This window comes from Pseudochaenichthys georgianus, chromosome 10, assembly GCF_902827115.2.
Source record: "Pseudochaenichthys georgianus chromosome 10, fPseGeo1.2, whole genome shotgun sequence".
NCBI classification, from domain to species: domain Eukaryota; kingdom Metazoa; phylum Chordata; class Actinopteri; order Perciformes; family Channichthyidae; genus Pseudochaenichthys; species Pseudochaenichthys georgianus.
The window spans coordinates 1,004,153-1,076,241 of record NC_047512.1 but is presented as its reverse complement, the minus strand read 5'-3'; the positions used below and the strand labels follow the sequence as shown (position 1 = coordinate 1,076,241).

Genomic DNA, 72,089 nt, shown 5'->3' with positions numbered 1-72,089 from the left:
GTACTATAATTCTACAAATATTTTTAAGTTTTCAGAGTAATTGTTTCCGACAGAACATTTTGTGATGTCATTTTGTTGAACCTGTTTGATTGGAATATGTTAGAAAAAAGCTGTAAAATAACAGTATTCTAGCTCTTTAGGTTCTGTATTTATTTTAGTGTTTGATCATACAAATCTAATAAAAGAAAATGTAAAAAACTGTTTTTCTCATCAGAACTTTATTTAAGGTATTTTAATGTAACATTTTAAGACAATGGATTTTGAAAAGAGAGGAAAGTTTCCTCTAAAATATTTAAGGACAATTTCTGTATACTAATTGCTTTTGCACTTTATTTCAGTTAAAGTATTTTTACTTTAATTGTATGGTTTTTGTTTGGCAGCCTGCTGCCAGTCATTTGACCGGTTTTTCCGTTTTTTTTGCCCATAGAAGTTTTAGTGCTGTACTTTTATTAAACGTTATTGACTGTAAAAAGAGAAGATACATCTGTAAAACCTGTAAAATATTTAAGGACAATTCCCGTAAATTAATGTTATAAATTCTGCAGAAACATTTTATAGAAAACAATAGCAATGTTCTATAGATTATTTTGCAGAATCTATAGTAAAATCCATAGGTAAATTCTATAGAATATTTGCCAATATTCTGCAGAAATTCTATAGAAACATCAATAGATTCTATGGAATATAGGTCACAAATTCTATGGTATTCTCCAGAACAGTTCTATAGAAAGCATCCATGGAGTTTTCTATAGGATTCTATAGACTATTTTCTACAAAAAAAACATCTACAGTGTATATTTTCTATACTATAGTATTCTATAGATTATTTCCCAGAATCTATAGTAAAACACGTAGGCAATTTCTATAGTATATCCGCAAAAATCCTGTAGTATTCTACAGACATTTTCTATAGAATGTGTCCATAGATTTTTCTATAGATTATTTCCCAGAATCTATAGTAAAACATGTAGGCAATTTCTATAGTATATTCGCAAAAATCCTGTAGTATTCTACAGAAATGTTCTATAGAATTTGTCCATAGATTTTTCTATAGTATTCTATAGATTTTTTTGCTAAGGGATGCCCTGGCCATACATTGTAGGTTAATTCTTTCACACACACATACGGGTTTTGGGCCGAGGGCGACACCGTACTTCCGGTATGTGCCATTTCACGCGAGGTGCAAGCAGAATATCATAGTCTATTGCCTTAATCAATATCTAGTCAACTCTAAAATACCACATATATGCAACGGCATGATAATATTATTGTGACAGGTGGGGTTTCCAGAAGATAGATGCAGCCAAAATCGACGAAGGCCACTTTCGAGGGTCGTTTCTCCATACATCTGCAGGCAGTCTGTAAGGGCGATCAGACAACCCACACAGCTCTAGTTCACGCTGGTAACGACCTCGAGCACACCCCTCAAGTCCAGAGATGTAATCTGAAGACATGCAGCGATTTCTTCGGTTGTTAATTCAGAAAAAAAACCTAGTGCGCTCTGCCTGGCTACGTTAGCTAGCTGTTTACATTAGCACCTCCAGGATATTAGCACCTCCAGGAAAATGGCGGATTTATATATATATCTATGGCGCGTGTTGCATTGTGGGTAGCTCGTGACGTCACTGTGTGTGAAAGAATGCTGTGTTCAAAATCACAGATAGATTCATTTGTACTATGTACTGCAGCTGCACTGACAGAGAACGTTACTGTAATGGTTCATGCATATGGATATGACAAACTACGTGTCATATAGAGTAAATTGCTAGTATATCAAGAAAAGCTTGCATAAAGTAAAATGTGACTACATGCTGTACGACATACTGGTATTTTACCAGTTTTGGTACTTTGTTTTGGGAAATTCTCAATCTTTTTCTCACATACACTGTAAAGTACGAGTTGTTTCATAAACAAAAACTGCATTTGGTCTTTATTGCCCTCTAGTGGCACACAGTCTTTCCACACAAAGTACATATTTTATATGAAATCCAGTGGTGTAAAAGTGAAGAATTTCTCCAGTGGGTGCCACTTAATCCACATCCACTCAATCCAGCTGTGCTGAATGAGAGAAAATGTTCATGGACTCTGCTCAGCATCCTCTGCCAAATTAGGTCGGAACTGTTTTAGAGAAACAGCATGTTGGTTGTGTTGCCTGGCCTGTGGCATTTGGCTCCTTTTAGACATGCATGGTGAAGAATGCAGAATCAAGTCAACTGGTCACAACAACACTGATTATTTGTTAACAAGTTGCAGGACTGTCTTGAAAAGGGCCAGCTCAAAGATATAATTGTGATTCCATTTATATAAAATAGCTGCAGCATAAATGCCTTGACTTACTTTAATATCTCATCCTGCTATGTTTTTTGTGCTTTTTTGAAATGTTGCAATGAACAGAGAGCAGGTTTTCATTGTGTGTCATCACTCTATACCGGGCACTGGGTCCCAGGATTAATGAAACCACAGTTTTAATTTTGGACACAAAAACAAAAAAGTAAAAAAAAAACTCTGAATTTACAGAAAGAGAAGCCTTGTTGCATGTTTTGGTGTTCGTGCTTTTAAGATGATGAAAGATAATTCCCTATTTATTGTCAGGGGAGTTCAGGGATTAGATGACATTCAATAATTAGTCAAGTATGTTTTTTGTAGTTGTGACTATTCATGTTCACAGATAAACTCAGTAGATCACAGGGAAGTGTGAATTGTGGCTGTGCGGGATATGTGGGTGAATGTTCATGAATGACTCCGTGTGCCTGACAGTAGGAGGCATCATTCATCCGGCTGCTGATTGTGTGGTGTCGGTCAGAGGAAGCAGTTTACTGCTCGATTAATCAGATGCATACAGATTGTGTATAAATAGTTTCACAATGTCAGGAAAAAACACACAAATCTATTTTGATAGGTTGTTGCTTTGGATCAGTGGTAGAAAAACTAAATCATACATTACAAATAAATTCAAGCATTCAAAATCCTACTCAAGTAGGTGAAGAAATGTCATCAGAAAGACGACTTACAGTACATTACATGATAGACACTTTTATCCAAAGCGACTCAATACTATGGGCAATTCCCACAGGAGCAATTTGGGGTGAAGTGTCTTGCCCAGGGACACAACGACATGCTGACTGCAGTGGGGTTTGAACCTGTGCTCCCCTAATCCGAACACCAACTCACTAGTCCACTGCGCTAACAGCCTCCCTAGTACCAAGAATAAAATAATTATTCATTAATTGTTTGGAATATGTGGTTTATAAAATATGGTATAATTTCACCTCACGCTGTTGTTTAAACTACTGGTTGAACCTTAACAAATCTGTTGTATGTTATAAGATAATCATATAAATTGTTTAAATATTCAAAAATATTAGTCTGTAGAGTCACTTGTGACTATATCTGCCAAATAAATGTAAAGTAAAAAGCACAATATTGCCCAGTAAAACAAAGTATCAAAAGTGAGTGAGAGTGATATGAGATAAGAGCTTCTTTTTATTCAACATTTCTGTGTTACATTAAATAATAGGGGGGGGGGGGGCATGGGCTCATTGTACTATATATAAATATAATTGCACATGATACACGCAGGAAGTTCCACAGAACGGTATGTCATGTTATAAGTGGCGGTGAGTGATGCTGACATACACAGTAAGTGTCATATGAAGTGACTTGTCACTGTCTGTGACTGAAGGAGCTGCTTAAGGCCCCCACAGTCTCAGGGGGTGAGAGGTTTTGTCCATGATTGACGTCAGCTTGACTAACATCCTCATCCCACCCACCTATGCAATCTATTAAGCAGTCCAAGATGGAACTAGCCCTCTTAACCAGTTTATTGAATCTTTTCCTGTCCTTTCTTTCTTAGTGAGGAAGTCTATCACTATCTCTTTGTCTTTCAGGTGTTTCAGTGATGGTGATTGGCCTCTTACTAGTCCCAAAAGTACCCTAATGGCATCCAATTATTGACGTACAAGTACTGTACCTGAAATTCGTACTCAAAGTCCGCCAACGTGGTAAAATATTTTTTAGATAGTATCCCAAAAATGGAATGCTCTTTCTCTGTCATTGTGAACTCGACTCACCCGCCGGTAGCAAAGTTCAGGAGCAAAAAGTCTGTTGTGCAATGAAATACCCGATAATCAGATGTATCAAACAGGTTATTGGAGTTAGAATAAATGTGTTCATGTCTATGTTCAATCTTTTTAAGCAGGAAAAGGACATAACAAAAATGATAACCTGCAGCCCAATCCTGAATGCACACAATCTCAACATATACCCTTTTTCAGACAGTATATATTTATTTCAAAACGTTCCTAAAATGAGATGAACTGGTCATGTAAGCTGGCTCTGATATATTCAAGTTCAATGGATTCCTGTTTATAGTACATTATAGCTAATCAAACTTTGCATTAGTGGAGTGGGAAATTGATTGAACATTAATATATGCTAAATATTGTGATGAAGGTGAATGTGCACTAGACACACACTTTCTGCACATATGCATGCAGCCTTGAATGGACGCACACATGCACTTACAGTACACTCAAATCCTCTTAATGGATAGACAGCTCTGATGAGCCCTCATCTACATCTTATTATCATCACATTACTGCACTTTTCCAATCAGTTGCTGCATTAGCATTTTGAAAAGAACTACGCAATCATTCAGCGACCTTTTCCAAAACTGATTCATAGTGTGTCACTGATGAACATATGCTATAAATGAAATCTGCACTGTTCTGATTGTTTTTGAATTATTATAAATAATGCTTCAAGACCTCAGTAAAGTATTGAACCTGCACAAGTTTGGATTTGATATTTCTTGTGCTATAGCTCATGGTTTATTTGTCATCCATTTGACTTACCCACTGTTTTGCTCCACTGAGAATTCAGCAATATTAAACTCGACTTATTGGTTAGAAAAACCTATAATTTCAGAGTCAAACTGTAAATATACTCAGCTTTGGCACCTGAGGGCAGAGAACATTGAGTCACAGTGAGAAATACAATTCCTGCTGAGCCCATACAAGTGGGGGGAAAGAACCAAGTGTTACTTCATGCAGAGCAGTCTGTTTTGTCAACATGACCTGTTTTCCTCCATTGGAGGGCACACTTGAATAAGCAGTGGCAGTGACGTGAGCCAGAGCCGTGTCATGTACACTGTGATCCTTTTACAGGAGAGGATCCACATCCCATCTTCCCCCAGACACATTCCCCAGATTTGTAGCTCACCCCCACCTGGCACTGCTCCCAGACATTTTCTGGCATTGACTTTAGTGTTAAGAACATTATGAAAAAATGCTTTTCATTTGAATTATTATGTTTCAAATGACTGTTCTCTCACAAATGTCTCATTAATAACTGTGTTTGACAGCCTCTCTTGCCGCTCTGAATGCCTGTTTGTCTCCCTTTTTCAAGCTGGCCTCGTGCTCATTTTCTTAAAGAGAGATTATGTCATGTTTGCTGAATGACATCACTTGTGGCATTTATGGGATAATGTCGATTGCTAAAATCTAGTGTAACAGTATCAAAAGTAGGAAATGGAAACTTGTTATTTTCAGTCACAGTCATTTTTATCTGAAGTTTGCGAACAGTAGCTAAGCTGTACGCTGCTGATCCAGAACCTATTTAGGCTGAAGCACAGCACAGTGTTGTATTGCCTATAAATGTAGCATTTAATTTGTGAGAAGATGAATGTGTCCTTTAGTGTTGCAAAAGTCACATAGTGGTGCTTTAATTTACAGTATTGTGTCGGAGAACCGCCCAAAAAGGCCACATATTTATTTTATCCATGTATGATTCATTAATGTATCAACTTGGCCCTCTGAGCTGCCCTGTCTCTTTCTTTTCTCTTGTACGTTTACGGGGGTTTTACAGTAAATATAAATTCATTAGCGGATTAATCACAACAGAAACCGGAATTTCAGATGAACGTTTTTTGTCCATGCTTGCTGTGCATCCGTTTAATTTCTGTTTGCTATACATCTCTTTCACTGTCTTACTCACCCTCAGCCTGTTTCTCCCCATCACACCCTGTCTCTTTGCACTCTCTTACACTTCCTCTTCCTTTCTCTCCCTTTCTCCTGCCAGGATTTTCTCCGTATTCCCTTTGATCTTCCTCCTCCTCTCCTCTCCTCTCCTTGCCCTGTTAAGGCTCTTCACTAACTTGAATTGAGCAACTTAGAGATCAGTGGCTGATGCTATCATAAACAGTCTTTAATATAAGTAGAGTTATTTGCATGTTTTTGTGTATACATACCAAATTTGTATGCACACATATGCACGGCTGTGATGTCAGGGATCGGGCGCGGAATTGAAATAAATATATAAAAAGTGCTGCTTGCTAATTGTGTTGCTGTGCATGCTCCGCTCTTGCACCCGCTGTAGTTTCTGGCTGTTTAGCGGCCCTTTGATCAGAAGATAGTGAGATGGTAGGGAGGCTAGTTAGGCAGGCTCCCCCGCATGATGTACGGGTGGCTCCACTACACATTCTGCTAACAGTGGGAGGCTGGAATATGTGTGTGTGTTTAAGAGTGAAAGAGAGACAGAAAGAGAGGGAAGAAAAAGAGGCAGGCAGAGGTAAAGACAGATGTTTTTGGTGAAAGAGATGAAAGAAGAGTCGATTAGAAAGAGAGAGTAAGACAATGAGAGGGAATAGGGGGGAATTTTGTCTTGACAGAGGGAGTGCAAACAGCTTTTACTGGCTGCCTGGCAGGGTCCTCTCTGATGTGTATCCAGCCTGTGTGTACTTCTGAACATTGCTGCTTCACAGTCGCGTCTTGTCAAACGTGGTTTTCCTTATCTGTCAATGAGCATTTGGGCAACTCATATTTATAAAAAAAGCATGTGTACTTATCATCATCTGCGTTGCATCTACACACAGCAAGTGCAATACATTACACCACATTGCCAAATGTTTTGCGAAAAAGCGAGAGGAATGATAAAAAGGACCGAGCTTGAATCATAATAAAAAGCAGGCAAAATCAGCTGTCTTCCACTCTAGTTTTTCTTTTCAACCGACAGGATTGATATGCCATTTAGTTTTTATGGAATATAACTAGAACCTGGCCATCAGGATGTTTCACTCTCAGATATACTGAAGAGCAAATATCCAAAGTCCAAATAGCCCTCTTATTCAAATCAATAATGCTGTTTTCACACTTAACTGAGGTAATCCGGTTTTCTGATATACCCCCCAGAGCAAATCTACAAGCTGTGACATGTTGCTTGTCCTCCAGTCAATAACACCCAGCCTGCCTATCTAGGCATGGCATTAAAAGATAAGACAGACTCTTATTTATGGACAAATGTGTTCACATAGATTTCCCATACAATCCATCTTGTTGCAGAGAGGCTGCCTCTCATCTTAGCATCCATGAATCAACTGTCTTTATCGACACATGGAGTAATGCGAGTGCAGCTGGGTTTCGAGCATGCTCAGAGCAGGCTATGATTTGTTACTATAAATAAAGATATTATATGTGTAACACTGGGGCTGGATGGAGAAGTAACACCTTGGATAGAGATTAGGCCATACTGAGTTAGTCCCAACATAAATAAAATGTACTGCAAAACCACCACACCTTTTCACCTTTAACATAAACAGGATTGTGTCTCGCAGATTATCAGAACTTCTGCTTCTTTGATGTGAGCCATGGAGAAATGAATTTGGGAGCTGCCCTTATGGCAGAAACTCTCTTTAGAGAGAAGGTCTTCCAGGAGAAGTTGCTATATCAAAGACGTTTTTTCACAGCAATTTCCCAGAGCTGTAGTGCTGTCCCTTAGTGTGAGGAACAAAGCCTGCAACATATCCCTAGCCATGTCCCTTAGTGAATAGGAGAAGGGTCAAGAGCCTGTCAAGTTTTACCTCTCATGCTAGATCTAAAATATAATACAGGTCTTCACATACATATTAAAGATATCACACATGACAAGTGATACAACACCCAACATGTGATTACACTATTCCTGGTTTCTTCAGCGAGCTGAATTTACTTACCCGTGATTGATCCAGTGTCTAATTAATTCCTTAAGTTCTTGTGTTTATAGCAGGGGAGAGGAGAGAGGGTATGGTATGTTAGGAGAGGGGATCTGTCTTTGAAGTGGTGTTCTGAAAGTCTCTAGAGGACAACCAAGCCCGAGGCTGGACTCAGGCCGTGGGGAGAAGCAACAACCACTTCTCCACTGTGGGGCCAAAGTCTTACCATGGCAATATACACCGAATTACTGATGTTATCTGTTTATTTGTAAGAATATACCCTCAGAAATGCAATGTCTTTAGGTGGAAAGAGGTTAATAGAAAAAATATGTGATTGAGATCAAGATGCAAACAACAGCTAAGCCTTTGCATTGTTTGGCCCCGCACTGGAATTTGGGCTCTTAGCGCCACTGAAAAATTAGACTCTGCAATCCTCTGCGGAACACCCCTCCCTGTGCCTATAGCTAATGATGAACTATCAGCTATCTATCTTCATTCCACCCAGGGCCCACTTGTCCTTCCCTGCAGACAGAAGCTGCTTCTTGGCAGGTCTTGCTGAGGGGAATCCAAACCTCCTGGCACTAAAGTAAAGTGTTGCATTCTTGTGAAAGTCATTTTGAGGTGAAAAACAGGATTCATTGATGCTATTTCTGTTGCCGCAGACAGCACCATCAATATCTGTGAACATGAAACAGCCCTCATTCCCAAGCTACAAAACAGACAGCTGTAATCATCTGTGATGTCTGCTAAATACCAAATCTAAGTTTCTTCAGTCATAACAAGCTGCAGATGTTTTGAGGAGTAAATGATTGTCTCACGTGTATTGATTGAGAATGATTTTAAGCAGCAATTTCGTGACCTATTGTATAAAACATACTCTTTTCAAAATTGATGTTTCATAATTCAATTTGAAAAGCCATCAATTCTGTGGTGTGTACATTTGGGGGTGGTTTAGTGTTAGACAAACATGCCTGCATTTGGCATTACCTGAAAAAGAGTCAATTCACATTCAAAATATTGTGTGTATTTTCTTTTTGTATTATTAGTCATTAGGCAGATTAAAATGCATGGTTACTAACAGCAGGATTTTTAACTTGTCAAAATAGAAGAGCATAGGTGCATAGGTGCTCTGTTGTATTTAGAGCCTTTTAGAAAGACATGTCAGTGAGCAAGCATGAACAATGCCAGGGCCATTGAAACAGCACATGCTGATGTTTAGCATGTGACATGTTTTATGTAAGCAGGCTGTTAGTATAGTACAGGCTTAGAAGTGTTTTCAATGTATCTTTTGGAAATTGTTACCTGTGATGTTATTGCTCAATTACATTTCAAGAATGAACACTAGTTATTGGTATTCTTCCTTGTTGAATGATGATACTTGATAAACGGATGCCAAATTTCAAGGCCATTCATCCAACAGTTGTCAAGTTGTTTTTACTCTGCAGAGTAATAAATTGTTGGACAAACAGACTGAAGGACATCCCATTCGACCGGCTGAGCCAACATTGACATCCTAGTTCCAACAAGGAAGAGCCAAAGATCAATTAATAAACCAAAAACATTCCTTCTGGAAGAGACTCTGCTTTGTGTTAATGTAGGTGTATACATTAAATATCCCACATAAATCCGAAAAATTCACTAAGTGTTGAGGCCAACATTGACCACCCAAAGCACAGTTAGGAGCACGTTTCAGGCAATGACACTATTTTGGGTCCCTAACATTCATTAAGCTAGGGACTCCCCCCCGCCCCCACTCGCTGAGTCGAATGGTAGGTGACATCAATGGTCTAAACATTTTCAATAAGAAGTTACAGATTTTTGAAATTGTTGCAGATTTTGCTTTTTTAAAGGACGTTGAATTGAATGGGCTAGGTCTCGATTTTCTTGGGAAATACCAAAGATCACCGAAAATATTGGAGTTTGACCCCTGTAAAAAAAATGTTTTTTTGTTTTGTTTTGTCATTTATCAAAATATATCTATTCCGACTTACTTTTTGACGCTGAATCCAACAACGGTGCCAGTCTCGAAGCTGTACGATCCCTAGTGGCCAAGATAATCATAAATAACTGTCTCAAAGGCTTGGAAAAATATTTTTTCAAAATCAAACACCATATTCTGGGTCAGCGCGCTGCCCGGAACGTGCCCATATAACTTTCGTCACACACGGCCTTACGGTTCTGCTTAATTGGCTGGGGTCAATGGGCTTTCCATTTTGCGTTATATCTCGATGTTATCCTGTCACGCGTTAACGCGTTAATAACGCGTTAACGCGTTATTAACGCCACTAATTATTTTAACGCGATTAACGCATGTGTATTTTTTTCCTCGGCCGCCCCGTAGTTTCAGAGCGCATCGAGTTTAAAATACCATCTACAAGCTGATGCTGACAGCCCCGCTCCTGCCGCCTGCTTGTGGCAGACCACACTTCCACGCTCACCGGCAAGCACCGACTGGCTATTGGGAGGACCGGGAGGGTGTGTGTATATGTGGCACGAGCGAGCGAGAGAGAGACCTTACGTGCATTGTTGTTGTTAGCAACTGGTGCTAGCTAGCTGGCCGAAGCTAACAGAGCCACAAAGGGCTAGCTACGGCTCCGGTTAGCTTCGGCGGCGGACTCCGGCGGCGACCACTGGGATAATTGGGTCCCCTTTTAACATTTGCTCCCATTTAGCATTATGGGCGTCATAGCCATAGACTATAAAAGGCTTACCCAAGGCTGAATCATAAACTAAACTGTATATATATATATATATATATATATACACATGTATAAAGAGTTACGTCCTTAGTTGGCTAATAAGCTACATAACAAGCTAAGCTAACAAGCACACAAACACCTGCTAACGGGGTTAACATGTATAATATTATCATTTTACTCACCGAAAAAAGCTGAGAGTAGACTTCTTGGAAGTTCTGTTAGTACATTCAAGCGCACAGCACGACATCTTAATTGTCGAACACGGCTAAAGCTAAAGGGTCAAGTACAGTAACTACGACGAACTAACGTTGTAGCCTCTATGGTTGTAGCCTAGCAGAGTGGACAAGTTGCTGTTAGCTGACAGTGAGGCATGTACGTGTCCATCAACGTGACCACGCCCTAATTATGCAAAAACTTTAAGACCTAATATAAATAAAAGGGTCGTGTTAGAAAACAATTCACTCACAGATCCATAATCATGAAGGTGGAATCTAACTATATCGATAATAAAAATGTATGGAGCCAGGGATAGAAACATGTTTTTTTCTGCTGTAAAGTTGGGCATTTTAACATGGGGGTCTATGGAAATTGCTCCTTTCTGCAGCCATCGCCTATCGGCCAATATATGAACTGCAGTGTGTGGCACTTCCGTATTGGCTTCCCGGCTGTTCCCCAGAGTTTTCCGCTTGGTGCATATATGTGAAACCTATATGTGCATATATGTGCAACCTATATGTGCATATATGTGAAACCTATATGCAACCTATCCTTATGAATGTTTAATTGTGTATTTAAGGTTACGTTTCTTCTTCTAGTTCAGTGCGTTTTGAGTGATGAGACATATATTTTAAGGGAATCTGTGGAATCTCAGCTTTCATATGATACGTTTTTGCATATAGCATGAAGTAAAAAATATCGCTTTTGCCAGTTATGTGCTAAAGTAGCGTTAGCCCCGTTAGCTGTTAGACTTGTGTTTCGTTTAGTTAAACATGGTTAATATTGTCAGTTAGCTGAGTTTCTTCCCGTTAAGTGGGTAAGCATCATTAATAGGTTGTTACATTTTAAGAAGTCCTGAGATGCTGTTTCTTGCAAGATGTCCCACCGGCGGGACAATCGGGCTATACAGGTTAACAAGGTGGCTGCTAACGTTAGCTTACAGCTTATTGCAGTGCTGCTGCGCCATCCTCTTGTCTCCAACGCGGGACCATTACACATACACGTGCAGCAGGGTGTCACAGTGTTGTCGCCAATCTTATTGTAAAGTTTCACAGCTTTTTTACTGCGGAATCCAGTTTGTTAATGTTCAGTAGCCAACAGCTATCATAGCATAATCTGCTAACCACTAACGTTTGGCTTACTTGCTAGTTAGCTCTGCTCTATATATTACAAGCTAACGTGACAAGCTAATGTCACACTGTGTGAACTAAAATAGTTGTTGTATTACTACATCTTGGTCCAAATCTCTGCCAAATCTCTGCTAAAATTATTATTTTTAACAAAATTATCATTAAAGTGTCTTTATTTTTTTGCATTTGTATCACACTTGGCATAAACTATTTTAGTTCATCAATTAGAACTGGAGAATTAAAATAATGATTTGTGGTAATCAAAAACAATGTATTTAAAGAAACACTAGGAATAACATAGGAAATAATACGGATCATTTTTTACCCATGTTGTGCCTTAGAAGTGTAGTGATACACACATGATTTTTATTAAAAAAAGTAAGAAAGTTAAAATGAAAATTAGAATTGGTGTTGATCAAAAACAGGTTAATTGAGGAATTCCTGGAGGTAATTTATTGCAAAGATATTTACAATTTAAACTTATTTGGGTCACTTTTGACGCATGTTGGTTGTATGTTGTGTAACAAAGGGTTACCATGACAGCTGTGATGTTCACTCTTTTGACAGAGCACCAGTGGACAGTGAAGACTATGGAACAGAACATGTGATGGCTTTGTGTGGAAAGCTGCTGAAGCCAGCCGGTGACTCATCATCAGTCTCTCCAGGCAGCACCCAGCTATTCTTCCATCTTGCAGATGAAAAGACTTTGATATGTGAGTAATAACTAACTTGTCTCTAACATAATATTGAATGTCAGTGTTTCCCCTAGGTTTACTGCTGATATATTCTTTAAATCCTCTGGAGCAGAGAGAGGAGCTGTGGATTATTGTTATTGATTAATGCATCAGTGTTTCTTAGGGTCAAAAACACTAAACTCAACTTAAAATGAAAGCGTTTAGTTTATTTAATAAAAGGGCTCATGTTCAATGTGAAAAGTGACCATAGATATAGATTAGTTGCAATTTGGTGCTATATATATTTAAAAAAATATATAACAATACAAAAATATATATGGGTTATGGTTAACCCTATCCAGTGGTTAGTTTTAGGGTAAGCTCCACTGTTTTTTTATTTTATGTATTCACTTTAAGAGATAGGGATTTCAGAAACAAGTCGCACAAGTTTGGCTCGAGGTAAAATGAACAAAAGGTAACTGTTGTTACCCCTTCTAAACTTATGAAATAATGAGAAAAATATGAACGACTCTTCATAGAGCCACGTCCACACAGCTTTAAAGTTGTAGGAAGCTGAAGCATTACATTCGTGCCAACGGCTAGTTGTAGTTTCTAAGGTATTAGAAAGTTGGTGTTCTGGAAGGTTTAGCATAGGATCAATGCCCTTGGGATGCTCTCAATAACTGTTTTATAATTTTGTGTGTGTGTGTTTTGTGTAACCCTGCTTCAAAGGTCCATCATACAAGATGTAGGGGATCTATTGGCAGCTGCTGATAATAACATCCATCATTATGGTTTACTAATAGTTATCACTTCACTTCCTCCTCCAGCACCTGGACACAGCAGGAACCTACGCCAGGATCCTGTTTGTGGTCTTCAGCTCCGCCTTCAACACCATCATCCCGGCTCTGCTGCAGGACAAGTTCTCCCAGCTGCGCGTGCCTGACTCCACCTGCAGGTGGATCACAGACTTCCTGTCTGACAGGAAGCAGCACGTGAAGCTGGGGAAACACATCTCTGACCCCCGGACCATCAGCATCGGTTCCCCTCAAGGCTTCGTTCTTTCCCCTCTGATCTTCTCCCTGTACACCAACAGCTGCACCTCCAGTCACCAGTCTGTCAAGCTACTGAAGTTCGACACCACCCTCATCGGACTCATCTCTGGTGGGGACGAGTCTGCCTACAGGTGGGAGATGGACCATCTGGTGACCTGGTGTGGGGAAAACCACCTGGAGCTGAACGCTCTCAAGGCAGTGGAGATGGTTGTGGACTTTAGGAAGAACGCAGCCCCACCCACCCCCATCACTCTGTGTGACTCCCCAGTAACTGCTGTGGAGTCTTTCCGCTTCCTGGGCACCATCATCGCCCAGGACCTCAAACGGGAGCAGAACATGCTCCCTCATCAAAAAAGCCCAGCAGAGGATACTCCATTCACCATCTGGTACGCTGCAGCCACAGCCAAGGATAAGGGCAGGCTGCAGCGTGTCATCCGCTCTGCAGAGAAGGCGATCGGCTGTAATCTGCCATCCCTCCACCACCTGCATGCCTCCAGAACCCTGAGGCGGGAAGATAGTGGCCGACCCCTCCCACCCTGGACACAAACTGTTCACCCCCCTCCACTCCGCGCTCCATCAGGACCAGAATGTCTCTCCATCAGGACCAACACCTCTCTCCATCAGGACCAACACTTCTCTCCATCAGGACCAGAACCTCTCGCCACCTCAACAAGGCCCGCCCCCCCCCACTGACACTTTACCTCAGCCACAACGCAGACTCTATGCATTACATAATGGAGATCACAGGATGGTAAATAATGCAATGTTTAAATATTGCTTACTGCACATATTTTATATTCTATAATTTATTGCATTCTATTTCGATGTAAATTACTGCTTTATTTTATTGCTATCTTACTATATTTTTATTAGTGTTCTTAATATAGTTCGCTATCTGTGTACTTTTTTTTATTTTAGTTTTTTATTTGTATGTATGCACCACGACACCTAGTGAAATTCCTCATACATGTGAACCTACCTGGCAATAAACCCGTTTCTGATTCTGATCTGTTTGTCCTTTAGGTTGCACTGCCACGTCTACAGTAGCGCAGATTGGACAGAGGAAACATGATTGGGCCTCAAGTTTTTTGCAGCCAACATACATTCTCCTACAAACTTGGGATAGGAGGGTGAGTGAACAAGCTATCCATTGGTTGGAACCTACCATTGTTAGACATACTAAATCCTGCACACTGCTCCTTCAAATTGACAATGTGAACATATGTCGCCATTTTGTAAATCTTGTTATTTTCTGCAAACTACTTATTAGCTTAAGTTTAGGGAGTGAGGTGCAGGGTTGGGTACCGAGAACCGGTTCCGGTTCGGAACCGGTTCCAACATTTCGATTCCAACGGCATCATTTAGAAATGTGAATTTCGGTTCCACTTTTCGATGCCTGAGGAAATGTTTCTCTCCGTAGCCTACTGTATGACTGCGGCGAGGCGGCAAATGTAGCGTTGTACCTACACTTCCTACAGCGTAACCTGAGACCAGGGCCGGCCCGTTGCACTGGCATTATAGATGTTCGCCACGGGCGCCAGATCTGTGGAGGCGCTGTCAGCTCTGGGAGGGAAAATGTTTTGACCGTTGGTGCTCATCCTAATTTTCGGCCTTGATGTAACAACATTCATAATTAAGTAAATGTAACACCCTTTTTCACCCCGGTTACACGTTTCATTCGCCCTGTACGATGGGCGCTGCAAGTGATGAAAATGGGGGATGCTGGCTTATTTGGCACCCGCAGCTCACAGCCAAAGTGCGAGTGAGCGAGGGAGAAAGGGAGGGTGCACTGGAACCGGCGCTGTTGTTATTAGCATCTGGTGTATGGGGGTTATTCCCTATCTTTATTCAAGAGCGTGTTATTTAAATTTGAGAGCATACTTTATGTATTTATTTCCCTCAAACTCTGTCCTCGCACTCAAATAGTGCCCTCGCACTCAAATAGTGCCTGCTTGCACTTAGATTTGCTCTGCTTGTGCTCAAACTGTACGCTTGCACTCAGATATATTGCTGCTCAGAATTATTCTGAGGGTGTAAGCACAGTTAGTACATGTTTATAAAACGGACAATTCAAATCAAGCAATCTGATGTTTCTTAGTCGCAATATAATGAGCGTATATCCCGGGTATAATTGTAGTTACTTTTCACAAGTCAGTATCCCTCCGCGTCTGAGAACCGTTACAACCATATGGTTACAACTGTTACATTACGTCCGTCACGAAACTAACTAACTAACTAACAAAGCTTAAAATGGAAACATTTAAGGTTAACTTCGACCTCCGGGGTGGCCTTACTATGGAGGAGTGGATTGAGAAGTGCCTATCTCCAGACACCTAAACGACGACAATGCTGTCTGTCTATTATGTTCTCTAGCTGTTATTGTTGTTGCATAGCAACCACCTCGCACTATGTTTTGTGCAGAAGGCAACGAAGGGACTATTTTATTTTGACCATCATTATTTAATAATAAAAACTATTTAAATTGGGGTGTGTATTTTTCTTTCACATTGCCAGCCACACGTGGTAACCGTTTTATAAATGCAATAGCTCACTTCAGGCCGTGATATACGAATATCTATACAATATGGTTGTCGACACTCCGCTTCGCGTCGGGCCGAACCAAGCCGTAGCACAACAGTGCTGAAGCAGAACAACAGTCTGGAGGAAGAAGTGGCCGGTCGGAAAATTCACTAGCAATCCCCCCTCCCAGAGCTCTCTATTGCGGCTTTCACACCAGCGCTTTTCAGTTTCTAACTCCGAGCGGGAGCTTTTCTGGTTCAGCTCCGGTTTCCCTTTTCAGCTCCCGCTCTGACTGTAAGCCCCGATAAGTTGAATCTACTTAAAAAAATAGAGGAAAGTGGTTGCCTTTAAAAATTTAAGTAAAGCATTATGAAAACTTGAGTAAATTAAACTTAAATTAATCAAGGACTTTAATTGTTATTTGAAGTACAATGCACTTCATGTGAAGTTGATTTTACTTAAAATATTGTGTAATATTAATTGCTTTGCCTAATTATATAACTTAGAATTTTTAGTTGAAAGTGGTTACATTACGTATTTATATTTTTTATTCCGTCAACTACAAAAAAGAAAAAGACACAAAAATAAAGTTTTACCTTTTATTAAAACTTGGATACAATGAAATTGAGCATCTTATAAAAACTGTAGCAAAAATATTGTACCATACATTTTCACATTAAACCATAGCAATCTCTCTCTATATATATAAACAGATATCGCTCTGAAAAAATTAAGAGACCTCTTTAAAATGATAACTTTCTCTCGTTTTACTGTTTGTAAAAACTGGATTAACATTTGTGTTTTATTCTATAAATTAATGACTGACAACATTTATCCCAAACTCCAAATATTCTTATTTAGAGCATTTATTTACAAAAAATACCAAATGTTCAAAGAAACCAAAAAAGATGGAGTGTTTTCAGACCTCGAATAGTGCAAAGAAAACAATTTAAAATTCCTTTTTCAACAACACAATACTATTGTTTTAACATGGGAAGAGATCAGGAATCAATAATTGGTGGAATAACCCAGATTTTCAATCACAGCTTTCATGCGCCTTGGCTGCTCTGCAACACCTTTCACATTGCTGTTGGGTCACTTATTAAGCCACTCCTGGCACAAACAAATCAAGCAGATTGGCTTTGTGTGCCAGGAGAGACATCAAGTCTTTCAGCAACAATGTGACAGACTGGTGGCGAGCAACCAAGACGCATTGAAAGCGGTTATTGAAACATCTGGGTTATTCCATCAAATATTGATTCCTGAGCTCTTCCTAAGTTAAAACATTAGTATTGTGTCGTTTAATAATGAAGAACTTGTTTTCTTTGCATTATTTGAGGTTTGAAAACACAGAATTTTCTCTGTTATTCTGACCAGAAAAGTATTTTCTGCAAATAAATGCTCTAAATGACTTCTTTGTTTGGAGTTTGGGAGAGATGTTGTCAGTAGTTTATAGAATAAAACACAAATGGAAATGCCAACAAGAGGTCAAACAGTGCAAACATGCAACAACAAAATGCAATATTGAAGTAGCCAACTTTTCAGAACCCCGTAAGCTGATTTTTGGGTGCCAGCTCAACCTTACCAAGCTTCAACATCACCTGCTGAACAAAGTGGAAAGTCTTTTTCATGCACTTTGGGTACTCCAATTGCAGGGCATAAATGAGTCCGAACAGGACACAGAAGGCCTGAGGCAGGTTAGCCGGTCCATCCATCACCACATTCCCCTCCAAGACGATTGCCACACTAGATGGGTTGAGCTGCGGATTTTCTCCGACACAGAGGATTCCCAGTGGAGTTTGACTGTACACCTCCTTATCAGCCGCATCCTAACAGAGAAATAAAGAGATTGACATATAATTCTACATCGTCCACCAAAAAGTAGCTTCCACTGTTTATAATGAAAAGCATCATACAACATAAAAACCAAAAGTAATAAATAAAAGGACAATCTGGGCCTTAAATTGGCCTTACGTGGATCTGTACATTTCAAGTACTAGTTACAAATTGTGCACCAAATATGGTTTTGTATGTAGCTTGGCTGCCATGAATTTGTGAACATTTGATGCAGACAATCTTCATTATTCACCTACAACACATTAGGTGTTAGGCTTATTTATTATGAAGGACACACACAGACACTCCCTTGATCTTTACCCTTTGTAGTGTGTGCAAAAAACTATTCCAGAACATTATAAACATTTTCTCTAACTGTCCCCCTCGTACCTGCATGCCGGAGGAAGGACTAAACAGACACATAACCTCACATTACAGTGTATAGTGCAGAACTAAAATTATCTACCAGCAAAATGGCCAAAATATATGTATTTTTTGGATTTACTGTATTTTATGAACAGTGACTGTTAATTGTTTGGATTTGCTTTGTGTTTATATCTGTTCCGTCATTTATATGGATGTTTCATCATCTATATATATTTCGAATCCATTTGGATGTGTGATTCTTGTGTTTCAATTGCTATATTTCCTCGAAGGCTTTGATTATAATAAGACAAAGATTACAAAAAATAACATTAATGAAAAAATGTTTCATTTGCATTTTTCCTAGAAAAGCATGAACATGTAAACCTAGTTTTTCTTAGAGTGTATTTTTTCTTACATAAATTACATTTGTATGGACACTTACATTGTTAAATGTTATATAGCAAAGAGTATTTAAAAAACCGAATCATATTTCATTTATATTGTTGGTGAATTAGTTAGACAATATATATATATATATAAGGAATTGTGTAAATTACATTTATTTCCGTATTTTATTTAAACCCTAAATAATGTCCCGGGTCAGTTTGACCCGAACATTACCAAAGGGTTCAAAATGTGAACATAACACAAGGGTTAAAGTTACTTACGGTGCAGGTCTTGAAGAAGGCAGAAGGCTCATCTCATCCCCCAAGATGATTGGCAGACCCCGAACACAAAGGCATCCGATGTCTGTTGGCTCAGTGGTCTGGAATATAGTGGAGATAACAAAGAATGGTCATACATTCATCAAATACATTCTACAAACTCTACACAATGACTTTATTTCAAATATAGTTGAAAGTAAAGGAGAGGACAAAAGGAGATGACATGATGGGAGAGAATAGAAAAGGGAGAGAACATAACTTCTTCTGGACCAAAGAATAGAATAGGAAACAAAACAAGAGAGCAAAGCAAAATGAACAAGGGAAAAGAGGAAATAATGACACATGAAGAGTTGCAATTAAATTGACAGGACAAGAGCAGCAAATGAGAGAAAAGAAGAGATGAGAAGGAAGTCAAAGGGACAGAAGAGGAACAAGGAGAGAGGAAAGAGATTGGGAAGCTCAGACAGAAATTGGCCAGTGACACCCTTCTTCTTCCTAAAGAGGTCCATCAGGCTCGGAGAGAAACGGTCAAGTGCATCGAAGAAGTTGTCCTTGAGATTTTTCTCCACCACTCTGTTGAACTCGCAATAAACCTGAAACACAAAAGAGAACAAACCATGTAAAACTGTCAAATAAAATCATCCTTGGTGAAACAAATAAGTGCATTTTTTATTTAGACAGCTTTTGCGTGCTTCACCATCTGATTTTTCAAGATGCCTCTGTGCACTTCTCACAGTAATATCTTAATACAATCAGATATGTAAGTAGGTATGAGGATATAACTACATTTTATGAACATTACATTTAGAACACAAAAGGACAAACAAACCTGGGGAGGTTTCAGCCTGGAACCGAGAGGACAAAAATGCAACAAGAATTGTCAAAATCGGTTAATATATGGATGAGTGGGGGAGGGGGGGAACGGCTGGACACAGGCCGTGGGGGGACACCCGAGACCGGGCTATGTCCCCGTTAGAAGGAACCGGGTGAAATAGCCAAAAAAATAAAAATTAATAAAACCGGGGAAAATAGGGGGAAAAGTGACAAAAAGTGTCCGAAAATAGGCACTCGTGAGGCGGGCAGAGTCCCCGTTACATTCCTCCATGGTTTGAGCGAAAAATGGCTACGTCAACTATTATGAGAACCAGGATGGGGGGTTCAAAAAGCCTGCCCAAGGCTGACCCAAAGTGCATGGTGAGCGGACTCATCACCTCCGTGAGAGTGGAGGTGTCCTGAGAGTGGAGCCTGCAGGCAGACCCCTCTCAGGCTGACAGGCAGGTAGGCCATACAGCTATTTTAGCCGGCCGGCTAAAATGATTGGTCGTGCTTTTTACAGCGCTACGGCTTCCACCGATTTACATTTTGTATGTATTTATTGTCAAAGCATTTCATATATGCATTGCTATCGGGATGTTAAGAGCATTCCATGGAATATAACAATAAGTGTTTCTGAAATAAATTACATACCCCACCTTTAAAGAGCCTGTGACACCATCCCAACAACTATTGTGCAATGAAATATTGGGCTACTAGTAATCTCGAACCGTCAGTTTAAAAAAGAAAAAGCGATACCGTTCCGTTAAATATCAATAATTTCGAACATCGCGGGGAAATTCCTTCACTCATTTTGAAGTTTTGGGGGAAGCCGGAAGTGACGTCAATGCGGGAACGCTTCGAGAGCCAAACACGGACAAAGTGTGTTATCATGCGTAGAAATGGTGAATTACTGAGTTTAGGCACGTTAATAACGTTGTAATGAAGTTGACTACAGTATATTCATATGTGTCAGTGCTTTCATGTCAATTCGGCGACATAAACATAAATGATCGTGGTGAAGATGATGATTACATTAGGATTAAAATCGGGAGTGAGAGCTGCTGAATTTCCTCCCGTCGGATGTGATATAAAAACAAATCGATTCGTTTTGTAGTTGTAAACTCAAGTGGATGAAACTACATTTATTAGTGCTTTCATGTCAATTCGGCGAACATATGATACATTAAATGATGAGTGAGGATGATGATTAAAAATCGTTTGTTTGAGCCGGTCTGCATTTCCTGATGAGAAAACAAACCGATGCTTTTTGTAGTTGTAGTACACCAACAACATGGATTAAACGTGTGTTTTTTTTACCACAATGTTGGGGAATTTAATGGATAAAATGCACGGATTATTATTATTATTCCCACTCCGATCGGGACACTAGGTCCACCGTTTCCCCGCAGCGAGGCTTCCCCCGTTGACAGTTTACGTGGGCTGGGTGCAGTGGCGGACTGGCCATCGGGACGAATCCCGATGGGCCGGTACCGAAGTGGGCCGGTCGGATAAGTCACTAGCACATCCCCCATAGGCGGCGCGTGAGGCTCAGGTTTGAGAAGGCTAAATAACTTCTTTTACCTGACGCTGCCCGCCTCCGGCGTCTATAGAAAAGAGATCAACTCAGTGTGCGGAGTTTAAATCTCTCAAGTCATATTACAGGATAAAGGAAATACAGTTTAAACTGCCGTATGCAGAGAAGACGCCGACGTGTCGCACTTATCATTCATATCACATCATCAATCAGATCATCAATCATATAATATCATAATATATCATATATGTCCTTATCTGAGTCAGCTTCTCCTCATCTGGCCGTGCAGCACTCAGTGTCACAGACTGGATGCAGAAGTATTATTTAACACATTATGTTGACGAAACACTCGAGACAAATGTAATTAAAGTCAGATCCACTCGTGTCTTAGACGTGAACGCGCTCTCAGCTGGAGAGAGAAACCCTGGCTTGATTTACCGAGTTGATAACCAGCGTCGTAGGACCGCTTAGCGAGATCTCGTTTGTTAGTTTGTTGTTGTTAGTTTGTTTGTTACTCAAACATATCCAGGGTCTGTTGAACTGGCTTCGTAGTACAGGGCACAGGTGGCTAGCAGCGCTAAGGTCAAAGACACAGACATTATACATTATATTTGTATTTTACCAGGATGCAGTGACACAAATATTTACATATTTACATTTACTATCTACAGCACCCTGACATCCCCACTCCCCCCGTTGACAATTTACTAGCGGTACCGAAGTGGGCCGGTCGAGAGTCCCGGGATGATTTGTAGTCCCAGTCCCACTGGCTACATGACCGTATGATCGCCCATATTGACGCACCTCATTCCTAAACTTCTAACAGATACAACATAAACCGATCCTTCAGCCTCATATGAGCTCTCAGACACGTTCAACATTAACCTGTCATCGCTGTCTGAGCTTGCTGCTGTGTGCGCCGTCGTGCGTTTACATCTGACTGTATATATATAAAGGTTTACATGCAGAAGCTGGGATCCTGGACGGTGCAGCTGGAGCGCTGTGCCCGCAATGACGTCACCCATCATTTGGCGGGACTTGAAGAATCCGCGAGAAGATCCAGAAAATTGTCAACATTGAAGGCAGATTAATAGTTATCAAAGTACAAATATCCAAAATCAGTTCAGTAACGGTTTTCAAGGGGACAAAATGTACTCAAATTGATGGGTTTGGATGATGGGGGAAAACCGTGTCACAGGCTCTTTAAGGGACGTTAATCAACAACATCTGATAACGTAATGTGGTGCTAATGTTAGCTAAATGGAGTCTCACCTGATGTAGTAGCACAAAGCAGCCGTCCAAGCGCCACCCTCCTCTCCCTATGATGGAAGCCTGAGACAGCCTGTGGTGGCAGGGTTCTAGCGGCGTTCAATGTGGGGTGGTGTCCGATTCACACGACTAAAAGAAAGGTGACAAAAACAGCAACTGGGTGAAAAATAAATCTACGTCTTTCAGTGAACACGAACAAGTGAAAAAAGTACAGCACTGTCTGTTTAAAACTATCTGCACCTCGTAGCCTACTATCGCTCAGTAAAAGTTAACAACAGCGAGGGAAACACACATTGCCTGACTGCAGTAGCGTAGAAGTGCTGCAGTTAAGTGATGTAAATCAAATGAAAACTTAATGTGGTCGCTATTAAGATCTAGATCCCTCCGCGGGCTACATGATCACACTGCGGGGATTCTCCCCCCCCCAAATGACCACCTAGCAGCACATTATACCGCTTATTACACGGCTACATACTAAAAAACAAACAAATGATTCATAATATCGATTTTAATTGACTTAAAAATGATCGTAATAATTCCGCCAAAATAAAAAGTCCAACGAATGGAAATTTAATTCAGAAAATAAACGGCAGCATTATTCGAATTTACCTGTAACTGTCAAAGTCTGTTAACATTTTATTTTCCTCTAACAAGTACTTAAACAATGCGAGAGAAGCCCACACCGTGTTCCCGCCAGTTGATATTTCCTGTGGCTGTGTTACACCCAAAAGTACGAGAATTCAACCAAGCCCTGTTAGCTAAATCACTCACCAGATTCAGTAGATAAGGCAGCCGTGCAGCGTCCTTCCTTTGGAAGCGTAGACAGCGCGGTGAAAGGGTGCAAGTCCAGCATTCAAAGTGGGGTTGCGTCCGACTGAGAAATTGCGAGCTGGAAACGTGGCTGCGGCACATCCAGATCCTTCTCTTTCCCATAATGCATTGCGAACATGACTAAAACTTCATAATGTGAAGTTACTTAACTTAAAATTATTGACACATTGCTTAACTAACACATGTAAGTATTATATGCTTACATTTGGTAGTCAGCAAGTAGAATAAGCTTACATTTGATAGTAATGCAATGAAACTTAAATAATGTCAGTAATTTGTAATTCATTATTTAATTAGATATGAACTCCGGGCTAACAGTGCACCGCCCACTGGCGCCCCAGAGCTGCGTCATGATGTCACCGTTTACATCGCTGATTTGCTCCTCAACGGCACCCATTACGGCGCTCACAACAACAGCGTTTGGGTCGATGATCGTGTTGCTTTTAATCACACGAAGTGTTATCTGTGTGTGATTTTTCTAGTGTCCAGGAGAGAAGTTTAAAAAAGGAGACTAAATGGAGTCTCTGTAAAGGTTCAAATTGGTACGTTAATTAAAGGAATGGTATGCTCATGACACTAATTTTTTAAAAATTATCATCCGATAAAACAGACCAGTCTCTGCCAGTCTCTCTCTTTTTTTTTTTAATCCGATGACATTATCAGTGATTTTAAACTGATTATATACCGAAATAACATCAACACTGTGGGCGCCGCCATTTCCCGGACGTGACGTAATCCATGCGTTTGGTTTTCGAAGACACGTTGATCTCCATGTTATTTACTGTAGTTTCTCTATTCAAATATGCCTCACTGTATCGCGAAATATTGCCACAATTCGGATAGGAACAATCCACGGAATGCTCCGTTCCATCTGTTGCCAAAAGGTAAGCATAAGAAGTACATTCGGAGGCAGTGGCTAGCGAAATGTGGCCGGCCCGAACCGAGAGATTTACAGGCTGATGTATGCAGCGAACATTTCACATTTCCGGACGACTACTCTGAGAGTATGATCAAACATAACATGGGATTTAAAGAACAACCATTACTCAATGGAGATGCAGTACCATCGGTCTTTCTGGTGTCATCACCGACCAGGACACCAGTTCGGCCAGTTGAGAAATCGCCCTCTGCAAGTGTGAAGCGACGGAGGAGCAGAAGTAGTGCTCGGAGTAAGAATAAGGTATGTTGTAGCGCATTTCCATTGCAACGGCTAGCCCCGTTTTAACGTCCAGGCCAGGACAGTTTTTGGTGGCCTTTCCATATAGCGTAGTACCGGCTAGTGTGTATTTTACCCCAGTTTTTTCCAGCCCCATAAAATCGTGATTCTATGGCCAGGGACAACGAAGCTGAGTATGCTAAACTAGAGAGGGAATCGCTAGCAAGGGTGGTACTACATGCATACATATAGTATCTTATATCATCTTCCCATTATACACACATGCATTTCCAAACATTTGGACTACCTATGTTGCAAATGTATTATCTTTTCAATTTACACACGGCATCTATTGCACGTCTGTCCGTCCTGGGAGAGGGATCCCTCCTCTGTTGCTCTCCCTGAGGTTTCTCCCATGTTCCCTTTAAACTGTGGGTTTTCTTCGGAAGTTTTTCCTTGTACGATGTGAGGGTCTAAGGACAGAGGGTGTCGTATTGTCATACTGATATGTATGGCTGAATTCCCCCATCCAATCTCTTCACATTGGTCAAAACTTGTTCCTCTGCTGACGAGTCCGAACTGAAATACTCCACCATGTTTCCGTGTGTTGACAAAGTGAAGGCATGGATGACGTCACGACCATCACGTGACTACTGAAAATGGCAAACATGGCGGCGGCCAGACGGAATATACAGGTCTTGATAAAAAAGAGCTATAAAATCATTATTTACCGGGGAATATTGCTGATTTCTTCAGGGTATGGTTTAAACATAACGTTTCACTAAATACTGAAGTTTTGATTAATTATCTAATGAGTGGACCATTCCTTTAATAAAAAGCGTGGTAATGTCACAAACAGAATATAGTCCGAACAGAAATACAGCTGTGATCTCTGGCTCTGGTAGTGAAGAAAAGAGAGCGTTGGCTCAGGTTGTGCTGAAATATATATCCTCTGCTGGCTCCTCCCTGCGGGCCGGCTCTCAACATCCGTTGTTACGCATATCAGAGGTTAAGACATTGTACATTCAATATATATCTAAACACGCCTTTTCTCTTCCTTAACTCTTTCATGACTTTTCATTTAACACATTCTAAACGCTGTAATCAATACTCCTAAAAATACAGGAAATACTTCACAGCAGTTTGGTTTCCGGTTGGTCTGAATGTTGTCACATGCTAACCACATCTGTAAACAATAACGTAATCAAATAAACTGTACCTTATCCAACAATAATAATATCTCGACGTCTATAGTTGTAGTGTTGAAATCAGTAGGTTTCAATGTGCAACATCATATCATATTGGTGCTAAATTCACCTCTATAGTAAATGGTATATTAGCCTCATGCTAACCGGAGATGAAGAATTTTCAGAATAAAAGCTTAACAAGTTATTGTGCACAAGAACTTCTGGTTTTTCAGTGTAAAACAGCAATTAAACTGACTGTGTGTTTAAGGTGCACTATGCTCTCAAAACATTGATTTTAATTTCTAACAGTCCCTCCTTACCCACCTAAAAGGTGTGTATAATACTGAAATCAATGAGTTCTTCATCTGAACTCTGCATAGTACATAACTCATATAAAAAAACATACAATAAAATGGAATGGCTTTAATATCAACCTTAGAAAAATACAAAAATACTTTGACTGTTCAAACATAAAAGTTTTCCCTTGTGCATAACTTCCAGTGTTAACATTCAATATGGTTCTTCAAAATAGCAGCATTCTTCAAAATAGCAGCAATAGCTTGGTATCAGAACATTTCTTCCTCCCTCTTTTCACAGAAACCGTTCTCATACCACGCTCAGTTTTAAGGCACTTGTTTTTACAAAGTGAAAAGAAACGACCCATTTTAGAATATCAATGATCCATACAACATGTGATCCATCATCTTAGAACAGTATGGCTAATAAAGAATAAAATAAAATATCTTGTACCAGTTTAATGTAATAATAAAAAATAAAAATACACCATCTTGAAATAGTATAGGATAATAATGAAAAATAAACAATACACTATCTTGGAATAGTATAGGTAAATTGAAATGGATTCACTCCATTTTAGCATTTTATTTTGCTCACTTCTTCACATGATTTCATCATTTAAAGAATCACATCGGCTGGACATTCATATCATTTAAACTCACTCATCATTTTCCTCAACCTCTGTATATGGGTCTTCTTGTTCTGCTAGCATTTGTAACCGTCTCCTCATGAGAAATGTACCCTCCCTCCTTTCATACCATTTAAGGTATGAAAGTAATATGTTCTCTAGAAGAGGCCGTCGTGATCAATCGGTACGTTAGGACATGGAAATGCAACATCTAGGCCTCCCCTGGGCCCCCTATGCTATCCTTGTGCACTGTGGAGCCTAAACTCCCCCTGGGACTGGTCTCTTAGCCCTACTGGCTTTGGGGTGTTTCGCCATGTTGATTAACTGCATAGAAAACATCACTGGCTGTGCTAGTGCACAGGTCCCAGTCCAATCCTGTGGCAAGACTGAGTACAAGGTTTTAGTTCCATGATACCACCAAACATCTACTCTGGGGTACGGCATTCTAGACAGTCATTTCTGGGAGAAGATTTTGGTCAGTTACAACAGTTGTAGAGTTTCATCACTTGAAAGTTCCCACTTCAGTAACTTTGGGTGGTCTGTTCTAATGATGTGATAAAATCCCTGAAATGGTGTGAAAACCAGTGGAATATCACCAACGCATTATACTAATTTATCTTCAATGCTGGTCTACTTGAAGAACCATGCTAACCCCTTTAACAGTGTGTGGAACCTTGGGTGCCCGAGCATGTGATAATTACTCCCTCCTTTAACAAGGACTTTAAAAACAGTGGTTTCTTTAATGGTTTGTAGTTCAATTCAGGAATGTTCACTCATGGCAGATATGTTTCTCCTTTTAAATAACGTCTCTAAATGTCAGGTCATCACTGATTAAATGGATGAGCATTAGGAGGTGGTGGCACTTGTCTTTTAAAACTCATACTCTGGTGCCGTGCGCTCCCTCTGAAGGGGCAAGTAAGATTTAAAACATCTGCAGGGTGGGTTGAGCAACCCCTTCTCCCTGAACGATATTTGTTGTTGAAAATATGCACCATTAAAATGAGTGATCCAAGGCCCCGCATGTATTACTCCCAATTATACTAGTTTTTCAAAATTTAAATTTTCAATTGCTCTTTGCCTAGTGTCTTTTTAAAACTCTACATCTTGGACGACAAACAAATGTTGTTTCCACCTTAACAGTTCTCCTGAGGTAATATCCATGCTACAATGGAGACATCAATACTCTAGATTGGAATACCTTCTTTGGCTTGGCTCTAGCTCGACCTTTAACATTTTCCATTCAAATAAAGATTTGTCTGCTTTCTATATTGTAACAAATTAAATCTTCCCCAAATTCTCACATGAATAAGAATCTCTAAAAGAATAATTTGTTTATATGATGAAAAGATTGAATAATATGTTCTACCCTCAGTGTGTTTTTAGGATTATTTTCTAATAAGTGTGTTTATGTGTAAACTCACTCACTCCTGTGTTCCTTCTCTCCCCCTCTGGTCGTCAAGCCACGACCCCCTCAGGTTCTGCTGGACCATGCCAACTCCTCCGTTCTGTCCTCTCCTCCGTCCTGTCCTCTCCTCCGTCCTGTCTCCTCAGTCCATCTGCTCTTGAATCCTCCCGCTGTAACTCTATCCAGTGGGCCAACTGCTTTGCATTTCATCTCCTCCTTTTCAGTCTCTACGCTGTTGCATGGAGGGCGTATTCCGCTCTCATGTCCCACACTCTGCTCTTGCGCCAGTTCTCGTGGCTCAGTTTGGAACTTCGTGTCCTGATTGAGGGACCGATGAGAGTTTGCCTGTTTGTCAGCATGCTGGTTTGGTTCTGGATGCCTCAGGCGGAGCTGGTTCTGGATGCCTCAGGTCGTTGTTGGTTCAGCTCGGGTTCTCTGTCTGTTCGATGGAGGAGGGGGAGGAGGAGTCTCCTGTGGTGAGGTCATTTGTCTGAAGATGGGGTCGTAGCAGTCTGACAGGCAGAGAGAGAGAGAGAGATCTCGGGACGCATTACCTATAACTAATTCTAACAAACTGAGGTAAAATATATATCCAATCCTTTCCACCATTTTCCTAATCTTACTATCTGTCTTAGATGTTAAATGTCATCTAAACCCAATTAATGTCTATCCCTAATCATTGTTTCCACCCACTGTAACATGGCTACTCCAAATAACTCTTTCAGGAAACCATTTTCTTCTATAAATTAAAAATACCTACATGTTTCAAGCACCACATATTTCACACACAATAAAATAACATCCCCATATTTTTAGTAACTTTTTTTACTGGACATATCTGCAATGTCGCCACAATCTGCTGGGGAATTTTGTTTATAGAGTTTGTACATACAAAGCTGTACTTGTGGGTTAGTAGCCAGTTTCTACTGTAATCATTTTCAATAATTTGCTCAGGTCACCGGTCGGTTGTCCATAAACTTAACGGGGAGTGTTTCTGGTACAGACTAAAACATGGATCCATTGTATTTGGAGATTCCCCTTATCTGTAAATCCCCATCACTTACATATCCCAATCACTTAAACCCATCTCAGCATTTGATACAATAACTGCATATATGGGGGGTGAATCATCTTGATTGTAACCTCCTCACCTTTGGGACCGAGTATTTCTAACTCCTCCTCTTGTGGCTCAGCTGATCTTTTGGCTCTGGGGATAAGTGAAAGTCTCTGAAACACAGCTGGAGTTTTGTTAGTGATGTGGGCATTCTCTATGAGTGAACTAATGGATCCCTGTCTTACTTGATATTGTACTCCCCATCCAACCAAAAAGGTGCCAAGTGTAATGAGCACAATCAACAATGCTATTCTGACTCTTATCCCTAGGGGACCCCACAATTGGTTTGGCTTTGTTCTTGTCATCTCTATTTTGTCCATGGTTGTGTCAGTTACAGAATTTAAATAATGAGTACTATAATAACGTATACGAAAATTGGACTCTTTTTCAGATGTAAAACAAAAAAAAAAAGGTTTTCACTTTAGTATACAAAAATCTATAGACAATTTGTCTTTTGAGCTGTTTCTGTCTTTATCTTATTTCTATTTATTGTTTTGTTCCAGCTCTGCCAAATCAGTCCTAACTCCCAATAATGTTCTGGAAGTTGCCGGTGAAGGGTGACCATGTGTGAGGTGGTGTCAATTTGCTCCTTTGTCTTTACCTTTAAACCGGAGCTCGTGTGAAGTTCATTACAACTTCTCACTGTTCCGTCCACCGGGATCAGCTCACTGTCTTTTGTGAACTTTCACCCTCACCCAATCACCTGGCCGAACAGGAGTCTCTTCTGGAGTCTCGTCTGGTATCTCTGTAGCTTTCCCAGCCTGTGTAGACAAAACTTGGATAATATTACTCAGAGTTCTGACATATTCATCACTTCTATTCATCTAATATCTAAAACTGGAATACTCCCTCCTTGGAGGAGGCCCAAACTTCAGCATACCTTTTGTCGTTATGTGACCTATTATTAAATACATGTTATTATTCATTAACTACAACGTCACTGAAATCAACATATCTGTATAATCATGACACTCCCTCCTTTGAGCATAACATGCTCAATCAATATTGCAATGATTACCCTATTCTGAACAGGACATGTAAAACCCATAACGTTGCACAAAATAAATATAACTTCTCCGTGTAGCCATAAGGTGTACAAAATATATCATATGATGTATGGCTTTCTGATGGTATACAAACATATTCACTAAAATCTGCCATTAGCACAAAAATGTGTTTACTTGTTTCAGGAATGGCTTTTGTCCTGGTATTATGCATCTGCTTGCTGCGAAAAACAATACCCCTGGTGTCGCTAATGCGTCTCAATAACTCTAGGATTAGAGGATTGTTTGATACCGCTGAACAAACATATGATAAAATAATATTTCTCCAAACTAGAGGGAAAATACGAACTATTCTCACAGAGGGTGACATGCATGGAGGGCTGGTGCCCCTCACTCAAAATGAGATATTGCCTTACGCACTACATTATAAATCAGTAAAGTCACTCAAGAATAAATAAATAAAAACTGATTCTTGAAACTGTTGTAAAAACCCTACAACTTCTTCATCCAAGCTCTCAATCAGTGTTATGTTATTTAATCTGCAGCTCATTGCCATAAAACAGATCCTTCAGACCGATTATAAAATTGTGTTTATGAGAAAAAATGTAATCTGACTCCAAAAATCACATAATTATTTGACTAAAAAACTACACTTCTACTAACAATAAATGAAGTTCCCCTTTAAACACAGCCCCGGTCTTCTGACGGGGTCTATCTATGTACTGGCTGGAAATGTTGGGCCAGTCTCTGTCACTCTGTCACTGTTCTCCCGCCAACAGTCACTCTCTAGTTCTGCTGGGTTCTTGTTGACTTCTTCACTGGTTTGAGACAAGCGACCCTATCGGACACCTCCCTTTGTAGCCAGACTTCACCACAGCAGAATCGAGTTTCTGTGTTTAGGTCTCAACAGCTCCACGTCTGGTGTATCGCCGCCCCTTGAACTGCAGTCGGTGTGAACAGGAGGTAAGGATCCTCCGTCTTGGGCGAGTATTAGGTTTCCGTCTTCATATTTTTGGGTGGAAACCTGTCGTCTTGACCTCACTAGCTGTGTGGACACAATAGTTTTCTGTGTAGGGGAACAACATCACTCGTAATCTCTTTCCTTCTCATCATTACAAAAATAGTCTGCTAAATGTTCTACTATGTTTTATGCTTTATGTGTAAATGCAATATGCTACTCACTGTCATGTTTTACATTAAACCTCTCCCTCCTGTGGTGACAGATATGGCTCAATGTAGCTGAAGATTTCAAAATACCCTTGTGCTGAAGATGCATCACCTGGTGGTCTGGTCCTCTGAGCTTCCTCGTTGTTGTGGTTGATACCAGGCTGTCAGTGGCATTTGGGTCATGTTTGGCACCCCTGTTCGTCTTTGACATCTCTGGGACCCCCTGCCTCCGTCGTAAACCTCCCCGGGGTATCTGCATGGAGGGCACCGTTTGGTGCAATGTTCTGCGGACACTCTCTGGACCAATGTGTCAGCTGACCACATTTGTAGCAGCCTTCATCTGTTCTTCGTCTTGATCGTGGCTTTCCTCCTCTGCCACTTTGTCTTCCTCGGAATTGTTGATTCTGCACCTGAATCTCTGGCACCTCCCGAGCTTGAATTGTTGGAGGTGTCTGACCTGCCTTCTCTGGTTCTATGGCCATCCCTGATGTAGCTGCCATTTGCCTTGCCGCTTTCTTGTTTTTAATAGCTTCGGTATCTTTCTCAGATATTTGCATCTTCAAGAGTCTCAGTTGTAGTGCTTCCATTTCTGTCTTTTGTGTTTGTCTTTCTTCTGTGATTTCTTCTAATCGTATGTTCTCTTCTATCAGGTGTTTTGATTGACTGGTTAGCACTCTTACTTCATACTCCAATTCTTTGAGATGTTTGTTCATGGAGACTCCATCCAACTGCAGGACTTCTCCTATAGAACCAACATTCGGGGAGGGAGGAGGGACTTCGGCCAGGCTTAGATACAGCTTCGGAGTTTGGATAACTGGAGCCTCTTTGGTTTTTTCTGCTATGTCTTCCCTTACTGTCAGGTCTGCTACTCGGACCACATTTATGCTGTGTGCCAATAGGCTGGCATATTCCAGGTTGAGTATCAGACTTGTAACTCTTATAAATCTTTCTTCAGCTTCTCTCCATATAGTTAGCTGTTGTAGGCACTGTTCGTGCTCATAGTCGAGTACTGCTCTTCTATGGGCTTTTGTTGGTCCAGGTTGATCATCTGCTGGAACCAGTCCTCTTGTTTGCCACTGTTCCAACAGTTTCTCTATTTGGTTCCATGTCTTCTGTCTAAGTTTTGGAACTGTTGTAGCATCTGATCTGATTTTTACCCTTTCCTTGATATCTGCAGTTGAGCCTGGCTCTGCTTTTGGTCTCAACTTAGTTTCTTTCGGTGACATGCTCTCTAACTATACGAATGATCAAAGCACTAGTCCTCTGACTAGTACCTTTGTATTCCTTCAAAATATCCTACATCATCAGAATTGTTAAATCTGTTCTTTTTTTTTTTTTAGTATTTTTTTTTTTTTTTTAAATAAAGTTAATTAAAAGATAAAAATTATGCAAAATCTGAAATGCTAAAAATAAAAATTGTACAGTGTATGGTTTTGACTATGAAATATGAAAATTAGAAATCTGGTGAAAATCTTCCACTTTCCGAAGTGTTTGGAATTATGTAAATGTCATAACTTGTGTTAGCTTCAATACATTTGTTTGCTTATTTGAAAAAGTATTATATAAAGTGTCTTATCTTATAATTAGAAACCACTTGCAATTCTATATCGGCAATGAGGCATGTGTGTATTTATAACACTTAGAATTAGACTTCAAAATGCTATTGAGTGTTTCCTCTATGTAATAATTCTGTACTACCAGCAGAGTGCGCTATTGTAATTTTCAGCTTAATCCACTAGGGATTACTGTTGCAAAACTAACCTGTATTTAAGAAAAACTTATTTTCTTTTCTAATGGTAGAAAGAGAATTACACTAGGGAAGAATATTACACTTGGTTAAAACGACACAGCACATAATCGCCAAAACACTTTTGCAAACTGGAATATTTCAAAAACGTCAATTCAAGCAGAAAAAACTTCCAATATCAGACCCCTATGAATGCCAAACTTCCCACGGTAAAATAAGCTATCTATTTTATAATTCCAATTTTGCAAAGAAATATGATTTGTCCTTCTCAAGGAGGAGTAGGACTGGGTAAAAGCAAACAGTCTCACTTCTTCAATTAGCATTTCACGAAATGGCGACTGCCGTGTGGTCCATTTTAAACATGCTGGCAAAACAAGATGGCAACTTTTCCAACCTTTGACCTGAAGAACAAAGGGATTTTACAACACCTCGTGGCAGAACACTCAGAACACTCACTCAACTGTGTTCTTGTTTAAATAGTCTCCAACCATTCACGTTAACTTAAAACGTAACAAGAAACGCAATTGAAATGATTGCCAAATCACACAAAGGACTTTTAAAAATAAAACAAACACTCTTTCCAATAATCTCAGATTCCACTGTGATTTTGTTCTTTTGTTTAAATAGCCACACGCTATTCACGTTAACTTAAAACGTAACAAAGAAGACTATATTGGAGCGATTAGCCTCTTGCTGACATGTAATAACAGACAAACGAATAGCATGCAGGGTTAGATATAAGAAAAATAAGTAAAAGTAACTCACCCTGCTTGTGACAAAGCAACGCCTCGTGTTATATGATTGTTGTCATTACATTTGGTTGTTTTAACATTAATTTCCCAGCTATTTTCAGGAACCGGAAGCTAAGATTTTCCTGCATAAACTATTGAAGAATTTGATTTAACGGGTTTCTTCTTACCGATTGTTTGAGATCTCTTGTGTGTCAGACGATTGGCATCGGGTCCAGGCCACAGCCGGCTGGATTGTCTCTCCCGTACCACTAGAATCACGTCGGCTTTGTCCCAATTGTTATCTGTGTGTGATTTTTCTAGCGTCCAGGAGAGAAGTTTAAAAAAGGAGACTAAATGGAGTCTCTGAAAAGGTTCAAATTGGTACTTTAATTAATATAAAGCGTGGTAATGTCACAAACAGAATATAGTCCGAACAGAAATACAGCTGTGATCACTGGCTCTGGTAGTGAAGAAAAGAGAGCGTTGGCTCAGGTTGTGCTGAATTATATATCCTCTGCTGGCTCCTCCCTCCGGGCCGGCTCTCAACATCCGTTGTTACGCATATCAGAGGATAAAAACATTGTACATTCAATATATATCTAAACATGCCTTTTCTCTTCCTTAACTCTTTCATGACTTTTCATTTAACACATTCTAAACGCTGTAATCAATACTTCAGGAAATACTTCACAGCAGTTTGGTTTCCGGTTGGTCTGAATGTTGTCACATGCTAACCACATCTGTAAACAATAACGTAATCAAATAAACTGTACCTTATCCAACAATAATAATATCTCGACGTCTATAGTTGTAGTGTTGAAATCAGTAGGTTTCGATGTGCAACATCATATCATATTGGTGCTAAATTCACCTCTATAGTAAATGGTATATTAGCCTCATGCTAACCGGAGATGAAGGATTTTCAGAATAAAAGCTTAACAAGTTCTTGTGCACAAGAACTTCTGGTTTTTCAGTGTAAAACAGCAATTCAACTGACTGTGTGTTTAAGGTGCACTATGCTCTCAAAACATTGATTTTAATTTCTAACAGAAGCCAGAATAAATTGAATAACGACTTCTCCAACCTTATACTTTGCTCCAGAGTGCCGTGGTTCATTGTTTATTCATGTGTTTCTGCAGCATTTACCGACCGCTGCTCTTCCAGCTCCTGGTTAGCTCACACTGCAGCGGCCGCTCTAAAGTATTCACTGTCCGACTCACACAAGCAGCTGTTGCATATCCCCAGTTCCCCTTAGCCTAAGTGAATGTGTGTCAGTCTGAATTGACACTGTTTGGTATCACAACGCTGTTATGAAAGTTTCTCTGGTATAAAACGGGTGATGTTAGCATAGCAACCGAAGCTAAACTGACTACTTGCATCCGATAGCTGCAATAATACAAAACAACACGTCTGCCTCTCTCCACAATGATCGATAACAGTGAACGGATGGTCAAAGTAAGGTACAAATAAACAGAATCACACGAAGCCTGGTTAGTGTTGCCTGACTTTATAAAGTGTGTTTATAGGCACTACTGCTTGTAGGCAGGCATAACAGTCGACCCATTTTCAGGGGAGGTGGGTTTAGTGTCCTGCACGCCTCGACGTAAGAGAGACGTAAGCGACGTCGCCTCTTAGCTCCAAAGCTCTTGCCTCTGGACCGACAATTTTTTGGAGCTGGAAATGAAGCGGATTCCGGAGCTAAGAGCCGGCGCCGCTGCGGTGTGAACTGGAAAACCCGGCGCTTTTCAGGCTCTAGCTCCGAGCCGGAGCTGAAAAGGCGCTGGTGTGAAAGGGGCATATATGGCGCTGCCCCCTCCTCCCGTTGACAATTTACTAGCGATAACGAGGGCCGGTCGAGATTCCCGGCCTGATTTTTAGTCCCAGTACGCCACTGAACGTAGCTATTATGTAAGGTGCTGGTATATATATATATATATATATTAGGGCTGTCAAGTTAACGCAAAAAAAAATTAACGCCACTAATTATTTTAACGCGATTAACGCATGTGTATTTTTTTTCCTCGGCCGCCCCGTAGTTTCAGAGCGCATCGAGTTTAAAATACCATCTGCTGACAGCCCCGCTCCTGCCGCCCACTTGTGGCAGACCACACTTCCAAGCTCACCGGCAGGCCATCGGGAGGACCGGGAGGGTGTGTGTAATGTGGCCCGAGCGAGCGAGAGAGAGACCTTACGTGCTTGTTGTTGTTAGCATCTGGTGCTAGCTAGCTGCGCTAACGGATATAAGGAGCTGTTTAAATGAAAACAGAGGAGCGACATTTCGCCACAACTGCGCCGAGCACTTGACTTGATGCAGGAAGCAGACAGCGGGACATTGTAGGAGAAGTCAGCACACTCATGATTGCAGCAACATGATTGCAGCGTCCAGGCAGCTCCCGTTCGAGCATATGCCTTGAGTTGCACATAGCTCCAACACACACACACACACGCACACGCACACGCACACACATATACACACACACACACCCCCCCCCCCCCATTTGTATTGAATGAGAGAGGTTCCAGGTTGTTGTGTTTAATATTCATGAGAATATTTGTCATTGTTCAAATGATAATAAACATTAGCATAAAGCATATTTGTCCACTCATATGTTGATAAGAGTATTAAAAACTTGAAAAATATTCCTCTAAGGTACATTTAGAACAGATAAAAAATGTGCGATTAATTTTCGATTAATCGCGATTAACTATGGACAATCATGCGATTAATCGCGATTAAATATTTTAATCGACTGACAGCCCTAATATATATATATATACACATACATACTGTGCTTCCTCCCCCACCCCCCCAAAAAAAGTTGTAAATCAAACAAGTGAAGTACATGTTATAAAGCCGTGGAGGGCTGGAGTTTATAAACCAAAGAGTAACCGCCCTGACGGGACGCTGTAATAAGTAAAGCGAACGCACCCGCAAGGACACCTGGCCTCCTATTGGTTGAGGGATTTTGACAGGTTTGTTGCACAAAAGTTTCGAGCGCGCACAGAATAATTCTGAGAGCAGAAAAAGTTTCGAGCACGCACAGAATAATTCTGAGCAGCAATATATCTGAGTGCAAGCGTACAGTTTGAGCACAAGCAGAGCAAATCTAAGTGCAAGCAGGCACTATTTGAGTGCGAGGGCACTATTTGAGTGCGAGGACAGAGTTTGAGGGAAATAAATACATAAAGTATGCTCTCAAATTTAAATACCACGCTCTTGAATAAAGATAGGGAATAACCCCCATACGCCTCACAGTGGTACAATAACAGTAGTACATCACTATAGTACAGAATAGACACAATCTCTAGTCTATACATACAATAACTGAGGACACATGCATTTCCTAACATTTGGTCTATATGTGGTAAAATGTATTATCTCTTCTATTTCCACACGGCATCTATTGCACGTCTGTCCGTCCTGGGAGAGGGATCCCTCCTCTGTTGCTCTCCCTGAGGTTTCTCCCATTTGTTTCCCCTTTAAACTGTGGGTTTTCTCTGGAAGTGTTTCCTTGTACGATGTGAGGGTCTAAGGACAGAGGGTGTCATTTTTCTCATACTGATATTCTGAACAATCTGTGCGTGTGTTGTATTTGCTGTGAAGTGTCTCTACTGTAGGCTATTTTGTATTATATGTACAGCACTTTGGCTCGACCAAAAATCGTTTATAAATGTGCTATATAAATAAAACTTGATTTATATTAATATATATATATATATATACCGGGAGGGGAGGACACATATTGACTGTATACATGTAAACTCATTGTGCCTGACTGAATACAAAAAAAAGGTTGTTGGTAATGTATTAGCGACCCCCACAGATGTAAAATGTCACTGCATCCGTGGGAGCTCAGACCCCATTGCCTCACTGTCACACTTAACTCGAGCCCTGCATGTGGCGTCTCGTCGCTACGGTTCTCTCTTGTGTTCCTGAGAAAGTGTGTGTGAGCTCCAGCTCTACTGATCCATCATCTGTGTGTCTGGATAAACCTCTGAACGGACTCCGTGCTCTTTTTTCTGGAGCGTTTACCTCGGACTATAGGAGCTAGCTTAGCATGCTAGCTGGAAACACGTTAGCAACACTAGTCAGATTGAGAGTTTGACGGAGAGAGAAACGGTGTGTTTAACGGAGTCTGCAGGGAAAGGTGATCTAGGAAACATGAGTAAAGTCCAAATGCTGCTGTCGTTGAAGAAGCAGCGAGTCACTGCTGCTGCTGAAGAGATATTTGCTCTGTTTGAACAAACAATAGCAGAGCTCGAGGAGGAGCTGTTTCTTTCCAAAGAGGAGAACAAGAGACTCCAGAAACTACTGGACGCTGTTTTACAGCCTCAGCTTCGGATACACAGAGCAGGTATGTTCCCTTTACTATTCATTAACACTTTATTATCACATTAATAACACTTTAGACCAGGGGCGCTGGAAGGGGGGTGCTGAGGGTGCTGCAGCACCCCCTAGCGTCAGGCAGGCGGAGCTCCTCTGCCTGCACATTTAATTTTCTGATATATATTTTTTGATTACATTTCATTGTGCCTCAGATATATTTTATATTATTATTCAAATGATCATTTTAAACTATATAATTTGTGTGTGTGTGTGTGTGTGTGTGTGTGTGTGTGTGTGTGTGTGTGTGTGTGTGTGTGTGTGTGTGTGTGTGTGTGGTGTGTGTGTGTGTGTGTGTGTGTGTGTGTGTGTGTGTGTGTGTGTGTGTGTGTGTGTGTGTGTGTGTGTGTGTGTGTGTGTGTGTGTGTGTGTCTGTATCCAGGTGACGACCTTGTTATGGCAGATTCCTTATTACAGCGTATTTCTTGCTTATTCATTAAGGTCACACAGGTCAGAGAGCTCCCATCGTCTTGTTATATCAGTCTTATGCCTAGTCACCTGGTTAGTTAAGACAAATGTGTTATTGAGTTAAGTTTCCAGAGAAGAGGCCCCATCGTCAAGTATGGCCTTCTTAGGGGGAAGTGTGTGTGTGTGTGTGTGTGTGTGTGTGTGTGTGTGTGTGTGTGTGTGTGTGTGTGTGTGTGTGTGTGTGTGTGTGTGTGTGTGTGTGTGTGTGTGTGTGTGTGTGTGTGTGTGTGTTCATTACAGTAGCTATATATGCCTGTGTAAAACTGCTACTCATTGGGGCATTTACGCGATTGGTTGCTGTTGAAGCAAGGTGATGTACTCCAATATTATTATTTGTTGTTGTGCAACAAAATATTGATTAATCTCAACCATATCTGTGTTTGTGTTTTGTTGATCTCTCTCTCTCTGTGTTAACATTTAAAGTTGGTGAGCCATTAATTGCACTAACATCCTCGTGAAGCTGACTGAGAGAAGCCCAGAGTGTGCAAAGCTGTCATCAAGGCAAAAGGGGGCAGCTTTGAAGAATCTAGAATAAAAATCACACTTTTTTGTTAACTAGATAATTCCATATGTGTTCTTTCATAGTTTTGATGTCTTCAGTATTAATCTAAAAGGTAGAAACAAATTAAAATCCACAAAAACCATTGAATGAGATGGTGTCCAAACTTTTGACTGGTACTGTATATAAAAAACACACATATTTTAATATTTAGCAGGTTCCCTCATCTATAATCAATTATTATTAGTTAATAATGGGGAATGATTGTGTTAAGAGGTAGTTAACCTGTTTATGTTTGCGGATCTTTATGTTGACAATGTGGTTTTGATTTGATTGTGTAACCTGTTGACGGTAAGCCTGTGGGAGCTATGGGTTCAAAAGGGACGGTGTTGGCCCTGGAGGAGGTCACTCGGGAGAATTTTGCAGTGAAGGCCACAGCTGGGACGTGTTCGGAAGATTGTTGCATTGAGGGCAACAGCCAGAGCATGTTTACTCTCCATGAGTGATGGACAGCCTGATTTGGTGACTTTTATTGTGGTTGTTTAAGTTCTGCTGTTTCGCTATATTTTTGTTGCTGTAATAATTAAAGTTTTTGGAGCGTAAAACAACCGACTAAGCCTATGTTTCGAACGGACAAATAGAACCCTGTCACAAAAATAATCAAGAAACATCATAAATGAAACACTGACAGGGAACATTTCACTGCACCATCATTACTATGACATAAGAAGATGCCGTAAAATGTTCTGATAATACTTGTAAACTTTTACTTACATAAGGTTTGAATTAGGGCTGTGCAATTAATCGGATTTTAATCTCTGTTATGATATTGGCTTGGACGATTATGAAAACGCCATCGAAAAAAAAAGATTATTTTGCTGCATTCCCTTTCGCTATTATGCTCTCAATGTGTCTTGCATTACACATCCTGCCAAGTTCCCAGAAGGAAAGAATAAAACGGAGAGGAATCAATAAAACACAAACACATATATAGTTGATTAATTAGTATTTTGTTTTACAACAATCAATAATAATGAGGAAACATTACCTTGCACACAAGCAGTCAATAGTGGTAATGCTCCAACGAGTGCAAGTCTTTCACATCACATATTGCAGCTGTAATGAACGCACATACAATTTCCCTTACATTAGCCAACACACCCACATATGTTCCAGATGTCGAAAGGTCATTATGTCATGACCTCTTTAGGTGTAATTCATACCCTGTCAGGATATGAACCACCTAACTAACAAGACGTAGCTGTATTATCCTGAGGAGGGCCTCTTTGCACTTCTGATCACCCCTAATAATTGCGGAAGAGACGATGGGCCTTTCTTCTCTGGAAACTGTATTTCAATAACATAACTAATTATATTGACTCGGTCCAAGACTGATATAACAGTGTGTTTCCTGTTTCCTGCAGATGTCCAGCAGCTGGTGGTGGTTAAAGAAGAGCCTCTCCCTGACCAGCAGGAGTGGAGCTCCAGTCTGGACCAGGAGGACCCAGAGCCCCCCCCACACATTAAGCAGGAACAGGAGGAACTCAGGATCAGTCAGAAGGGAGATCAGCTTCAGGAGGTGGAGGAGGCTGATATCACCAAGTCCACTTTCACTCCTGACCCTGTGAAGAGTGAAGATGATAAAGAGAAACCTCAGTCCTCACAGCCTCATCAAAGACAAACTGAACACATGGAAACAGAAGCTGATGGAGATGACTGTCGAGGACCAGAACCAGCCAGGAACTCAGATCCAGAGAGAAGTTTACAACCAAAGACTGAGGACCACACTGGAGACTCTTCTGAACATGACACTGAAGACAGTGCTGATTGGAAGGAGACCAGAGAACCTGCCTCAGGCTCAAACTCACTAAAAAATAGACAAGAATCTTTCAGTGATCCCCGACGTAGTGCTGAAAAGAAACCATTCAGCTGCTCAGTCTGTAAGAAAGCTTTTAGACATAGAAGAGATCTAAATCGACACATGAGAATCCACACAGGAGAGAAACCCTTTCGCTGCTCAGTTTGTGAGAAAGCTTTTTCACATAGTGGAACTTTAAAGAAACACATGAGAGTCCACACAGGAGAGAAAGCACACAGCTGCTCAGTTTGTAAGAAATCTTTTTCACAGAAGGAACATTTCAAGGCACACATGAGAATCCACACAGGAGAGAAACCATTCAAATGCTCAGTCTGTGAGAAATCTTTTTCAGACAGTGGAAATTTAAATAAACACATGAGAGTCCACACAGGAGAGAAAGCACACAGCTGCTCAGTCTGTAAGAAAGCTTTTTCACAGAATTTCAATTTAAAGACACACATGAGAATCCACACAGGAGAGAAAGCACACAGCTGCAATGTTTGTGACAAAATATTTAAGTGGCATGGTCAATTCCAAAGGCACAAGTGTGTTGGTCGTCAGTCCTTACAGCTTAATGAAATTCAAACTGAGGATAACGGAGAGGCAGAGCCTCCAATCAGCAGCTCAGCTGAACACATGGAAACACAAGCTGATGGAAATGACTGTCGAGGACCAGAACCAGCCAGGAACTCAGATCCAGAGAGCAATTTACAACCAAAGACTGAGGACCACACTGGAGACTCTTCTGAAGACACTGATGATTCTTCTGAACCTGACACTGAACACAGTGCTGATTGGAAGGAGACCAGAGAACCTGCCTCAGGCTCAAACTCACTGAAAAATAGACAAGAATCTGTCAGTGAGCCCCGTAGAGCTGAAAAGAAACCATTCAGCTGCTCAGTTTGTGAGAAAACCTTTTCACTGAATATAACTTTAAATAGACACATGAGAATCCACACAGGAGAGAAACGATTCAAATGCTCAGTTTGTGAGAAAGCTTTTTCACGGAGGGAATATTTAGAGAAACACATGAGAGTCCACACTGGAGAGAAAGCACACAACTGCTCAGTCTGTAAGAAAGCTTTTTCACAGAGTGGAAGTTTAAAGACACACATGAGAGTCCACACTGGAGAGAAAGCACACAGCTGCTCAGTCTGTAAGAAAGCTTTTTCACAGAGTGGAAGTTTAAAGACACACATGAGAGTCCACACTGGAGAGAAAGCACACAACTGCTCAGTCTGTAAGAAAGCTTTTTCACAGAGTGGAAGTTTAAAGACACACATGAGAGTCCACACACGAGAGGAAATATACAGCTGCAATGTTTGTGACAAAAGATTTAAATGGCGTAGTGATTTTAAAAGGCACAAGTGTGTTGGTCGCCAGTCCTCACAGCTTAATGAAATTCAAACTGAGGATAATGGAGAGGCCTCCAATCAGCTAGGGGTCGACCAATAGTGTTAGGGAAAGATATTAATGATAAAATAAATCATTTTTAGGGGGACAACTGTGGAGAGGAGCCTGAAAATTACTTTCCAGCACCCTGGAGAAGCAGGCTGTGAGACCCACAAGCACACCCAGAGAACAGGCTGCTTCATCTCACTTTATACCCTAGGAAAGGAGCTCGAATCGAATAATACAATGTTGGGAGAATAAGTGTATGCCCGGGAGTTGATGCTTTGGCGGTTTAGCATGAACAACAGTAAAGACCTTAGTACCCGTATCCTCTGTCCCTTGCTTTATTAATGTCTTTTTACTAATACATAACACATGCATTGTTCCATCTGTCAAGCTAAGATATACAGGATTTTTTTTTTCTCATTTTGTCTCTCATAGTTGAAGTGTACCTAGGATGAAAATTACAGGCCTCTCATCTTTTTAAGTGGGAGAATTTGCACAATGGGTGGCTGACTAAATACTTTTTTGCCCCACTGTACATACATATATCTTAGCTCTTAGCTTGACATGCTCATTCAGTTAGCATACACACATATATATATATATATTATTTATGTATTCCATTCCTTTAAATTGAATATTTAAAATACAAATTAGCTAAATAAACACAATTACACTGCGCTAAACAGCCAAACAACCGAGAACCTACATAGTATGTAACTATATCTAAAACCAAAATACGTTAATTACCTGTAGCCTACTCGGTGTGCCATATTGTTTGTTGTCTGTTCTCTGTAAACCTCCATGGCCCCATCTCAGGTCGGTGAAATTAATTCCTTGCGTCCCTCGCGTCGTTTCTCTGCGTCTAGTCCCTCCCACTAGGCAAGCATGGAGAGACGCAAGGAAACCACGAGAAGCATGGAAATTAGTTTTAAGAGCAATGGGACGTCCTTTCTGCCGGAGCGTCACGTGAAGCGACGTCCGTTTGTGATGACGCCGCACAGCTGTTCGTCTGACAGCAGCTCTGTCCCTGTTGTTTTCACAAACACCCCCGCCACACATTTACTGACACAAACATTCGTATCATCTGTTATAGACCCAAATAAATAAAATAAAATAAGAACTCATTCTCAAAAAAGTAGGGCCGTCAAGTTAATGCGTTAATAACGCGTTAACGTAAAAAAGATATTAACGCCACTAATTATTTTAACGCGATTAAAGCATGTGTATTTTTTTTCCTCGGCCGCCCCGTAGTATCAGAGCACATCGAGCTGATGCTGACAGCCCCGCTCCTGCTGCCCGCTTGCAGCAGACCACACTTCCACGCTCACCGGCAGGCACCGACTGGCTATTGGGAGGACCGGGAGGGTGTGTGTATGTGTAGCCCGAGCGAGCGAGAGAGAGACCTTACGTGTATTGTTGTTGTTGTTGTTAGCATCTGGTGCTAGCTAGCTGCGCTAACGGATATAAGGAGCTGTTTAAATGAAAACAGAGGAGCGACATTTCGCCACAACTGCGCCGAGCACTTGACTTTATGCAGGAAGCCAGACAGCGGGACATTGTACGAAAAGTCAGCACACTCAGCACAGATAGTGTGCAACATGATTGCAGCGTCCAGGCAGCTCCCGTTCGAGCATATGCCTTGAGTCGTTCATAGCTCCAACGATCCATCACACACACACACACACACACACACACACACACACACACACACACACACACACACACACACACACACACACACACACACACACACACACACACACACACACACACACACACACACACACACACACCATTTGTATTGTATTATTGTATGAGAGAGGTTCCAGGTTGAATTGAGGCGAATATTTGTAATGTTCCAGGTTGTTGTGTTTAATATTCATGAGAATATTTGTCATTGTTCAAATTATAATAAACATTAGCATAAAGAATATTTGTCCACTCATATGTTGATAAGAGTATTAAAAACTTGAAAAATATTCCTCTAAGGTACATTTAGAACAGATCAAAAATGTGCGATTAATTTGCGATTAATCGCGATTAAATATTTTAATCGACTGACAGCCCTACAAAAAAGATAAACGCCATTCTTAAAATGTATAAACGAACAATAGTTTGATTAATATTGATTAGAGTGCACAATAGAAATAAAATAATTGAGAGAAGAAAAAGAGAGATGTTATCTATCAAAACCCAGTTAGATTAACATTCATTGGATTGCACACTTTGTTTGTTTGGATATGCAGCACATTAACATTTAAATAGCACTTAATGACTGACTGAATGGAAATGACAATAGATGAAATGTAAAACGAAAAAAGCGATCATGATAATAAATGAATACAATTATTTTGTACCACTTTGTTGTTCAGATATATCACATATAACTAAATGATACATGAATTTAAAAACACGGTATAAACTGAGGAGTGACTTTCGTGAGTTTCATGTATTTTCTTCACTCCACTGGGAAACGGCTCTCATGTCAAGAAGCATCAGATCAGTGCATGCGCTGCATCGTCCAATCAGTGAGCGATACACAGTAAGGGGGCGGGGCAAGTATCTGAGGATTTCATCGGAGGATGGTCTGGCGGTTCCTCGGTTATCACTCCTCCATTATCACTCCTCGCTCCTTGGTCCTCCGGCAGAAATAAGAGCCGTGGCCCTTTCTCATTTCTCTAACTCCCCTCCTCGACTCCTATCCTCGATACTTAGTCCCGCCCACAGGAGATGCGAGCCGAGGAGCCGAGGAGGGGAACCGAGGAGAGAGGAGGGGAAGCAGCAGGCGGTTAGAGAAATGAGAACTCCTCTCCTCTGAGCGGTCATTTTAAAGAGACGTCCATTAATGATGGCAGGAGGCACAGCAGCCCTCTGTCTGATGGACACATGTGTTCATGACCACTTCTATATTTACTTTTAATTCATTGACAGTGCGGTATAATGAGACAATAACAGGCTACAGATGCGGACATATACACACATATATTTATATAAATGTATACATTTTTAGAATCCAACAGAGCACTCTCATAACGTAACACTATCAGAGATATATCCCCCCCCCCTCTCTCTGGTCGCTTCAATGAGGAAAATAAATTACGGCCAAAAGTTTTATTTACAAGTATTAAAAGTAAGCAGAGGACACCAAACCAACTGAGACCTGTCTGTCCGCTGCATCTGCGCACGCACGCACACACACACACACACACACACACACACACACACACACACACACACACACACACACACACACACAGTTCCTAAAACAGGCTACAGCCGTTATGTATTTTATTATGTGAAGCACTAAATGGTTTTAGAAAAATATCGACTCTTTGATAGATATCTACTAAACTAAAGCAAATAAAAGAGTGATATATAGTATATACACTGCTCTCCTTTCTGCACGGACCTCATGCTGTTCTCTCTGGAAACATCGCATCGCGATGAAAGCAGTTCATAAAATAATATCCAGGGGACGCATGCAGAGCTGTCATTGGCTGAGATAAGTCCGGCCATGCGTCACGACTCTTTGAAACATCTCTGTTCCCGGAAATGCATCCACGAAGGAGCCGTGGAGGATCCATCAGTGTATCCTCAGTTATAGCTCCTCCAGAGAGCCTCCTCGATGCTCGATCCTCGAAGTGCATTTAGAGAAATTAGATGTCCTTCGAAATGACGCACTGAAATTCATTTCCGGGTCACGATGAAATGAGAAAGCCCGTGAGACGGTACTCAAGATGGCGCAGACAAATCAACTTCCGGTGAGAGAGAGGAGCGAGGAAATGAAAACAGTCGACCTGAGACCATGGATGTATAATAAGAACTGGATACAGCGTGTGAGGCGGGGCCTCATTCATTCCTATGAGAGTTGCTCAATGGCGCATGATGACAAAATGGCGAGAGAGAGAGAGGGGTCTGCCTGCAGACCTCCACTCTCAGGACAGTTCCGGTGCAGACCTCCACTCTCAGGACACCTCCACTGTCAGTACAGGAAGTGCACGCTAAGAATTCCAAAATAAAATCACCACTATCAGTACAGTGCAACTTTCCAAACAGGAAATGCACGCAAATACAAAATAAAATCGGATCGTGACGGATCGTGACACTTAATATAATACATATGTATATATGTATATATATATATAGATATATACGGACATCTTGTATTGTAGTTACTATCAATACAGCCGCAGCGCCACTTTCAGAACAGGAAATGCACGCAAATACAAAATAAAATCGTACTGACACTTATTGTATACATAAAGTATATATAGATATATATAAAAATAGGGACACCTTGTATTGTTTACTCTCAGTATAGCACCACTTTCCGAACAGGAAATGCACGCTAATACAACATAAAATAGCACTGACACTTATTATCTATATATATATATCTATTTATTTATATAAATACGACATCTTGTATTTTAGTTACACCCGCTAGACAACAGTGGAAGGTTCGAGAAACAACCGTGTTTGCCGGGTGCACCGCGGCGGAGATGGAGAGGTTCCAGCTGGGAACCTCCACCCCGCTGCGGGACCCGTGGGACCCCTGGACGGTGCGTCTTGGTCACGCTTCATATCGGCCGGCGCGGAGGCCCTCCGACAGTGGGTTGCGTTTGCCATTCGATCAGTGAGAGGAGAGGAGAAAAATGCAACAACAATTGTCAAAATCCGTTAATATGAGTGTGGGGGGGGCTGGACACAGACCGTTATTTCACCCGGTTTCTACCGGGCAATGTCCCCGGTAGAAACCGGGTGAAATAACCTAAAAAATAATAAAACCGGGGAAAAGTGGAAAAAAGTGTCCGAAAATAGGCACTCGTGAGGCGGGCAGAGTCCCCTGTCAACTCCCGTTCCATATCTCCATGGTGTCATTTGAGCGAAAAACTTTAACGAGAACCAGGCTGGGGGGGTCAAAAGGGCTTGACCAAGGCCGACCCAAAGTGCACGGTGGTCGGACTCATCACCTCCGTGATGAGTCTCCATTGTGATTTGAAAACTTCCATCAAATGAGTCCTTCGGTGGGCGGGAAAAAAACGCGTCAGAATCGTCACTTCCTGTACTGACAGTGGAGGTGTCCTGAGAGTGGAGGTCTGCACCGGAACTGTCCTGAGAGTGGAGGTCTGCAGGCAGGCTCCCATGAACTTTTGAGAGAGCGAAACGTCACAGATTACCACATTATTAGCACATTTTTACAATTTGAAGAACGAATGTTTTTAATAAGGGCTATACAAACGTTCATACTGGGTAGTTTATTTAGTTTAAAAAAAATTATCCAACGAGTTACAGACCACTCTTTCCCCATGTAAGTCAATGGGAAAAAGTGTTTCCGGGCCCAGCAACCTAAAGGAAGTGTAGTACCGCCATTTGACCACAACGAATATTCTCATCAGACTCCGGCGCACTTCCTGGGGGCTTGCCTGAGACGGGGCCCATGTATCCTTAACCCTCTGGAGTCTAAGGGTATTTTCTCGATTTTTAGATGTTTTCTTAAATAACCTTTTAAATGTATTTCTTCTAACATGGCACCCCATGTGTTAAATATCAAAATGTTCAGGACAATTTCTGGTCTTGCTATATATGCATATTGCTCACCTTAGAGCACTGTTTGATGAGATAGGTAGCTCAAAAGCTTAAAATGTGACATCCGATTTTTGGAAAATCTTCAAAACTCTTGTGAAAACAAATTTACTCATGTGATCGAATTGTTTTGGTGTTTTAGATTTGGTTACCAAAGTCTTAGGATCACAAAAGCAGTGAAATATTTGAATTACACTGTATATAAATGTGTTATTCATGTCTAAAATTAAAAAAATTAAATTCAAATTTTGAGTGAAATAGGTGTTTATCACTCTACTTTCACCACAGCAGGGACTGAGATACATCAGGACTGAATAATGACTTAATATTACATACCAAGGTTCATGTGATGTGTACAAATACAAATTGAGCATTCAACCTTTTTTTTTCAACCAACAATTTATTATAAATATGTATATATAAGAAACTGGAAAATCTCACTATTTACAATATTGAACATCAGAACTTTCAACCAACTATTCATTATAAATGTCAAGACAGTGTCAAGGTCTTTGTCTGTCTTCCAAGACAGTGGGTCTGGCTGCTGTGTAGGTGGGGGTGATGGTGCATGGGCTGCTGTGTAGGTGGGGTGTACAAGTGCTATACGAGACCTCCACGAGACATCCTTGCTGGCTGGGTTGAAGGTGATGGCTGTGGTGGAGCCTTTGTGCTGAGGTGTATCTTGACCTGGTGGCAGCCACAGATGGAGGTGGAGGCAGCTGTAGTGATGCTGGTCTGCTGGTCCTTAGTGGTGATGGCTCTGGTAAAGGCCCTTGAGCCACAGTAGATCTTGACCTGGGGGCCGGCACAGATGGATGTTGTGGCTGCTGGATAAACGCCGCCTGTGTAGGACAGTAATTACAACTAATTCCATTGAAATAAAGTTCAAGTAAATGTTGCTCAAGCACAAATAACAATGCACACATAAAAATAAAGTTTTGGAGGTTGTAGAAGGAGTCTCTCTCGAACACACACACACACACACACACACACACACACACACACACACACACACACACACACACACACACACACACACACACACACACACACACACACACACACACACACACACACACACACACACACACACACACACACACACACACACACACAGGAAACATGAGTAAAGTCCAAATGCTGCTGTCGTTGAAGAAGCAGCGAGTCACTGCTGCTTCTGAAGAGATATTTGCTCTGTTTGAACAAACAATAGCAGAGCTCGAGGAGGAGCTGTTTCTTTCCAAAGAGGAGAACAAGAGACTCCAGAAACTACTGGACGCTGTTTTACAGCCTCAGCTTCGGATACACAGAGCAGGTCTGTTCCCTTTACTCTTCATTAACACTTTAAACTCTTCAGTAACACTTTATTATCGCATTAATAACCCTTTAGACTCTTTATCAGCACTTGCTGTAGGTAGTAGATCCTGAAGTAAAAGTACAAACACCACACTGTGAAAATACTCCATTACAAGTTAAAGTACTGCATGCATATCTTTAAGTAAAAGTATGTAAGTATTATGAGAAAAATGTACTTAATTATAATAATTATAATTTATTACGGAAGAGCAAACTTACCAAAATAAATATATTTATAAAAATTCATACATTGAATAATATGCCATGTAATGTACTGATTTAAATATTAACCAGACATGTAGGCGCTAGTTGATTAAATGTGACATAAATTGATCATTTATTTGTAATGTGCTCATTTATTCACCTTTTCTTTTTAAATGTTTAAAAAGCAAAACAAATAAAAAAATACTTTGGATTAATTCAAATTGCGGATAATAATAATTCATGAATAATTCATTAAAAAATATGTTCAATAATAAATTAAACACATCTAAAATGTTACTTGATAAAGAATAGGGGAACTAGTACAAAGGTCATAAAGTAATTAACACATTAATATAAATTAATGTAAAATCTCATCAATCAATTATTGCCAACATTAATTTATTATATATTCTGAGAGTGATATACATACGGAGCCCTGGAGGGTTCATAGAGAGAAAAATAAATAAAAGAGGCCACGTTTTATTAATTTGTTCGCACAATATACTTTCTTATGGTAAAACACATCGAACTGCCATATCACGCCATATTATTGTGTGTGTGTGTGTGTGTGTGTGTGTGTGTGTGTGTGTGTGTGTGTGTGTGTGTGTGTGTGTGTGTGTGTCTGTGTGTGTGTGTGTATTCCGGTGCACTCCGGCAGGACATCGAGATTAAGATTAAACACATTTCTTTCACTTGCCCATAAACTATGGCACACACCCCCCCCCCCAAATCAAGTTGAACTGCCCCAGCCCCAGTAAAAACCAGAGGTTTATGTGAAATTGTTCTTTTTTTTTAAATAATGGTAGTGTGCAATTATAGGTTTTAATGTTGTATTTGTGTTCATTTAAAATAAATCAAACTCCCAAAAAACGTACCCAGCTGTGTGCTTTTATTAACATTGGAATTTACTGTGTAAGCTTTAGAGAGCTCTCTCCTGAAAGACTGAGAGGCTCTGATAACCTCAGCTCAGTGAGGTAAAGGCACACCTTTATATGATCATTATAGTTATAAAAAATAAGAGAAAAACAGGTATAAAATACTATATGACAGTACAAAAAAGTTGTTATTAATAAACAAGAATACAGTTTGAAAGGGGAGTGATTTGTAAAGTATCCATAAAGAAAAAGAAAATCTACTTACAGTTCTGTTTGTTTTTGTTTTCTGGGTGTTGAGAGATGTATCCATAGATTTCCTAATGTTGCTCTCAAAGTGCACCAGATTGATGCATTTAACTTCAATATTAAAAAAAAGTCTTCCCTGGGGTGCATGCCCCCGGACCCCCCTAGAGGAGGTTAGGACCCCCCTAGAGGAGGTGAGGTCCCCCCCCCCACACTTAAATCATGTTCAAATGGATAGGAAACTAAATACAGTTGCACACATCTTGTGTCCATATCTTTCTGTGTTGGTGGTCATGCCACAACACGCACGTGTCATGGTAAGTGTAAGTGTCTGCATTTGGGGGGGGGGGGGCAGCTAAAATCTTGCCTAGGGCAGCAAATTGGTCAGGGCCGGCCCTGTCCGTATATACACTAGTATTAGACGCAGTCAAAAGTTTGGACACATCTTCTCATTCTCATTCGTTCTACATTGTAGATTAATGCTGAAGACATCAACACTAAAAAACAACACATATGGAATTAGTATAGCGTGATAGCGTTCTGTGGTTTTGTGAGTGCACTTGAGGATACATTCAAAGTTCTTGACATTTTCCGGATCGACTGGTCTTCATTTCTTAAAGTGATGATGGACGGTCATTTCTCTTCACTGAGTTGAGTGGATCTTGCCATAATATGGATTACAACAGTAGTCAAATAGGGCTCTCCACTGTGCACTAACCCTACCTCAAACACATTAATGGCGTGTTTCCACTGCAGCGGGTAGCTCGCTTTAAGCGTGCCGAGCCGTGCGGGGCCCGTTTTTGGTTGCCTAGTTGGCCTAGTTTTGGCCCGGGGCTACTTTTTCACCTTTTTTCTGGCCCGACTAAATCGTGGTTCTAGGGCCAGGAACAACCAGGCTGAGTCGGGCTGAGTATGCTAAACTAGAGAGAGAATCGCTGGCAAGGGGGCTACAACTACAACAAGATGAACATATTTGACCGTGATTTAATTATAATACACGTTTCAAAATGATGCCGAAGTAACAACATACTGATACCGGTTAGCAAAAACCATGAATTAATGCTTTGACAAGTCTGCAGACAGACGGCAGGCGGAAAACCTTTTAGAATGCGTGATGTCTGAATGGAGATCGGCTAAGCTAACGTTATATATTCTCCGACCGTCCACACTCACAACAACGGCCTATACAGACATAAATAAAGCAGCGACTGTATTCGCCATGACACAGGCAGTCTGTGGTTTGTACTTGTTTAACTTTTGTCTAGTTTCTGAACAGATATGAAGAGATATGAGCTCTGAGTGCTAAGAGCTAACGGCTGTGTTGTTTTTTGGGGCGCTCATTGAAGATGACGTCACGGCTCCACCTACACTGCGTTACTATAGTAACCGCCCCAGTTCCTAAACTGTAATGGAAACGCAGCATTAAAGTGAGCCGGGCCTAATAATGCCTAACCAAACCGAGCGAGGCCGAGCGAGGGCTGCAGTGGAAACGCGCCATAAGAAGGCAAGTAATTCCACAAATTGACTCTTGACAAGGCACATGTGTTAATGGAAAACCGTTCCAGGTGACGACCTTGTTATGGCAGATTCCTTATTACAGCGTATTTCTTGCTTATTCATTAAGGTCACACAGGTCAGAGAGGCCCCATCGTCTTGTTATATCAGTCTTATGCCTAGTCACCTGGTTAGTTAAGACACATGTGTTATTGAGTTAAGTTTCCAGAGAAGAGGCCCCATCGTCAAGTATGGCATTCATAGGGGGAAATGTGTGTGTGTGTGCGTGTGTGTGTGTGTGTGTGTGTGTGTGTGTGTGTGTGTGTGTGTGTGTGTGTGTGTGTGTGTGTGTGTGTGTGTGTGTGTGTGTGTGTGTGTGTGTGTGTGTGTGTGTGTGTGTGTGTGTGTGTGTGTGTGTGTGTGTGTGTGTGTGTGTGTGTGTGTGTGTGTGTGTGTGTGTGTGTGTGTGTTCATTACAGTAGCTATATATGCCTGTGTAAAACTGCTACTCGTTGGGGCATTTCCACGATTGGTTGCTGTTGAAGAAAGGTGATGTACTCCAATATTATTATTTGTTGTTGTGCAACTAAATATTGATTAATCTCAACCGTATCTGTGTTTGTTTTATTGATTTCTCTCTCTGTGTTAACATTTAAAGTTGGTGAGCCATTAATTGCACTAACATCCTGATGAAGCTGACTAAGAGAAGCCCAGTGTGCAAAGCTGTCATCAAGGCAAAAGGGGGCTGCTTTGAAGAATCTAGAATACAAATCACACTTTTTTGTTGACTAGATAATTCCATATGTGTTCTTTCATAGTTTTGCTGTCTTCAGTATTAATCTACAAAGTAGAAACAAATTAGAATAAACAAAACCCATTGAATGAGAATGTGTCCAAACTTTTCACTGGTACTGTATATAAAAAGCACACATATTTTAATATTTAGCAGATTCCCTCATCTATAATCATGTATACAAGCGCAACTTTAATCATGTACAGCAGTAAAATTCAGCATTCAAAACAATCAAGAAACATCATAAATGAAACACTGACAGGGAACATTTGACTGCACCATCATTTAGGGATGCTCTGATCGCCAATTTCGGGGCCGATCGCCGGAATCAGTATCGGCCGATACTGATCGCCGATCCGATCAAGTGGGCGGGGCCTAAATGGAAGATTTAAACATCACTTTAAATCTTCCATTTAAAGTGATGTTTAAAACTCAGTTAATGGGGCTCATTCACTGGAGCTTCCACAAACAACAATCAACTTAATGATTACATTCAAATGATGTACATTATTCAAGTTTACATTCACTTTGGAGAATAACACGGGAGAGATGAGCGGAAGTGCTCTCTTTTCCTCTCTCCCTCTCTCTCTCCCCTCTCTCTCCCCCTCTCTCCCTCCTGACAGCCTGTCAGTTTCTCATGCAGCTCACTGATCCAGTAATGAGTGACCTGACAGTGAAGAATAAATATATTTATAATAACTAGTTTAGCTTGTTCCAGAGGTAGATAAAATAGATAAGTGTGTTAGCTATATGTGTATATCATGGAATATAACAAAAAGTGTATCTCGAGCCGGTTTCTGATACTTACCTACCCCACCTTTAAATAAGGTTTGAATTAGGGCTGTGCAATTCATTGTATGTTAATCTCTATTACGATTTTGGCTTACAACGATTATGAAAACAACGTAATCGGAAAAAAACCCGATCATTTTGCTGCATTCCCTTTCGCAATGATGCTCTCAATGTGTCTTGCGTTATATATCCTGCCCCCAAGCCCTCCCCCCCCCCCCCTCCCTAACAGCCCTCAGCCAGGTTGTGTTGTGACTTGCAGTCTGTTTTAATAAATCCATACAAACACGTCACAAGGGAAGCTTTAGTTGCCGTGTCTTTATCCTCCGGTCTCTAGCGTACAGTCAACTTTTACTAACTATCAATATTGACCAGAAATAATCGTGATTATGATTTTTGCCATAATCGAGCAGCCTTAGTTTGAATGCAGGATTTTAATTTGTAACACCGTACTTTCATTCTATAATGTAGGCGTAGTGCAGGGCTATTGAATTGGTGACCCGCGGGCAAAATCCGGCCCCGGGGGGATATTTGCTGGCCCTTTGAGTATAACGTTAAAAAGTAAGAGAGTAAGAGTGCCTTTATTCCAGAGAGGGTGTTACTTTGAGAGATGGAGGGGAAGACATTGCCTGAAAATGTTGGCGGGCTCAGGTTTTGAACTCACCTAATAGCTACTGTAGTGACAACTCCTGTCATTTATTGCATCTCTGCGTGAATGATTAGATAATTTCACCTAAATCAAATTAAATGATGTTAAATTAGCTTCACATGTATGTAGGCCTACTGAGTTCTGAACTTGCCATTTAGATCTGTAAAGGCCTTGGGGCTATGTTGTTTGATTCAATTAAACACAATATATGCACTCCACTATGCTGTTGTACTGTATCTGAAGCTCTTAACATGATTGCTCATATTTCAAGCCATCTTTTTCCCGGCCCCTTGCTTTGGATCATTTTCATTAACCGACCCCCATTCCAAACTTGAATAGCCCTGGCGTAGTGTATCTGTGAACAATCCCAAATACAATTCCTTGTTTACATTGCGGCTAGTGCTAAACCAGAAGAAAAAACCCTTTTTCATTTTTAACTGTGAGTGGAAAGGGGCTGGGCTACATGAGGTGAATTGAGCCAACATAATTAGACAATCTTTTCTGACTGTGTTGTTGTGGCAATTCAGCACTCACAACAGGAAAGAATAAAAACAGAGAGGAATCAATAAAACACAGATATAGTTGATTAATTATTATTTAGTTGTACAACAAACAATAATAATGAGAAAACATGACCTTGCACACAAGCAGTCAATAGTGGTAATGCTCCAACGAGTACAAGTCTTTCACATAACATATATAGCAGCTGTAATGAACCCACACACAATTTCCCTTACATTAGCCAACACACCCACATATGTTCCAGATGTCAAAAGGTCATTATCTCATGACCTCTTTAGGTGTAATTCATACCCTGTCAGGATATGAACCACCTAACTAACAAGACGTAGCTGTATTATCCTGAGGAGGGCCTCTTTGCACTTCCGCTCACCCCTAATAATTGCGGAAGAGACGATGGGCCTCTCATCTCTGGAAACTGTAATTCAATAACATACCTAATTATATTGACTAGGTCCAAGACTGATATAACAGTGTGTTTCCTGTTTCCTGCAGATGTCCAGCAGCTGGTGGTGGTTAAAGAAGAGCCTCTCCCTGACCAGCAGGAGTGGAGCTCCAGTCTGGACCAGGAGGACCCAGAGCCCCCCCCACACATTAAGCAGGAACAGGAGGAACTCAGGATCAGTCAGGAGGGAGAGCAGCTTCAGGAGCTGGAGGAGGCTGATATCACCAAGTCCACTTTCACTCCTGACCCTGTGAAGAGTGAAGATGATGAAGAGAAACCTCAGTCCTCACAGCCTCATCAAAGACAAACTGAACACATGGAAACAGAAGCTGATGGAGATGACTGTCGAGGACCAGAACCAGCCAGGAACTCAGATCCAGAGAGCAGTTTACAACCAAAGACTGAGCACCACACTGGAGCCTCTTCTGAAGACACTGATGACTCTTCTGAACCTGACACTGAACACAGTGCTGATTGGAAGGAGACCAGAGAACCTGCCTCAGGCTCAAACTCACTGAAAATTAGACAAGAATCTGTCAGTGATCCACAACGTAGTGCTGAAAATAAACCATTCAGCTGCTCAGTCTGTAAGAAAGCTTTTAGAGATAGCACAGTTCTATATCGACACATGAGAATCCACACAGGAGAGAAACCCTTTCGCTGCTCAGTTTGTGAGAAAGCTTTTTTACGGAAGGAAAATTGAAAGGAACACATGAGAATCCACACAGGAGAGAAAGCATTCAAATGCTCAGTTTGTGAGAAAGCTTTTTCACATAGTGGAAGTTTAAAGACACACATGAGAATCCACACAGGAGAGGAAATATACAGCTGCAATGTTTGTGACAAAATATTTAAAGGGCATGATTATTTCAAAAGGCACAAGTGTGTTGGTCGTCAGTCCTCACAGCTTAATGAAATTCAAACTGAGGATAACGGAGAGGCAGAGCCTCCAATCAACAGCTCAGCTGAACACATGGAAACAGAAGCTGATGGAGAGGACAATGAATAAGTCTTATGACAGTTCACACATGAGAGAAATCTGTCTGTGGACAATATATTTAATGTATTTGTCATTCTGATTTGTACGTTAACCACTGACTGTTGATGAACCACTGCTCATTTAAGGTGGACTGACCTTTACAATGGATCAGCTAGTCTTAGTGTCTTAATGCAAACGTTTTGGAAAATGATGCTAGACCAAAAACGTGCTGTTGGGCTGTGTGCTCTCTGCAGGACGGTGTCTGTACTCAAAGATTGTTTTAGGTATGAGAGCTTCACTCTGTTTTTGTTGTCCCAACGAGCGATACGTCTTCTTTCCAGCAGATGGCATAAATGTTACATCATCCAGTTCAACTGTCATCCACATATTAGTGATTAAAAACAGCAATGTGTGAGACATGGCTGGTAATTGACTCACAATTTTCACAGAATGTGAAGAGGTTACAGTCTTGCGGTTATGTCCAAGATGTTGTTTTTTGTTGTTGTAAGAGATAATAGAGATTGATGCAGAAAATAACCAGAAGATAGTCTGGATAGAGCCTTCAAAGAACCAGAAAAGGTTTTGAAGATTATCAGGGATATAGAAAGAATACAAATTAGTAGACATTTTGCAGTGTTAACATCTAAATACCAAATGTAAAAGTACTCATTTATTAATAAATCATATTTATGTTATAATTATGTATTTATCAATTTGTTCATCACCTTAATATTCAAGCTGATAAAGTTGGAGCTATTTTTAATAACATTATTGGCTATGCTGCTTGGTAGTTTATTTTTTGTTGAAATACAAAATAATTTACAAATTGATTTTATTTTGTATCAAAATCTGAATCTGTATCATCATCAGTTACTCATTGAAGATGTTTGAACCCAAGCCAATACAGTGCAGACGATGTTGTAAGTTTGGTCATAGTTCTTTGGTCTGAAAACATGCCTTGGTGATTTGTGGCAAATAATAATAATAATAATAATGAGTTCCATTTATAAAGCACTTCATATTTGAATGCAAATCCCGAAGTGCTACAAGTAGTGAGCATGAACAGTATAAATAAACATTACACAACACGGTAGAATTAATTAAAAAGCAATAAAAAATAAAATAAAATAAAAATAAAAATAAATAAAAATAAAAGGGTGATAAAAATGTCTAGGCAAAGGCTCTTTTGAAGAGATGGGTTTTGAGGCCTTTTTTAAAAGCCTCCACGGTCTGTGGTGCTCTCATTTGGTCGGGGAGATCGTTCCACAGGCTGGGAGCAGCCGAGCAGAAGGCCCGGTCTCCCATAGTACGGAGCTTAGTCCTGGGGGGTTTGAGGAAATTGGAGTTGCTGGAACGGGTGGTCCGCAAGGAGGTAAGGGGGGTGAGGAGTTCCTTGAGGTAGGGAGGGGCAGTTCCATGGACACACTGGTGGGTGAGGACGGAGACCTTGAATTCGATCCTCAGTTCCACGGGTAGCCAGTGTAGTGCTTTAAGGATGGGGGTGATGTGATCATATTTGCGCACCCTCATCAGGATCCTAGCAGCGCTGTTCTGGATGTACTGGAGCTTCTGGATGCTTTTGTTAGGGATCCCGATGAGGAGTGCATTGCAGTAATCCAGCCTGGAGGAGACAAAGGCGTGGACCAGCTTTTCGGCATCAGACAGAGTGAGTGTGGGGCGGAGTTTGGCGATGTTCCTGAGGTGGTAAAAGGAGTTCTTGCACAGCTGTTTAATGTGGGCCTCAAAGGTCAGATGGGCGTCCATTTTCACACCCAGGTTGGTGATTATTGAGGAGAGGGTAATGTCCTGGCCGGAGAAGGTGATGGTGGTGATGGTGGATGACCGAACCTGGTGTGGGGTGCCAACTATAATGGCTTCGGTCTTGGAGCTGTTGAGTTTCAGGAAGTTTTGCTTCATCCACGCCTGTATCTCCTCCAGGCAGGCAGTGAGTGTGGGTGAAGGCAGGGCTGCAGAGGAGGTAGGGTTGATCCTGAGGTACAGTTGGGTGTCATCAGCGTAACAATGGAATGATACTCCATGTCGGCTGATGATAGAGCCAAGGGGGAGCATGTAGAGTGTGAAGAGGGTGGGGCCGAGAACTGATCCTTGAGGGACACCACAGGTGATGTTGTGGGTACCCGACTCTGCCTCGCCCAAGGAGACGTACTCTGTTCTCCCGGTGAGGTAAGATCTGAACCAGTCAAGGAGAGAGTCAGAGAGTCCGATGGTGGAGTGCAGACGATGGAGGAGGATGCCGTGATCGATGGTGTCGAAAGCTGCAGTGAGATTGAGGAGGATGAGGAGAGAGGGAGAGCCAGCATCAGCCGTCATCAACAGGTCGTTGGTGACCCTGACCAGGGCAGTTTCTGTGCTGTGGCCTGAGCGGAAACCAGACTGGAACTTCTCAAATAAGTTGTTGGAGTTTAGGTGGTCCTGGAGCTGAGCAGCAACTAGTTTCAAATATAGGGATAAGTTGTGCAGCGGTAGAAACTGAGAAGGAACCAAAGTATAGTCAGTGTGGGGGGAATCACAAAGCATGGCGATCAGATTGTCCAAAGAGAGAGATTAAAATAACCAAGAATAGGTCCAACAAAACAATGCATGAGGAAGAAGAACCAAAGCAAGGGAAGTGTTGGAGCCATAATGTATCTTGTTTGTTTTAATTGTATCTGCACAAGCTGAATGTATAATGCAGTTCCAACATTGAACACGGGATGGAGCATTCAATTTATGAACCACTGAGACCTTTCAATGCAAAGGTCTCTCTCAGTGGTTCGTGTAAAAATAAACCAAAACAACACATTTTAACCTACTGTTAAACATAATCAGCAACGACGCATGCAACAGCGCACAAGATGCATCAACGGATGAAAGGAGAGCTTGTTAGAGTGCAAGCTGTGGCTGTCATGTAGAATTCAGCTGTAAGCTCATCAAGCCCCGGACTTTTATTCCTCCCCAGGCCTCTGATGTGGAGGTTTACCTGCTGGTGCTGTGGATGCTAACGAACTAGCATAACTCTTTCCAGACTTCTCTTCAACAAGTGATAGTCTGACATCGTGGGGTTTTGCATCCATTCCTGAACGCAGGACAGCAGCTCTGTCCGGTCCTATCCCCCAAGATTGATCTTCTTCTCCGGACCAAGGCCCGGTGTGTTTTCCTGTCTCTCAATTGTACACAAGTCATTGAAAATCCCACTCGTCTTAACACCAGGTGTCTAAAAAAATCATCTCTTATCGACATTTTAATTACTAATAAACCCCATAAATATACTGCAACCGGGGTATTTGCTAATGAACTAAGTGTTCATTGTCTAGTTGGTGCTGTTAGGGATACCAAAATCCCCGTACTAAGCCCTGTGTTGTTCTGAAAAGAAATGTTAAGCACTTTATAGAGCAATCCTTTCTTCATGACTTAGTTCATTTTAAATGGGATCGTATTTTATTGATTGGTGATGTTGACCATGCTTGGAAGTATTTTTATGACAGTTTTAGTTATTTTTTAGATGAATATGCTCCGTTTCGCGGGTTCAGGGTGAAGGGCCGTGATACCCCCTGGTTCACTTCTGATCTGGCAGCCCTCTTACGCAAGAGGAATCTGCTTTGGGCTGCTGCAAGGAAGACAGGCTCTGAGGCTGACTGGTGATTGGTGATCCCATGGTTATGAATAATTACAGACCAATTTTCAAGCTCTCTATTTTAGCTAAAGTACTTGAAAGGCTGGTGAATGATCAAATCAAAGAATATATAAGCTTGAACAACATTCTATCTCCTCACCAGTCAGGCTTTAGGAAGCAGCACAGTACAGTAACGGCTGCTTTGAAAGTAGTGAATGACATTGTTGAGGGCTTGGACGCAAAGAGCTACTGTGCTGCCCTTTTTATAGACTTATCCAAGGCATTTGATACGTGGACCATGAAGCTATCTCATATAGCCTGATATAGGCCTGTCTGACCGAGCTGTTGGTTGGTTTGCAAACTATCTTTCAAATCGCAAGCAATGTGCAAAATTCAGCGGTCTCTCCTCAAGCTTTCTTAATGTGCCCAGAGGTGTTCCTCAAGGTTCGGTCTTGGGACGGACCCTTTTTACTATTTATATAAATGATGTGGGTCAAAGTATTGATGCCTCTATACATCTATATGCAGATGATACTGTTGTGTACTGTTGTGCTAGCACTGTTGCCCTTGCATTTGAACGTCTGCAGTGACTTTTGACACTTTTTAGTCACATCTGTTCCACCTCAGGTTGGTCTTAAATTCAGATGAGACAAAAGTCATGTTGTTTTCCAATAAGAAGAAGTTACCAACTGTTCTTCCCTGCATCATGTCTGCACAGCATAACCCAATTGAAGCTGTTCACACCTACAGATACTTAGGCATCACTATAGATGAAAATCTCTGCTTCAAACCACATATTGACAATCTCTTAAGGAAATTGAAATTAAAACTGGGATTCTTTTTTTAGAAATAAGGCCTGCTTCTCCACAACTTCGAGGAAACGGCTTGTAGCTGCCACATTTTGCCGCTCTTGGACTACGGGGATGTTGTGTACATGAACGCCTCAGCTCACTCCCTTCATCTGCTGGACGCTGTCTACCATGAGGCTCTGAGGTTCATAACCAACTGTAAACCCCTCACACACCACTGCACGCTGTACTCTTTAGTCAACTGGACATCATTATCAATGCGCAGATCACTGCACTGGTACAAACTAATCTATACCGCTATGCTTGGACTGCTGCCCCTCTACATATCCACAACACACAAACAGTACAGCTATAGACTACGATCTCAAAATGACATCACTCTGTCCGTCCCCTCAGTACGCACGGTGCTTGGGAAAAAAGCCATATTGTACTCTGCCCCTTCGACCTGGAACACACTTCAGCAGGAACTTAAGCTGACCAGTTTGATACCCATCACGGATTTAAAACTCATTTTAAAGAAGCTGGAGAAATCATCTGTGGGTTTTTGCACCTGCTATATCTGACAACTGTATATGGATTTCAATGACTACTTTTTTTACGATCTTGTGGTCCTGTGTCCTGGATTCTCTATCCTGCGTACTGGATCTGAGTCCTGGACTTCGAGTCGTGGCTGAACCAGTCTCTGCGGTTCTGCCTGACTCTCATCATACTACTTCCCTGATGACTCCCGCAGGATTGTTGACATCCTCGTGGATTCATCTTCTTATTACAGACACATGCATTTCCAAACGTTTGGTCTACCTATGTTGTAAAATGTATTATCACGGCCCGTCCACACAGCGGCGTGCGCTGACGCTTGCCGGCGGGCGTGTCTGAAACTCGACCAACAACCAATCACATGAATCTCCCGCCCCTGACACACAAGCAGCGGTTTGATTGGCTAGAGCTTGTACTGGCATATGATTCGATTGGCTGACGCCTCGCCGAGGCGTCAAAAGTTGAACATTGCTCAACTTTTGCAGCGAGCCACGCCAGCTACGCTCCACGTCGCTTCCCACGATGCATTTCGGCTAAAAGTGACGTCACCCCATTCGCTGTGTGGACGGGCCGTTATAGTTAGGGCTGATTAGATTGAGCCCCTAGTTTTTCTGATATAGGCTTAGTTTGTCGGGGGACATCTTACTTCTTCCTTCTCTCTGTGTCTATACCTGTGTACTCTCATGTTCCCATTAACCCAGCTTCCCCACATGTCTTTCTTTTTGGTGTCTATATACGCCGGGATCCGGAGTCATGGATGATCCTGCGGTCCTGTGTCCTGGATCATCGGTCCTGGATGGATATCCTCGTGGATTCATCTTCTTATTACAGACACATGCATTTCCAAACATCTGGACTACCTATGTTACAAATGTATTATCTTTTCAATTTACACACGGCATCTATTGCACGTCTGTCCGTCCTGGGAGAGGGATCCCTCCTCTGTGGCTCTCCCTGAGGTTTCTCCCATGTTCCCTTTAAACTGTGGGTTTTCTCTGGAAGTGTTTCCTTGTACGATGTGAGGGTCTAAGGACAGAGGGTGTCGTATTGTCATACTGATATTCTGTACAAACTGTGAAGTCCACTGAGACAAATGTAACATTTGTGATATTGGGCTATATAAATAAACATTGACTGATTGATTGATTGTATTTTAGTGTTGCCTCTGTGTTTAGTGTCCTGTCTGTCTGTAACTTTGTGTGGTAGTGTTACCACTGACAGGTCTCTCTTGAAAATGAGACCTAGTGTCTCAATGAGATTTTACACCTGTATAAATAAAGGCTAAATACAATTAAAAACATGAGTGCATATAAGTAATCACCGGGTGATCAGATTCAGGTGTGTGGGACGGAAGCAAACAGTGTTTTGACCGTGTCTGGAGAAGCCCTGTCGAGATGAGCTGAGTTAAACCTGTTTGTATTCAGCGTGACTGGCATGCATATTGAACACAAAATAAATGAATCTATACTAGATTGAAAGATACACGACTCGTATGGACATTGTTTTATCGTCTGAAACACGCGTCAGAACAAAGGTCTCCCGTTCCCATCCCTCAGTGGCTTGAGTATAGATTAGGTTAAATAGTCACTACAGGTAGAGTCGAGAACATAGGGAGTGTAAAGTAGGTAGGAGTCATGAGGAATATTGGCGTGTCTGTCCATGGGGATCAACTGTGCTGCTGAGGCAGAAAGAAAGTCAGAAAGAACCAAAATAGTTGTTGATGCCATAAGAAAGTTTCTGACAATGGTGGGAGTTGTATTGGAGAGGAAGTACAGCGGCTGCTGAGAGAGACTTTCATGTCCTCTTAGAGCCATGAGCAATGATATTAGTAGGCTAGTTACTCGAGATAAGAGGTTAACATGGCAAGCTGTATTATGTTAATTTATTTTCCCTTTCTCCTATATTAGTATTTTCCATTAGCAGGGATGGCAAAAGTCCACACATCCTTTACTCAAGTAGAAGTACAGATACTCGTGTTTAAAAATACTCTGGTAAAAGTAGAAGTGCTGACTAAACTTCTTTACTCATGTCAAAGTAAAGAAGTATGGGCTTTGAAATGTACTTCAGTAAAAAGTACCCATAACTAGCAGCTGTTTTAAAGAGTACCTGACCTCCCTTTATATTAATAGAACAATAATGTCATTGTTAGCTAATGAATGTTTCCATGCTGAACAACGGCAACATGACAACGTTTCCATTGGTCCCTCTTCTTTAGAGAAGACCAGGAAGTGATGGATACACGGATCGTGTTCAAATCAATAGGCACGCAATGACTATCTACCAATTGGATCAAATATAAAAGTCAGCCGAATTAGTGTTGATACTGCAAGGAGACGTATTGTGTGAAAATAAATGGAAGATGTTGTTTAATTGCTAATATATTTATGATCCACGTCACATATTCAGTTTTGGCGGCATTTCTTACAGTTTGTCAAAAGGTCTTCTGATCTGGGCTCTATAAATAAATATCTACGGCAGATATGTAATATTGAATGCAGCCGAACCATGTATTACAATGCCGATATGTGATGACTTCCAAATATAAAAGCAAGAACACTCGGAATAAAGTATTATTTAATTTTTTTTAAATGTTTTTCCGATTTCATATCATATAAACACCATCTCCCAACATGCATTCCGTCTTGACAGGTACCTTTCCTGTGAGCTGTGACAATGTTTAAAATAAACTGTCAGTCAGACTCAGAGTTTTTGAAGATGGACAGAAGAACATTTTTTCTTAAAAAAGACAACAATTCTCAAGTGGTGGCTCACACAACAACCCAGAGCCACCACCTGAGCCAGGTGAACAAGGTATGTAAATGTCAGTAAACTTCCAAGTTATGCAAACATGTAAGCAAAGCATAAATTACAGCTACGTTGACGTTACTTTGAATCGCGTGGGTAAGCTAAACCGTTAGCAAGTAGCTATAGCTAGCCAGAGATATTAAATAAACACTTTGTCATACAATCTAAATGTAATATTTTTTAGCGTTACCTGGTGATTTCAAAGAAAGCTCTCTGGGAAATGTTGACTTACTGTTCGACATGAAGCTAGAAGCTACCTTACAGTACACAGTTGATCCGGAGTCCTGTCAGTTAAAGTGTTTCATAGTTAGCTTAGCTAAGCATCAACCTAGCACTGAAATATATGGATGTTATGTGACAGTATTTCTGAGAAAAGGTCAGCTGAAATGGTGGCATAGTTGCCACTGCTTTACGTGTCGACAGCATGTTTGAACGTATTTGCAGCAGTAAATGTGGCTGTTTGGCCACTGATGTTGCCATAACAACACCTGAATTTAAATGTGCAAACTCTTTTTGTGACAGATGTTTGCATGAAATTATAATTCTTCTGCATGATATTCCTATTGACAGCTAGTTTCTATGTGAACATTATGTTATGGACAGCCAGAGAGAATAAATGAAAAACAGCTGACATACAGTTGAAATACTATATGACAGTAAAACAAGAATACAGTTTAAGTGATTTGTAAAATATCCATAAAGAAAAATCTGTTTACAGTTCTGTTTCATCTGGGTGTTGAGAGATGTATCCATAGATCTCTTAATGTTGCTCTCGAAGTGCACCAGATTGATGCTTTTAACTTCAATATTTAAAAAAAAATCTTCCCGGGGGAGCATGCCCTCGGACCCCCCTATAGGAGGTTAGGTCCAAGGTGTTTACATGCTTATTTATACAATATGTGTGCTTATGCTAAAATCATAAGACAAAATTGGTTCCGTGTTGTGTGTAGTGAGAACGCGCTAGAGTGAGGGGTGCCCCCAAGCCAAAGCTCGCTTAGGGCCGGTCCTGCATTCAGGGAAAAGTCAGCAGTGATCAACAGAATAACCTGCGGAAAAAGATTTATGAGCACCTTAAGAGCCAGGCTGAAATAGTATTGTGCTTTGGCAGTATGTCTGTAGTACCAGCAGAGTGTTTTTATAGCAATTGATTGCATCCTCGCTGCTGCGCCAGTCAACAGAGGGTGCGTGTGACATAATCAGTGGCGGCGCCAGAGTATTTTTGTTGGGTAATCTATGGTAGGGCTAACCCATACAGTGGTGGGGCTCAAGTCAGTATTTGCAATGTAATTACATACACGCTATATTGCCCCCCTTGACAGTGAAACGCCACGCGTGAGGTTTAGATTATTTCCCGTCTCAATCCAAATTGAACTGTATGAAATAAAAAGGCACATTTGTCTTGTAGTAAATAAAAAGGGCGACCTGGAGCCAATCCTGCAATTTCCCCACAAGTGAAAGAGTTGACATGCTGAAACCCCAACCCCTGCAGGGGGGTCTGGGGGGATTCTCCCTCAGGAGATTTTTTGAAATACTAACATAAAATACACGTTATGGTACTCTCTTGAGAAGACAAATAAATAAATCTATTACTACACGACATATTTAAAAAAAATGAATGCCATTTTAGTTTTCTGTTACTTTGTTCTGAAAGCTGAACCTGCTGCTCCTCACAGAGAGAAGAGGGAAGAGGCTGTGTGAATACATTGTGGATAAGGGTGGATAGCCCTCATTGTTCTGTGTGTCAAAATGAAAGACAGCCCACACACCTATCAATCATCAAACCATGGGGTCTTATTTCATTATGTCGTAGTTTGCGTTGTTGCTGTTGAGTTGTTGTTGGTATTGCATTTGATATAATTATAGAGCAAGCCAGGAAGAAAGATAGGTCGTTCTGGCTCGGGAAACACTTGTGGAAAAGTTGTGAAAAAAAGACAATTATCAGTAATATAAAAACAGTTAAACATTATAAGGAATAGATAGCCCAGTGGGTAGAGCCGGCGCCCCGAATGCGGTGATGTCCTCCGCGCAGCTGGTTCAAAGCCCTGAATGGATCTATTTTAAATAATCATTGCTTTTCAACTTTAATAACTGATAAAAGGCCCTCTCCTCCCAAAAATTGTTCCAGCACTCTGTAGTCTCTTCTCGATAACCCAATACACACAATTATCAATCTTTAATTGCAAATAGAACATGATATTCAGTCTTAGTGTGTGCATCGAATATTTTTCAAGGCAAAGATACGTTAAACCAGCCTTGCACTTCGCCAGGAGAGGTCGCTGTAACTGAAGCTTCGAGAAATGAACCTATTTCCGACACAATTGTCCAAGTTGTTCGATGCTTCATTCAAAGCTTCATTTTGCCATCACTAGGATTTCCTGCAACAACACCTGCAACGCCGTTATCTTGATTATAATTGGCCAGAAGACATTATCAAAGATGTTCTATTGAGAAGACTATCACTACGTGACAAAAGTTTTCAAAACCGTTTCTAGTCTTCGGTATTTCCAGACAAGTGGCTACTGAAATCAATCTTACTAACTGCTGTGTGTGCAATTTACTCCGCGCGAGTTGGCGGACTTTATTTTGCTTACTTTAACATCATTTTTCATGGTGGGGCTAAGGTGGGGCTAAGCCATTTCGTGGTATGGCTGTAGCCTACCCCAGCCATTAGCTGGCTCCGCCACTGGACATAATTCAGTAGCAGGATGTGCACTGAAAAATAGGGCTCCCTGAAAGCAAATGGGTAATTCGAACACTGGACACATGCATTATTTGTGATTAAAATAATGGTTGTTGGTAATGTATTAGCGACCCCCACAGATGTATGATGTCACTGCATCCGTGGGAGCTCAGACCCCTCCTTGTGGGAGCTCAGCTCCCATTGGCTAACACATAACTCGAGCCCTGCATGTGGCGTCTCGTCGCTACGGTTCTCTCTTGTGTTCCTGAGAAAGTGTGTGTGAGCTCCAGCTCTACTGATCCATCATCTGTGTGTCTGGATAAACATCTGAACGGACTCTGTGCTCTTTTTTCTGGAGCGTTTACCTCGGACCCTCGGACTATAGGAGCTAGCTTAGCATGCTAGCTGGAAACACGTTAGCAACACTACACTAGTCAGATTGAGAGTTTGATGGAGAGAGAAACGGTGTGTTTAACGGAGTCTGCAGGGAAAGGTGATCTAGGAAACATGAGTAAAGTCCAAATGCTGCTGTCGTTGAAGAAGCAGCGACTCACTGCTGCTTCTGAAGAGATATTTGCTCTGTTTGAACAAACAATAGCAGAGCACGAGGAGGAGCTGTTTCTTTCCAAAGAGGAGAACAAGAGACTCCAGAAACTACTGGACGCTGTTTTACAGCCTCAGCTTCGGATACACAGAGCAGGTCTGTTCCCTTTACTCTTCATTAACACTTTATTATCACATTAATAACACTTTAGACTAGGGTTGGGTATCGTTTGAATTTCCACGGTTCTCAATTCCGATTCTTAGAGGGGCAGGGTAAAAAAACGATACATGCTTCTTCCACCAAAAAAATTACATTTATTCGAGAAACTTTTACACAGGTTAGTTTACAGTAATATTCACATTATAGTCTGTTTATATTCACTGCTATGTAACTGTAACCTGAGAACCACTGAAGCTACAACAGTCCAACTTTTAAAGAATAGTTCTTGTTGAGAAAAACAAGCACCTCTGCCTTCTCAGGCATAGCCTACCGGGAAGAAATGTTTGAACATTTTAAAGTAAAATGCTTCAATCTGGTGCACTTTAAGCAGAATGACTAGAGACTAGATCTAGGGGGTACAACACCCATATGAAAAAGATCGGTTTACATTTTCATAATTAAATAAGTATGTGAACATAACCAATAACAAATACATGTAAAGTATTTTATTTTTGTTGCTCATTCATATCTTATTTTACTATTTTATTTACCCATATTTTTTTATCTCTCCAGTTTAAAACGATATGTCTGGTTTACTGTCCTATAGTATACATTGGAATGATTTCAAACCCGTTTTATCCCAATAATTATAAAGGAGTGCCTTGGAAATATGTGTTTACATAAATTGTGATCAAAACGTTTGAGACCCACTGAGATAACTTAGACTAAAGTGAACTATCTAAACACTCGGAGTTCTTTAAATCACTGAGCTGTAATTATCAGCCTCAGTCTGACTGGAGAGGACTCTCCCTCCACATCATTGTAGAAACATCTTCTTCTTCTTCTATCCGTTAGAGCCGCCAGCACCAGATGCTAATAACAACAGCGCATACCGGTGCACCCTCCCTTTCTCCCTCGCTCGCTCCCACTCACTCGCACGTTGGCTGTGAGCTGCGGGCGCCAGATAAGCCAACATCCCCCATTTTCATCACTTACAGCGCCCACCGTACAGGGCAAATTAAAAGTGTAACCGGGATGAAACGGGTGTTACATTTACTTAATTATCAATGTTGTTACATCAAGGCTGAAAATTAGGATGAGCCCCAACGGTCAACACTTTTTGTTTCCCTCCCAGAGCTGTCAGTGCAGCTCCTCCACAGATCTGGGCCCTAGGCGAACATGGTTACACTGTAGGAAGTGTAGGTACAACGCTACATTTCCCGCCCCGCTGCAGTCATACAGTAGGCTACTGAGAGCGGCGAGAAACACTTCCTCAGGCATCGAAAAGCGGAACCGAAATTCACATTTCTAAATGATGCCATTGGAATCGAAATGTTGGAACCGGTTCTCGGTACCCAACCCTACTTTAGACCCTTTATCAGCACTTGCTGCAGGTGTTACCGAATAACTTGTGGGACGAACAACTGGGGATATTCTATTACGGCAGGCAGATGTATCAGGGGCGTGGCCTTTGTCGAATAACCAGGAAAGACACATTTCGATCGCTTCTTCTGTCGTTTACATTCATCTTTTGGTATATTTGGCTGGATAGGAACACTTTGATGCACATTCAGTAGGCTACCAGTGTGTGAGGTTGTGGTTGCGATGCCGATATCCGGACGAGTACAGGGAGGACTACAAAAAGACACATGAGGTGACTTCAAAACATTGCAAGCTTGAATAAATCATTTACACCTTTTATTTTTGCCAGACTTAGCCTATTACTGAATATCGTTCTGATACCAAGTCCATCTGAGACCTGTGTACACCTTCAGAAAGCCTACAAGTGAAACACACGTTGGTTACTCACAGTTTGAAAGCAGCATGGAGAAGTCTTCAGCTGTGGAGAGATCCGCCCAGGATAAATTGTGATGCGACTTCTGTGGCTTGTTCTTTTTGTCAGTCTTATATTTTGATCACATATCGTTATTAATATGATGTTGATTTGAGACCCGTTTATACTTTCATAGAGTCTGTTAGTGAAACATACAGTCTGTCTGAGTTGTTTACACCCATCTTCAACGCAGCGTGGAGAGCTGTGGTAAACTGTGATCCGCTCAGATTAAACTGTGATACGACTTCTCTGGCTATCAACCAGCGATCATGTTTAATATTAAAGACTACACACATTTATCTCTTATCAAAACGGTATTCTGCACTTTGCCGATCTTATCAAGATAAAATGTGACTTGATAAAGAATAGGGGAACTAGTACAAAGGTCATAAAGTAATTCAAACATTAATATAAAAGAAAATGTAAAATTTCATCAATCAATTATTGCCAACATGTATTTATAATATATTCCATATATATACAGAATATATAGTTTGAGAGAGATATACATTAGACACAGTCAAAAGTTTGGACACATCTTCTCATTCGAAGTTTTTAATTTATTTAAATTGGTTCTACATTGTAGATTAATACTGAAGACATCAACACTATAAAACAACACATATGGAATTATTATAGCATTTGGTGGTTTTTGTGAGTGCAATTGAGGATACATTTCCCGAATCGACTGGCCTTCATTTCTTAAAGTGATGATAGACGGTCGTTTCTCTTTACTGAGTTGAGTGGGTCTTGCCATAATATGGATTACAACAGTAGTCAAATAGGGCTCTCCACTGTGCACTAACCCTACCTCAAACACATTAAGAAGGCAAGTAATTCCACAAATTGACTCTTGACAAGGCACACGTGTTAATGGAAAACCGTTCCAGGTGACGACCTTGATATTAGAGATGTCCCCATCCGATCACGTGATCGGGGATCGGAGCCGATCACGTGATTTTCAAAAAATCGGGGATCGGGAGAAAAAAATCGGGGATCAAGATATATATATTTTTTTGTTGGATTTTTTAATTTTTTATTTAATGTTACAAAACAAAAATGACCATGTTCACGTCTTAAAGTCATCCTGAGGACTTAGTTTTGGTTTAAAATTACACAACATCATGTATGTGTTGCTTCTCTTGGGCTTGTTTAGACCTGGTTGCTTATTTCTCTCAAATCTGGCAACAGAGTGGGCGCAGTGTCTAATAGTAGCAGTAAGCTAACGAGAGGCTACGTTCAGCTGGTGACTCGGGAGTCGGGACAGAGAAAATGTCAGGAGTTTGGAAGTATTATAAAATTGAAAGCGAAGGCAGTGTAACAGAGCTACGTTCAACACGACCAATCTAATACGCTACCTGAGAAACAAACACCAACAACAACACGGCGAGTACACAGCGGCCACTCAGGTAACGGCACTGAAACAACCGACACTTTTAAAAGGAAAGAGAAACTGCCCCAGAACAGTAAAAAGGCCAACACAATAACAGCCAAGATAGCTTAATTCATCGCGTTGGATGACCAGCCGTTATCTGTTACCTTTTTTTTCTCTTAATGCATTGCATAAAGATCGGATCGGGAAAAATCGGTATCGGCAGATTGTCAAAATCAAATGATCGGAATCGGATCGGGAGCAAAAAAAGGTGATCGGGACATCCCTACTTGTTATGGCAGATTCCTTATTACAGCGTATTTCTCGCTTATTCATTAAGGTCACACAGGTCAGAGAGGCCCCATCGTCTTGTTATATCAGTCTTATGCCTAGTAACATGGTTAGTTCCTTCTGGATCCGCACCAGTCTGGTTTCAAGGCAGGTCACTCTACAGAAACTCCCCTCCTTGCTGTCACTGAGGAACTGCACACTGCTAAAGCAGCATACCTCTCCTCTGTCATCATCCTTTTGGACCTGTCTGCTGCATTCAACACAGTGAATCATCAGATCCTCCTTCGCACTCTCCAAGAACTTGGAGTGTCAGGCTCTGCACTTTCCCTCATCACCTCATACCTCAAAGACCGCACCTACAGGGTTACTTGGAGAGGGTCGTAGTCCGACCCTTGTCAATTAACTACAGGGGTCCCTCAGGGCTCTGTTCTCGGTCCCCTCCTCTTCTCCTTGTACACAAACTCGCTCGGATCAGTCATTAGCCCGCATGGTTTTTCATACCACTGCTACGCTGACGACACCCAATTAATTCTGTCCTTTCCCTGCTCAGAGACCCAGGTCGTCGCACGCATCTCTGCTTGTCTAGCTGACATCTCTCAGTGGATGTCTGCTCATCACCTCAAGCTCAACCTTGACAAGACTGAACTGCTTTTCCTTCTGGGAAAAGATTGTCCCACTCTTGACCTAACAATCAACATTGGCACCTCTGTTGTTTCCCCGACTCAGACTGCAAGGAATCTGGGTGTGATCCTAGACAACAACTTGTCCTTCACTGCAAACATCGCTGCTACAACCCGCTGCTGCAGATACACGCTTTACAACATCAGGAGGATACGTCCCCAGCTGACCCAGAAAGCCACGCAGGTTCTGGTCCAGGCTCTCGTCAGCTCACG

The 72,089-nt window shown here is 41.1% G+C and overlaps 1 protein-coding gene across 1 annotated transcript; it reads left to right on the top strand.

Annotated features, from left to right (window-relative positions):
• Nucleotides 1–28,511: 28,511 nt before the first annotated feature.
• LOC117453946 (zinc finger protein 879-like) lies at nt 28,512–43,135 on the top strand. The gene is made up of 3 exons (XM_071204707.1): nt 28,512–28,659; nt 38,300–38,368; nt 40,789–43,135. Exons 1-3 carry the CDS (start codon nt 28,512–28,514, stop codon nt 42,675–42,677), a joined length of 2,106 nt encoding a protein of 701 aa, XP_071060808.1. The 3' UTR covers nt 42,678–43,135.
• The last annotated feature ends 28,954 nt before the right edge of the window (nt 43,136–72,089 follow it).

Excerpts from the sequence above, each read along its gene's own strand:
- LOC117453946 (XM_071204707.1), top strand. The coding sequence starts at position 28,512 with ATGTCCCACACTCTGCTCTTGCGCCAGTTCTCGTGGCTCAGTTTGGAA. Across the intron at positions 28,660-38,299 it reads GCTGGTTCTGGATGCCTCAG|AGGAGAACAAGAGACTCCAG; the intron begins GTCGTTGTTGGT and ends TTCTTTCCAAAG. Across the intron at positions 38,369-40,788 it reads GCTTCGGATACACAGAGCAG|ATGTCCAGCAGCTGGTGGTG; the intron begins GTATGTTCCCTT and ends TGTTTCCTGCAG.